The sequence below is a fragment of the Corvus cornix genome, chromosome 5, assembly GCF_000738735.6.
Source record: "Corvus cornix cornix isolate S_Up_H32 chromosome 5, ASM73873v5, whole genome shotgun sequence".
NCBI lineage: Eukaryota > Metazoa > Chordata > Aves > Passeriformes > Corvidae > Corvus > Corvus cornix.
This window is the reverse complement of record NC_046335.1, coordinates 13,368,349-13,440,437: the sequence shown is the minus strand read 5'-3', so window position 1 is coordinate 13,440,437 and position 72,089 is coordinate 13,368,349. Positions and strand designations below refer to the sequence as shown.

At 37.6% G+C, this 72,089-nt stretch overlaps 1 long non-coding RNA gene across 1 annotated transcript; it reads left to right on the top strand.

The window, feature by feature from the left end:
* Positions 1-35,232: 35,232 nt before the first annotated feature.
* Positions 35,233-69,531, top strand: LOC120410003. The gene is made up of 3 exons (XR_005601899.1): positions 35,233-35,302; positions 39,499-39,613; positions 69,369-69,531. It is a non-coding gene; the product is annotated as an uncharacterized LOC120410003 (long non-coding RNA).
* The last annotated feature ends 2,558 nt before the right edge of the window (positions 69,532-72,089 follow it).

The following is a 72,089-nucleotide window of genomic DNA, read 5'->3' as shown; positions in this document are numbered from 1 at the left end:
ATCCACTTCTATTTCGTGGTGCTATTCATTAGAACTTAGGAATTATTAAGCAAGCTATTAGGCTATAATTAAGGAAGTGGTGCCTGAGTATGCAGAGGTCCAACTGAAAACTTATGCAGATAGCTAAAAGTATTGTCTAAAGATTTCTAGAGGTCAAGCTGAAAGTCTGTCCTGAACTGAGGCTGAACAAGCTCCGGGAAGATTCCTAGATGGCTTTGCTTTGGTAAGAGCAGAGAGATGGCTCTGACAACTAATGAGGGTAATAACTTCACTGGTTACCGAAGTAATTTTATCCTACCCAGCTGCATTTTCTCTCTTGCCCAAATTAAGCTGAAGCCTCCTGTTTCTCATCCATAAGTATTTCTGATGTAAGAGCCTAAAGACGTGCATGTTAGGAATGTTTTCTATGGAAGTATATAGCAAGCAGTGTGCAACCATTTTTCAGGGACAGAATTTTTTTCCCTGTGTGTGGACAGGGACTGCTCTGCCTACTGTATCATGGTCATATATGGTCAGTTCATAATCATTCCATAATATGATTTATCTTGTATGGAATGTATTAATGATATATGGAAGACATAATTATAAGGCATAATCATGTAATGAAGAATAGTTTATCTCTGAACCTTACAAGCTGGCATCTTGTGAGCAGTCATCAAATCATCTGTGCTTTGTTCCTGAGGAGGGAACAAAGTCTTAGCACTGTTATGTGTTTGTGCTCTGGTACTCTCCTGTGATCCACTTTGTTTTAAAGGCAGCTGATAGATCCCACAGTGTCAGTGCTGATGCAAGTCTCCTTCCCCTGGCCATAAGGACATCATCCATCAGTGCCATCAAAGCTATCATCCTGCTTGGTGTTTGTGAGGGAGTTGTGTGAAGTGTTTACACCTCATAGTTTCCCAGTAAATGACAATAGACATCAGTTTGTATCTATCTCATGAGTTTGAAACTTTCATGAAGATGAATGGAGTGTGTCACATCAAATAAGCTCAGTGCCCTCCACTACTGTATTGGGATCCTTTCAGAGTTCCGCCTTTGTGGAGTGCATTTCACCTGCATTGAGCATAGATATTGAAGTAGTTGTGTTGTTTCAGTCAAAACATTCATTGTTAGGAGAACATGTCAGTGTCATTTGCTGCAGGCTGGTGTGCTTTTTATGGGTATTTGTAATCTTTAATCAAGTGCAATATTAATAACATTGCATTCTTTTATATTCCTGTGTTTGCAAAGATTGCACAGTTTACCTTTTCAAAAAATAGAAAAGGCTGTATTGAGTTAATTTTCTTTTGCATGTATGATTTCACACATTTTTCTGTCAATGTCACATGAGTAGATTTGGGTCAAATTTGTGTTAATTTGCTGTATTGGAAGTGAACTTTAGGAGGTTTACACAGTGGGAGCTGGTGGGAACGTATCTACACACTCTGAAACCTTTACTGCTTTTTTTTAAACCCCTTGACTTTGGCGTAACTTAGTTAACCTCATTTGTAATATAGAACACCATTTTAGGATGAGGGAAGTAATGTGTGAATAGAAACAATGGTTAAAAATTAAACACTGTTTCTGAGTGATTTTCCTCTTCTATATAAATGTGCACATAGGAAACCTAGGGCTATGTATGCTGTTTCTAGCCACATGATCTGTCAAGGCTTTCCAGAACCAGTTTTCTACAAGTCCTTATTTTTAAAGCAGAAACACTAAGTAGGGAGTCCTACACTGAAAACTGAAAATAATTTGGCTGGTAGCATAAACTGAACAAGAATGTTCCCCACATAGTATGGAAATCTTGCTAGCAACTTCCTTTCATTCAGAGTCTATCACCCTTTTCCATAACGGATTTTCAGAATATTTTAAGAACAGATTATATCTGCACATTTTCTATTTCCTTCTGTGGTGCATCTTTTCTTTCTCAAAGTACAGCTAAATCTTGCCCTTCTGGTATTGCTAACCCTTATTTTGTCTCACACTTGAAATTGCATTATAAATTCCATGTGGCAGGACCTATTCATTCTTATGGTTGTCTAAAGTGCCAAGAAGAATTTCATGTTGTGTAGAGGTGATAAATGGTTAAAGACTTTTAAAAAATCCTTTTGGTTATATTCAGTTCAGTGGATGGCTTTGATGCTGAAATGCACGGTTCGAAGAAACAGGCTATGTGACACATTCACATTTTAAATAACCCTAAAAGTGAGCTTTCCAGGCCAGTATAACAAGCCAAAAGAAAGTGGAAATGCAATGATATATTTTTAATATAAATAATAGCAAGACAAATTTGAATTATGACAGTGTTACCTCACTGATGGAGTGACGTGCTTCACTAGTAAGAAAGAAGCACAATGTAATATAAGCAAGCAATTTAACAAACTTTGATAGTGAATGCGACAGGGGTCTAACAAGGTTCATTGGCAAGGTACACTTGACTTTTTACTGCATAGAAAACTGTCAGGGAGACAGTTTTGTATCTTGTTGAGTTGTTGAGTCATGAGGTTTAGAATAGATCCTCTTGCTTTGCTCAGAGAGGAGTCTAGGTGCATCTGGATCCACTTCTAGTCTCAGATTTGGTCAACTGTCTGTGGCTAGAGGATTATATCTGCACAGTTAATCCTTCAGACCACTTACATATGAAGTCAAAGTTTATCATGCTATTAATCACTTAGTGAGGATCTGTTGTGGGAAGGGATCTCTCGACCTGGAGGAGCAACCTTGAGAGGTGTCCCTGCTCAAGGAGAGATCCTGGCGTGCAGCCCGCTGCTGTAGAGGAGAGCTCCATGGGCCCTGGGCTGCCCGCTATTTATAGAGAAAGATGAGTGACTTATGGTCATATTTGCATACCAGCAAGATGTCTGGGTCACCATTCCAGACAGCCCTTGGCTGCCATGTCCAGAGTAAGATGCATGCAGCTATCACAACACCCATGGGTGGTTATAGCTTAAGCTGGGAGGCAGGAACACACCGTGATTAAAGAAAGTTTATAGCAGAGTGAGGAATCGATCTCAACTTTTCTAGATTTCAACCAAGACAAAAACTTTAATTCTTTGTGCCTTGTTCTCTGCTTTTCTGTTTTGTACAAGGGTTTCTTCCTTTGAATCCTGTGATCTTTTAATCAAGACACTTCAAAAGATTTCAGTTGCTGTTTTACTGAAAGACAGAAATTTGTATGATATTTTTCATGTCTTAAAACAAGAGAAAATAAAGAAAGAAAACTACTGTCATGAAAATCATGTTAATGTTCACACATTTATCAGGAGTGTAAAAATTTCTTGGTTCATCTTCTGTCTACATGTGGAAATGTGGCTTGGTGACTGTAGAGAGCCCAGACAAACACATATAGTTAAAATGCATCTTGGCTATGTGTGTACAACATGGGTCTGCTCTCTGAAAAACCTGAGGTTTGAGTCCTGCTGCACAACAAATTACAACTCCTGAGTTAATCCATCTGCAAAATATGGCAAATGATACTTGTCTCTTTCTTAATGAGGCCTTGCTGCATAATAAGGGTTATGTAGTGCACAGAATTATTAACGTCAGATGAAGAGCTGCAACTAGAACTCGTGGCTCACTGCCCATCATATTTTTGCTAGGCCAAAGGGTGCTTTACAGATGTAATTTGCTTGTATACTCTGGATTTCTATATAAATTTTTGCAAGGCATGGAGTATAATGGATGTGATTAACATACAAGGAGTGCCATGGAGCTCAAGGCATGCCTAAAGCAGTTAGGAGCTCAGTGTGCCAGGGAAAAAACCTCAGAGTTGGCATGCCAGGAACTATGGGGTTCAAGTACCCTTTGTGCAGATTTAATTCATTCATGGGAGTGACTGACTTCTGCTAAAAATATAGTAAGGATAGAGAAGGGGTTACTCTGAGATAGTTATTGGAGGATTGTAGACCGAAGTAATAATGCCTGGCAAAATTAAAAATAGAATTCCTGAATTCTATGAGTTGACAGACATCTACTCAAAGAGCTTATTCTGAGGCTTTTTATGTTGTGTCTTTGTAGGCAAAATGTCCATGAATGCCAATGGGATTTTTTTCTATATAAAGAATGCTGGAATACATTGTAGTTAGTAAGAACTCTTTTGCATCAGAGATTGTTGAGGAATGGTTTTGATGGGCAAGTACAACTTCTAAAGACACTCATAATTGGTACAAATTTCCGTTAAACTGATCCCTTGTTGATATGAATCTAAGAATTTTGGTGAATCTGATGGAGATACAAGGTACATGCCAGCTAAAGAACTACTCCCATGAGAGATATTCAGTTTGAACTCTGCTAATGGGGGTGGAAAAAAAGCGGGGCCAGCTTCTACTTATGTCTCCCTCGAATTACCTGTTGGATTCCTGACATGGCTGATGGTCTGAAGAAATGTGATTGAAGCTGGATCACTTATCTATGGAGAGGGCAGGATAAGAACCATTTATACCTGCTCTCATTTGCCTTCATGAATCAGTGAGTAACTGCCTAGCCCTTCTGAATATGTAGGGCTAAGGGGTATTTAATAGTGAGCATTCAGTATAATTAAATATCTGCTAGTATATTGCACATATTTTGTTTTCACTGGAGTTATCAGTAAAGGCCCACATTTCATAAGGTACTAATACAGTATGGCAGAGATTAGTATATCACAGAGGGAGGAGGAGAGCTAAAGTATTATCATATGTAAGCTATTAGTGTAATTATATTTTTAAGTGGTGCCTTAAATTGGTTACTTGAAGTGAGTTTCCAGTTTATGTAGAGGAAACAGTAGAAAATAATTTATATGTGAAGGCCTCAGTCTTTTGTTTAAGTCAACAGCACATAAAGCATTTTAAGTTTGCTTTTTTATTGCTGAAGTCCCATAATCTATGAACACTTGGTCATGAAGTAGCTTGTTATTAAAATATAATATCATGTTCATCTGTGATTATTATTTTAATTCAGTGCTCGGTTGACTTATACAAAGCTGCCTGAACTCTTTCAGTAACCACTCTCCATTCGCCTACATTACATTTAATTTATACCACGATGATAAAAAATTTGATTTATTTTACAACAGATCAGTAATTGTGCTCTACAAATAAGTCTGTAATGATAATCAACAGCATTTTCAACATAATTTAATTTGTCTTCTCCCGAGAGGTAGTTAAATGCAGTAATAATAACACTACTGTTATGGACTCTGCTGCAGTTAATCATGGCCTGAATATGCAGACAGCCCCAATATTGTATTGACAGAAATTAAATTAACCATCAGCTTGGGCAATCAGTGGCTGTACAGCTATTAAAAGTAATAAAGGCAACAAAACCCAACCATAGCCAATTACATTTTGACATATAAACAAAAAAAGACAGATGTTTTTGATTTGAAGTTTTTATTTCACTGGAAGTAAAGAAGACATATCTTTTCATATACATTATTTCCCATGCCTTAATTAACCCATAATACACATCACAGCCTTGGAATCATACTGACATAATGTAATATCACAGGTGTATTCTGCGTGCCTCCTAACCCAAACATTTCATTATCTCCATATACAGTGGCTTCGTGTAGCATGTTAATGCAAAGGTATATATCAAAATGCATGGACAAGACAAAGTGCAATCAACATTCCAAAAAAATTTCAAGACATTAGGAAAAAAAGTGTCTTTGAGTCTTCAGTGTTGCATGTTTTCCTTAAATTCCTGCTGAGGTTAAAAGCAAAACTCAAAATTTCTCAGTGAAAAAGTCAGTGACTTGGGTTGGGTTTTGTAGGGGGCACGTTAAGAAAAAGTTATTATTTTCACTATATATGTGGTTAGCACTTTGCAATTTTTTTCTTATGCAAAATGAAGCATCCATAAATTGGTAAAAGTTACTTTTATGTTGTGTTCTCTTTAATATCTCTTTTGTCTAGGGAAAATCAAACATGTAAGTGCACTCAAAATTGGCTAGTTATATATTAAACTACAAGGTAAAGTTTAAATACTTGCATCTGTATATATAATATTAAGCTATAAATCTTATGTAAATTTAAGGAAAGTAAAGTAGATCACACTTAACATTTATGGATATTTTATCAGAGAGCAATGCTTTTGCTTTAACAAAACAGAGGAATTACTAGGTAATAAAATGTAAATATATGAATTTGTTTTTAATTAGCTTTTAGTAGTTTCTATAGGTTTACAGCTTGAAAAGTATGTATTTTGGCTTATTGTGATTTATCTCTTATGATGAAAACAGTATCTCAGGGTACAAGTGAAATAAAATAGCAGAAGATGCCATTATTCTTAATAAAAATTAAACCTAGCACATATAAGAAGAGTATTTTGAGAATTACAGTCTTATCTGTCTCTTTAGACAGTGTTTCATAATCTTACGTAGCAGTTACCTGGTCTAGCAATAACTTTCTGGAGAGTTTGAAAAACTTGGCATTTTTACAACCATGTCATGAGTTGACTTTTTCAGACTGATTACTAAAGACATTGCATTTTAGAAGGCTGAAGCTTTATAGATCAGAAATGAATTCAGCTGCCTAATCCCATAGGAATCCATAAGCTTAGTTCAGATCCACTGGAAAACATAAATACATGTTTAATTTGACACATACTATTACCGAATGCATATGACTTTTCCAGCTCCTGAGCACTTCTCTGGAAAGGGCCTTAGCCAGGAGAAGAGAATAATCTTTCATCTCTAAATCTTTTTGCTCTGTAGATTTATTAAATTCAATATAGTTCACTTATGTGGAAAAGGAGAATAATCCTGCAGGAGCTAGGAGATAAAATTATGTGGCTTGTGTTACACAGCTCAAGCTAGGAGTCCAAGGTTTTTAGAAATTCCCTTCTGACCATACAACCCATGACTTGAAGTTCTTAAAAAGAAATTTGCCCAAGACAAAGGCAGGTTTTAGAGAAGCCCTGACTGTACAACTGGAGTGGCAGAGAAGCTCGTGTGGTCTTTGCAGACAACATATTCTTGCCTCACCCGTTAACAGGATAAGTATAATCAAATTTCTTCAAAGACAACATTTTGGTGTATCATTTTGGTGTATATTACACATAGCATGTGCACTTACTTCTACATATGAATGTAACAATATGCTGTCAGATGTTAATGTTTATATGTAGGCTGGGTTTAGGCATGTCATGTAATGGCAAAATTCAAACTTCCTTAAGTTGTACAGCATTGACGAATTCCTTTTCTAGCTATGTTTTGGAGCTTTAACTTTTTTAGCCTTTATATATAACTTTCTTTCCTAAAGAACAATGATTTTGTAAATAGGTAGCAAATGAGGGCCAGTATCTCTTACGACACTTCCTACCAGGAAAGACAGATATATCATTCATGGCTATTTCAGTGATGACTTATCTTTTCCCTCTGTAGCCATGAAGATACATGTCATAACAGAGATCAACTATCATTGTAATGCAATTTTCCTTTATGCAGCATGTGTTGTAAATGGTGTTGATTGCTGACAGAAACTCAGAGGGTGGAAATACGACTCCTGGTACTCCCAGGGCAGGAAACACAACTTAGGCAACAGTGAATATTTGATGCGTATTTGCTTTCATCCTATAACTTTCTTCCAGGCTGTCTGCAAGTTTCCATAAAGCAATCAACTGCATTAAAATGCAGTCTAGAAGTTTTGTCCCATCAGACACTACATGTTCACTCATATTTGTCCAGAAAAGTGAGATACACAACATTAAACTAAGCAACAGGTTGCTACTGTATTAATTGTAAATTGATTCAGCAGGATGGGAATCCTAATATAATTATGAGGATCTTTTGAAAATAAACCCAATCTTTAACTAGCATACCAAAAGAAAAGGCTACTTTTTGCTTACACAGCATTAAATTAAACATTTCAGCCCTTATCATCCCTATATTTCTAGAAATGGAACAACTTACCATGAACAAGATAAATCTTAAAAATCCATGCTTGGTTACAAGTGCCAGCAGCATATGAATTGTTCTTTCTTTCTTCTGGCTCTTAAATTGTAGTAATCTAGGCCACCAGAGATTTTGATATTAAGAGCAACCAAGTAAACTAATCCAAAACCAAACCTACCCTGAACTTAAACAAAAAGCCTTCCAATGTAGTTTCTAGCTTCTAGTAGCTTCTAGTAGTTTTTCTTTCTGTGAAAATTTTCTGTTAACTGTTCTTATTGGACGTGTTGCTTATTATAATTACTATTTATGGAAAACATAAAATGAGGAAATATTGACGTTGAATGTCCACTACTTTCAAGTGTTACCTTAATTCTTTCACCCTGATATTAACAATCTTAATATTGTAGTATCATGTATTTATCTCAAGTTGTCTTGGACAATAAGTAACTGTTTTAGAAGAATTTATCAAGAAGAATACATTTTGAAAATAATGTGATTGTATGCTTTTTATATGCAAATACACATATGTGTTATGTAACTTTGCTGTGTTATTAAATGTGCTTGAATGAAAAAATACTTGCTTAAATTAACAATTAAGAGTATACCTATACAAAAAACAGAGAGGTTAGTGTGAAGTGAAATGTATCATGAAGTAATTGTGAGTCAGAACAGAAAACTGCTTAAATGATTTGAAATTTTTGCTGAAAAATAAAAGCTATTTCTTCATGTTCCTTCTTTCCTTATTTTTTTCCTAATAGCTAAATTGTAAATGATACTTGATTTCATTTTGAGAATATAATGAGGCCCAATTAATATGACTTCAGTAAAAGGAAGACTGGCTTTTTGGTGGAAAGGTCTCTAAATGTTCCTACATTTCATAGTTTTATGATTTCTTTTTTTAAATGAATTATTTCTTTCATTCCTCCCATCCTTTCTGGAGTTGAGAAGTACTGACCACATATTTGGTCTATGCTTTTGAACTTTGACACCTTCTCTCAATTCAGTGACACATGAGCAGGGTAGAATCTAGGAGACCTTCCAGAATATCCTGGAAAATTATAGACTGGAAGAAACAATTGCTTCAGGATGCACAGCTTGTTCACATTGCTATTTCTGTCCAACAATTTATTTTGGTCTAACATTAATTAAAATATGCCCAGGCAGGTACGTAAGGAAACTCAAAAGCTGTGGACATAAACTGGTACTGGTATTTCACATTGCACCCTCTCAGAGAGATAGGACATAAACCCACACAAGTGAATCTGTAGTATTGGAGTAAATCAGTCAATAATTTGGGGGTTAATTAACTTTCAGTAAATAAAGAATCTTATCACACCTTCCTTCTTTGTGAATTTGTTAAGGCAGGTGCCACAGCTGCAGCTTCTGTTATCTAGACTGCGCTTTTGAGATATCCAGTTACTTGCATTAACATTCATTTACACGAATGCATCTACCCTCTTGCTTGCAGGAGGTGCCTTAGGAATCGGAGAGAGCATCTGACTGGCTCTAGACCTGCAGGCTGGCTGCCCAAAAATACACATAACTTAACTAGTGGGAAGAAACAATTCATTTGTAAGCAACAGCTGAACACTACTCATCACCCTTGTTATGCTGGTATTGTCTAGAAACCAGAGTGGCAACAGATCAAAACAGAAAACCGCAACTTGAAGAAACAACATGTTATTTTGATAGCTCTTGTTTTAAGAATGCAAGCACATAGCAGCTTGATTTTAAGTGTGTTGTTGTTTTAAAACTATAACAGCTGAATGAGCCCTTCTCTGGACAAGATTTTTGTATTAACTGTCACTTCTATGACTTCTGTTCATTTCCAAAAAGTACTAATGGACATGCGTCCTTAATAACCTTTTATGGCCAAGTAGTTGCTAGACTTAAACATCTGATACAGGAATCTGATCCTTCTCCTGTATAAATTTTGCCATAATTAAAAAACTGTGTTTTCTCAAAAGGCACAAACAGCAGCTTTGTCATGTAAAGTATGGAATCTCATAAAGAGGGATGAGAGATTGGAAATCAAAATATTAAAGGTAACATTCAATATAAAGCCTTACTTATGGTTTCTGAGTGTGAGACTTCCCTGGGGAAAAGAAGCAATGCAGAAAATGCTAGGTCAAACTACTTAATCATCCTTCTCGAAACCTTTTATTCTTAAAACAATTCATGGACATATTATAAACTGCTGCTTTATTGTTTCCCCTTCTCACTCTGGCTTTGTCTTCTGTTCCATTGCAGTATTTCCTTTCCATCCATGACATCATCTTAACCTTCACTAAGGGAAAGGGGAAAAGAGGCAGAGAGAGAAAGGGAAAAAAAAACCTCACAAGACACCCCTCCCTTCCCCGCCCCCCGTCCCTTTCTTGGCAACAGAAATACCTTTAAGTGTAACATAATTGCAATCTCTCTGCCCTTTCTCCCCCCTCTGGGACTATTCAGCAAACCCTACAACATACACTTAAATCTTCAACTTCTTAGAGACACTACACGCAGATGGGAAAGATTTGATTAAAATTACAGTGCTTTAGGTTCAACTTCACCTATTAAGAAAAAAAAAAAGGATTTGGTGGTGGACTTCTTTCCCTGAGAAATAACTAGGCCACAGTAATTACAGACAGGGCCCTGCTGTGCACCATGAATAGAATCCCTGGGGTGGTATTTTCCTGTAACCTGTCTATGCTGGGCTGTTGACATCAACATGAATGATAACTATGCCAGGCTTCCTTTTTTGTTGTTTGTTTTACTTTTTATTATTATTATTCTTCTTTTTATGCCTTAGAAAAAGAAGGGGAGGAGGAAGAAAATGAAATAAGTTGTAAGCATTGTGATTTACATTTTTTGTGTCAAGGATGCTTTTATGTACTTTTCTATACATCTGTGTGGTTATTTTCTTAGATTTTTCTTAAAGTTGAATTTTGGCCCTCAAGCAATGAAGAGACCAACATGAGGAGAGTAATAGGCATGGAACACTAGACACTGTGGAAGTTTAAATGTTAGCACTTTTCCTAGCACTCAAATTAGAGGGAGCTTTCATTTTTGAGCACTGACCCACTTTAGGACAACTGAGTCATATTACTAGATAATGTCCACCAAATTAATTTTATTTGGATTTCATGCCATATTAGACAGTTATACTTTGTTATTGTTTTAGCTGATAAAAGTCCTGAATTACCCAGAGAAAGTTTTACTTTGGATTACATCGCACTGGTGAAATGGAGACTAGAATTATGGCTCCTGGCACACCCCAGGCATTGAACAGAATCAGCTGAAAGTCTATTGGAAGAGAATATCTAATAAGAAAGGTAAGAAAACAGCACTACACAATATTATCAATATGTTAGGATGGGTCCAAAGAAAAGTAGTGGAAAGTTAGGTTGAGCTCTGATCATAACCAGAAGTGCATATAGGATGGTCACATGGAATTTAGAAAAAAACTTACTCTCTGGAAGTCTTCAAAAAATGACAGAAGCTAAAGGATGAAAAGGGAGAATAACAAGAGTTAGAATGGAACACCTGCAGTATTTGTTGGAAGAAGCAGACAAAAGGCAGCAAAGACAAGTTCTTCCCTTCTCCCTTTATACTAAGTGCTTGAGAAATATAAAGCACCAAATTGACCAGCAGTCTTGCGAAGCTCAAATGAAGCTCAGACTCTGCTAATAAGGGAAAGTTGAGGGACTTCTTGCATCTTATGCTCAACTCTACCTTCTGGAAGAGCCTTCATGGTTTCGGAGTCTGAGAAAATGGCTCGATCAGTGAATCATTTTTCTACTAACTCTTCACTGATATTTGCCTTGAAAATATCTAGTCCTAGTTGTTGTAAGGAAATGCATCCCTGAAGGAGCCTGTCTCAAAATCAGTTGCTGGAATCAGTACAGTTATCTCAGGATAATCTGGGAGATATAACCTATTCCCTGAAAAAAATCTTTATCCTGTCCCAAGAGGATCTTGGAGCAGGAGAGAATCAGAACTAGTACAGCAGCTGAGAGATTGGCTTTGTAAATATCTAACAAAATCAAAATAAAACAAAAACCCCAAACAAACCAACCAACCAAAGCAAACCAAACCAAAAACTCTCTGAGATTACTAATGACATACCAATACTAATCGTTCATGCTAGGCATACCTGATAAGTTTGAGAAGAAAGCTAACATCATGAATCAGTCACAGGTGAGAGCTGATGACTGAGAAATGACAAATAGACTGAGCATTGACTCTGCTGGTCCGTGCAAGGATGGAGATGTTAATGTCTCATGTAAAAACAACATGGAGCCATATGAGAGGATGCAGAAAGCAGAATGATGTGGTCAAAGGAAAAGCCTGAGAAAATGATCTTTTCAGCACAATTGTAAATGGATTTGAGCATGGCTTGGCTGTTTTTGTCAAGATTTGAGAAAAGGATGTTGCAGTGATCAAAATGAGAGATGGGAGTCTAGACATGCTTGCAAATTCCACTTTAAGCACGTAGACAGAGGGGCCTGTGTAGAAGAGAATTCTGACTTTGTGGGCCTGTGTGGTGGACAGGCTGCGGATATAGTCCACAGTGACTGGGAAGAATGGGAGAAAACAGCTCTTTCTCTCCATATTAAGCTCTCTAGGTATTTTACATCTGCAGTGAAATGTGTGAGAGAGATTTTACATTGGACAGAGATGGTCTTGTAATGGGGGGATGCATAAGACATCTGAGATCTTGTAGCTCAGCCATGAAGGGATGCTGTTGGGTGGCTGCAAAAAATGCAGTGCTGTAAATAAAGGAACTCTCAATTGTTTTGTATTTCCTATAACCATCATAAAGAGGAGTTTTGCCATTACAACCAGCTAAAATAAGGATAAGATGACAGGATTGCTATGGGAATTTAGTATTAACAGTTAAAAGAATGAAACTTCATTGTGTTAGAGGTGATGTGTGAAATTCTTCAGTGCCTTCCAGGAATGCCACTTCAAGGGAGGGTTGTAGAGCAGGGCGAAGTTTTTGGGTGAGGCCTAACTTGCTATGTGCCTCTTGTTTGGAGTGGAGATTAGTATTTATGACATTTTCTCTCTAATATCAGTGAAAGAGGGGGGGCTCAGAGAGGCATACTTGGAAGTCTTGTGGGAGAGAGCTCACCTTCAGGCATGCAGAGGAGCCTCTGCTTTCTCATGTGGAGCAGCTGTGAATCTGATCTTCACAATTGTGCTTATGACACATTCTCTGTTTGCTGCTCTTTTCCCCATTCCCCTTACACTTCCATGGAGTCTTTGTTACTGTTTTTATTTTCTATTTATTTTCCTAAGCTCAATTCTTCTGTAGTATCTCTGTGCCATTTTCTGTCTATTATGAGATTGTTCAACTTTCCTCTTTCTTGGTTCCTCATTCACCTCAGTGTTCCTATTGCTCCCTCAGCAACTGAACAGTGTAACAGGTTCAGAGCAGAGCAGAGCCTTTTCTGCCTTTTTATCAACGGAGAGGGTGACTTCTGCCCTTTTAGGCAGTTGACATATGCAAGGAAATACTTCTGCGGGGCAGGACTTCTCCCCTCCTTCACTCCTCTCAGTTCCATGAACCTCTCCCATCCCTCCTTCCTTAGTTTCATAGCAGTAGCTCAAATGGGCCTGGAAGTAAAAGGACTGCTCCTGCAGCTCTTGGATCTTCTTTTCATTTCTTTATTTCTTAATTTAATTTATTTATTTCATGCTAAATGTGAAACATAACCCTTCCTGTCATGGCCTGCCCTCCTGACTGATGAAAATGCTCTTGGCCCACAATACACCTCCTTTGACAGAAAGTTCTCCGTGCAGTTAAGGTACCTTTGATCTGCTCACCTTCTCTGGTGGATTTTGCAAGGAATTTGCTTACCAAGGCTGGGCTTTCCCAAGCACTCTCATAGTTCCAATGATAAAAGGTTTTTATATACTGCAGAGTGGTGCTGAGGTGATCCAGTTGTATTTAGTTCACATTAATCACACCATTTTACTCCAAACAATATAGCTCTGATTTAAACCAATTAAGCTACTGATGTTTAGACAAAGAGATTAATATGGCTCAGAACAACATAACCTTCATCCACAGAAATGTCTTAAGATAATGAACTTTATTCAGTGGGCTGGATTTATAGAAAGGTGTGTTTTGGAATTAGACATCTAATTGTACATCCTCAACCAACAGGACAATAAACTTGTGCAGGCAGAGAAGTTTCATCTGCATACACGATGACGTAAAGAAGGAATTATCTCACTTTAGAGCTGATGCTTGAGAATATACAGGGAATTAAAGATAGAATCCACAAAATGAGGAGATGACTAGACTAATAAGCAAAAGAGAAAAAACTAAACAACTTTGCTTGTATTTAAAAATACATTTTCTCCATGCGTCATGCTGACTTAAAAAAAAAGAAAATCTTCCTCTAATTTCTCAAGTTGTACTAAAGACATCGTTTATATTTGGAATTTCTAACTTGCAGTACAGCCTCACCATAACAAATTCCTGAACTGTCTGTATCTCTAGGATACCATTTTTAGTTTAGGGAACATATGAACAAGATGAAATTATTTATAATATTTATACATAATATACTTATGATGCCTGACAAAAATTGATATTAGATCAGCTATGAATTTGTAATTAATTAGAATTTCAGTTAATTTTTGAGTTAATTAGATATAAGTTAGATATTAATACATTAGGTGTTAGATTTGTGTTCAAATTCAGCTCAAAGAGCCAAAGGGTTCAGAATAAGATCTGTTTTCGATGGAGTGTCATACAGCGTTAGGTCATTATTATTTGGAATGATCCTGATTACCTCAGAAATTCCCTTTAAAATCAAACACCTCAGCCCATAGGACCTACTGTGGTCAACAGGCACAGAAATTGAAAGGCCACTGTGTACCAGTATCTAAGTCCCTGGAAAGGGAGAAAAAATGGAGGAAATTGCACTTACTCAAGCTTCAAGAAAAGGAAAAAAATTCTGGGTATTCTTACCAGTTTGAGTTATTCAAGAAAGCTATATCAATCAGACATCTGTAAATGAAAATTCACCTTAGATATATGTTGTCTAGTGTGTTTGTCTCTTGTCATAGCCAGTCTGTGTTGATTCAGAACAAGGCAGTTCTCTCCTGCTGCTGAGCACTTGTGCATTTAGAAGAAATAAATCTTTCCTGACCAACCAAAGCCCTGAAGTTTGGGTTTTGATATTACTGCTTGTCTGAATGCAGAATTTGTAGCAGTTTAATAGAACTCCTCTATGGATCATGCAGTTGTAACACTCGAAACAAAAGTCACCGACTGCATTCCTGTCTGCATCCCTGCTGGGGTCTAAGATCCAGACCACGCACTTTGCTCAGCAATGGTTGTTTCCACTTGAAACTTCCAAGTAGGTCAAACAAAACATTTTCTTCCCATCAGGGCCTGAAGGACTCTTCCCCCAGGACTACCCCATGCTTCCCTTGGCCCAGGACACCATATAAGTCCCCTGGGGCCAGAAGCCCCTTACCCAGCTCCCCACAGCTGTGTCCTGTCCCGGTTATGGCTCCCACCAAGCCAGTTGAGGGCCACATTCCAACCCAGATTTAGTCTGTCCCTGGGGAGATGCCAAATACTGGGTGCTGGTGCTATCCTCTGTGCCCCCTTGGCTGCCCTGCTCCTGCCTGAGGCAGTGGGATGGGTCCCTCAGCTCCAGGCTCCATGATCTGAGGGATCAGTGGGCTCTTGCTCTGCCTCACATACCCTCCACTTTTGAGGCACTTTCTGTTTTGAAAGAAGTGATAAAATATACAATCAGTACTTTGTCTTATGGTAAGATCCCACCGAGGGCTTTGTTCCATCTGTCCCCTTGTGATGGGGATATTCCTCATTTCAGGATTTCCATGGCTCACATGGAAGACATTTAGAAACCATTTTCATCTTTCCCACATCAGTAGGCTGTGGCTTCAGTGGGTGAAGTGTCCACATGGTCAAAGGCAGGGTGGGAAGGATGGCATTATAAGATTTGAAATTGGGTCCTAGCCCCAGTTTTTTAACCTCTTTGTTTAAATCCTTCACTTGCCTCTAGAATCAGAGATCACCAAACTGGCACCTTCTATCCTGCCCTCTGGTGCCACTGCACCCAGAAAATACATGTTCCTCTCCTTGCCTCTACTTCTTACTATAAAAAGATGTTCTGCTTTACTGCATACTGCATGCTTCCTCTCCAGTGTTTTGGCACCCAACCACTTCTCACCCAGTGACCTTGGAAAGAAATACCAGCTCAAGGAAGTTGACTGTAACCTATAATTTGTGATTACATAACCAATGTAAGTAGCAAATGTCCATAGTTTGATACACATCAACAAATACCTTGTGTTGTGGTTGTTCTACTCCTTGGAATACCACTTCCTAAATTAGTTTTGGGCAGATTTCTTCTCTAAGGGCTTTTCTTTTTCCACAGTTCCCATGAAAAAGGCTCTCTGCCATGTAGTACCCAGCAGTCCAGGCTGGGACAGATTGTGCCAGCATGAAATTTGTTTAAGTACTTGTCATCTGAATTGTAGGAACTGCTTACAGAACAACTTAGTGAGGGCAGAAAAAGAAATTTTGAGCCATATTTGCATTTGTCCATGCTTAGACATTGCCAGCTTTGTCTTGTTTTGGTTGTAATTCTGTGACTTAGTGGGAACCGTCTCATTATCATTGTATCTTTTGGATCCACTGAGAACTCTTGAATTCCTCACAGAGTGCTGATCAGTGAGTTTTACACATAATTCTCTCCATTATACTTCAGGTGCTTGGTAAAGGTGCTGTTCACCACCAGGACTAAGTGATAGTCAGTCTGGTCAACAGCAATCCTTTGCTTTAGAAATGAAAATGTGGATTTTTGCACATCAGAGGTATTTATTCACTCAGTACTTAGAGTGAAGAGTCCTGTGAATGTCCACATGTTTTGCAAATGAGCTGTAAGTTGGTAAATTTGAATCTGATTTGTGTCTAATGAGTTTAACTCAAGGGAAAACTAAGTATGCTTGAACCTGGTGCTTGAACCAGGTATAAGAATGTATACAGCTGGATTCAGTATAAAAATAGTATGAATCCATTTTACATTGCATGTAGAAGTTTTCGCCCAACTTTATGCAAAATAACTTTTTATTATAATACAGTTCTATGCAGTTTACTCTGTAATAGTGTTTTCAGAGGTAATGGAGGTCATGTTTGCTCCTCATGAATATTAAATATCCCAGGATTATTTTCATAACCATACCGATTCATAGCATGCCCTTGAGCACAGCTATCTTTCCACCAGGACTGGGTAGTTCCTCAAGCCTGTGCAATCAAATGAGTGTCTATAAGTTGAGACAAAGATTTAAAAACAGTCAAATTAGAGGCATAATATTTGTACAAGAGTACATTTGAAGAGTGAAAAATCCATTACAAAAACAGTTGCACAGCATAAATCTCTTAGATTCAGAGTCCTCTCTCCCTACTATGTCTATGCAGAGGAGTTCTGTATCCTTGGACACATCCCTGCTCATGAACAGGTCATGGAACTATATCACACAATTCCTTCTTCTCCTCTCACATTCCCAGGAAGGATTATCTGTGCCTCTGCGGACTGTACTGGCATATTTTCCCATTCCTTTTGGCTTCATTCTGGGATTGCTTTCCAAAGAAGCTGGGCTAACAGGGAGCCCCATTCTTTGAGCTGGCTAAAATTTTGACTGTATAAGCAAATATGCTTGAGATCACACTATAGGAAAGGAAAATGGGCTCCCTTTCTTCTATTCTACAGGCACTCACAAAAAAGAGTGGTGTGGCATCTCTTCTTTAAACCTGTGTTTCTATAGTAATTTTTGCTGTTCTTGTTGTAATGCAGTTTAAGAAGAGAAACACACGAATTGGGTCTAGACTGGACTGGTTCTAAAGCCATGGGCTGAGGAATTCTGAGGATACTTTTACATGTAAATCTTAAGACTCTTCTGGTTCAGATCAAAGTTATTTCTTAGTGAACAGGACAGTCGGGCAAAATGCAGAATTGTTTTTACTGTAGCTGAAAAAGAAAACTTTTCTGCAGAATGATTTCTTTGTAAATTCTGTAGAGACCTGTTTGCTACTGGAGTAGACAGGCTGCAGGATCCATCTACAATACATTCACAAGTATTGTATTTATGAGTATTTGTGAATGTGTCTTAGATATTGTCATGGTTTTGGCTGGGAAAGAGTTAATTTTCTTCCTAGTAGCAGGTACAGTGCTGTGTTTTGGATTTGGGGTGAGAATAATGTTGATAACATGTTTTAGTCACTGCTGATCAGCGCTGTTGTTACCTCAACACATGTTTTCCTGCTTTTACTCTTCTGATCCTCTCTCCCATCCCAGCTGGAGGGAGGGAGTGAGGGGCCGTGTGGTGCTTAGTTGCAGACTGGGGTTAAACTTGTCACTCTTATCTTGGGTGGCACCTTCATCACACCTCTGCATCTCAGGAGATTTTGCAAAACTGACCTAACAGCATCTTTTATGAAGTATGCATATATTTCTCTCATCTCCTCTCTGCCAACTGAATGTAGGAGTTGCAATATATTAGTATGCATTTAGTTTGTATACAGTCAGCTGCCTATGAACATATATATATACAGAAAGTATTTGGTAGCTTTGTGACCTTGAGATATGAGCCATTCCTCATTGACTAGCCTAAGAATACACATCCTGGTATGTTTTATTCATAACCCTATATGTGTGTGTAAATATACACATATATGCAAGTAAATATTCATTTTGTACATATTACACATAATGAGTGTGATTTATAATTTGAAAAATGAAAGCTAGTGGGAAGAATTCTTACTAGTGACTACTATTTTCTCCTTTGATACCTTTCCAAATTGATGTTTCCATCTCATTGTTTTTGTATTTGTTTTTAACTTTATCTAAAAGATTTTAAAATGGGGTATTATTTAACAAAGAGGAAAACTTTACCACTTTCTCATGTAAAGCTAATGTGACAATAAAACTGTCAACAAGGAGGCAAGATCCATCTCACAGAAATCTTGAAACCTCTAAGTGGAATTTGCATAAAATAGTTCTGGTATTATTATTCACTGTTCTTTCAGTGACAGATATGTCAAGGCCTTAAAACCTAAAAGAACAATTATGCTATTGTATCTCTCAGAGGATTCAAGGGGTGTGTCTTTGGTGAAAAAGTGCTATTAGAGCTTTGTAAAGCAGTAAAAAGACAGCCCAAGGGGCTCTTTAGCTAGTCATTTTAAAAAGAATGCCTGGGCTTTAAGTGTCTTAAAGTACATTTATTCAACTCTTACTTTGTGCTTTAAAAAAACTGCTAATAATTAATGGCTGTAACATTTTTTTAACATTTGCATTAGCTATAAATAAAAACTCTTGATAAAGCCTTTATTGATTAACTTAAACTGTGATTTTCTCATGAATGTTTCTGTATTTCTGTCAAGCATATTGCAAAGAATTATATATAAGCTTTTTGGTTAAGCTAATATTGAGGAAATCATTGAACAATTATAGACCAAAACAGGAACTAATCAGTAAATCCATTACTTGAACAAGCTAGCTTAACATAACATGTCTGACATTAAAAATGAGGGATTGATAAGTAAAGTATCATTACAGCTGGATGTGCCATAGAAATCAGCAATCCAAATGTAATTTTATATTAAGCATGTTCTTGATTTTAGCTTTAGACTTGTTGGATTTGGTGTAAAAATATATATATTTTGAAGTTCTCAGTAGAGAACAAGTTGAAACAAGCCTGTAAAGTATAAAATCACTAAGCAAAGAAAGAACATGTAAAATAAGTACAAAAAATGGATCAGACTTGAGAATATGGAGCAAAGAAACATCAAAAAGAATTTAAATAGGGAAAATCAAGACCCGAATTAACAAAATTTAATTGTTGTCGACACTAGCCAGCTAATAAATGTATTTTAGAGTGAGACCAAAAATAGCATGAAATTAATTTATTTCATACCCCTCACTGTAGAACAGTGTAATTATGAACTTGGCAGCCAGGTGCTAGATTGGCCAGAGACCAGGTTAATATACAATATTTGATTATAAAATGATTCATTATAAATATGGCAGGTCTATCTCTTTCTTATCAGGATTGTCATATATCAATATAAAGTAAATGAGGAAAAAGTGCTGGCCTTAGCCAGCTATTTTTTGTTATAAAAGCATACATTTCTGTACATAGAGTACATTGAGGTGCTATTCAGTTCCCACAGTAATAGTCTCTTTACAAGTACTGGTGGCATGTGGAAACTCTTAGAGCAGTCTGTTTAATACAGAGAAAACAAGTTAGCATATTGTAAATTTTACAACAGACAGAATATAGAAACTTCCATTAAAACTCTTATAAATAGCATTGCAAGTCAGTAACTTAATCGTAATATTCTTTAGATATTCAATACACTAACTATAGAAAATACCATAAAAGCAGAGTAATGCTAGCTATTTGGAAAAATTAAGCTCTAAAATTTTTAATGGTGACCACTCTAAAAGTGTGTGAGTGGTTAGAAAGGCTGATGAAATACATATAAGGTCCATATAATTTCAACTTTGTCATGACAATATTTAGGCAAAATCAGTAGTAGTCAATTTTTGAATCTGAATATTAGTCTAATTTTTATGCGATATTCACTTAGTGCTAGAGTACCTATTCTAATTGAACTCATGAGGAACATTGCAGAATGTAGTATGAAGTTATGTGTGACTTGGGTTTTGCACTGTGTGGTTCACCTTGCATGTATATGGCTGGAAGTTTTGCCATCATACAGACATATAGAACCAGGGTTTTTGTTTTGTGATTTTGGTCCCATGTTTTCTGTATGTGTGCAAATGCATATTTGTGCATAGGTAAGTATAGCTATGCTTCGGTATTAGAACTTAATTTATTGCAACATTCTGATGCTGGCTCTTAAGCCAACATGCATTTTATCATACTATTAGATGATTTAGGATTCTGCAAATATATATTATGAAAGCGTGGATGGATAGCACTTTATAAACATAAGACTTATCTGCCCTTGAATTTTAGGATTGTCATTGACTTTGCATGAGAAATTTTCCCTAGCTTTCCTCAATGTACAGTGGTGTTGTCCTTTAAAGATTAGGATTTATAAAGCAGAACATAATTGTCAGATTTTAAAATACAGTTGGGCTTTCTTTCCAGCTGCATTCTTTGTTAAAAGCTGCTTAAATTCCCATATATTTAATGATGTCTTTTTTAATGACTTTTTCTGATTTAAGCCCTTTCTCCATAATTTAATTTTTCTTCTCCTTTTCTTTTTGTCCCCAGCTAATGTAAGAGCTTTCTGACAGGACCATATTTAATTAAGGAAACAGGCCAAATTCTGCCCGCACTTAAAACCCATTCAGCTTCAAATTTGACGGGCAATGTGGGGATGGAGTCCAAGCTGGCATTTGTCCTGGCTGATAGATTTTGTAAAGTTGCAGGCAACAAGCTTGGTCAGAATGGGGCAGTGGTCAAGAACACTCTGCAAATTAGCTCTGCAAATCCTCAGTGAGCAGGAAGGAGGGGAAGAACCTGCATCTTTTGCTCTGAATGCTTTAGGCAAAAGTAATCTCTCAATCTCAATTCCCACCCCAGCATTTTTACCAGCCTTCACTGCACTTTTTCCATGTGGGCATTTCATTAGAAGAATGTACTGACAAGGAATTTAAAAGAAAAATAGGGCACTGGCCTTGCTATTTGGCTAAAAAAAAGGTAGCAAGGAAGAGACCATTATTAGTTTGACAGAGAAATAGGGAGTCAGCTGTCAAACCTGGAATTGCTGCCAGTGGTGGGGAGGAGGTTCAATAAGGGCCAACTTGAATAAATAAGGAGAGCAAAGCTCTGAAATAGGAAGAAGGAGCTTAAATGTCATAATCAGGGGATTGATGAATTCAAGGTGTGGGAAAGATACATCAGGTTAGACTGAAAGGCAAGGCAGATGTTCCTTAGTTGTAGAGGATTGTGGAGAGAAGGTGGTGATATGAATATGTGGGAGGCTAGAAAAGAAGAGCTGTAGTGGACAAGATATTTAGGGTAAAAGGAAACAAAGGCCTGGGCAGGTGTTTCAGAGATACGGTCGGAAAAAAAACACCTGACCATTAAAGACACAGGAAAGGGCTGAATTTGGATACAGGCTTCTTACAGGGGAAAAAAACTGAAAGCTAAGAAACCAAAGGACCTATTGAGCTGTGGGCCTGACCAAGAGAAAAGGTGATGATTTTATTATACACAGTGAATGATGTCAGTGTGAGAGGCACTCATAATAGCATTTCTGAAATGTGACAGTGCTAATGGGTTTGCAGCCGTGTGACTCAGAGAAGTTGGCCCATTTTTTTTTTTTTCTGAAAGAAGATGGACTTATCTAAATGACAGAAATAGCTATTGTCCCAGATGTACCATCGTTGCTCCCACAGAATTCGTTAGGAATGATTCTTTCAGGCACAGTATTTCTATTCTCTGGAAGAAGTCTTCCATTCTCTAAAAGTCTCTAGAAGTCAACACACATCCTTTGAATGGGTACATGTAAGTACAGAATTTTCCCCTATGTGTGTCAATAGGTTTGTTTGCTTTACCAATAATATGCTTGCCATTTGTTAAAACCTTTTGTGTTACTAATAGACACACATATGGCAGACACCTCTCTCAGCCCCTCAATATCCAGTCCTCTTAAAAATGAAAGGAAGACTGTGAGAAATATTAATTCATATTCAGACTACTGTTTAGATTACTACAGTATGAGACATTGGTTTGTATCTCGTAGCACCTTGATGCAAGTGAGGTATTTATGTTGGTACAGAAAGTGTATTAAATACTTAAGATGTGTGTCAGCTTACTAGTTCTGGAGCTTTGGGGACAGGGACTATGCCTTACTGTATTTAATGAACACCACCAAGTACAAGAGGGTCTTGACCTGCTGGTCCTCCAGGAGCTGCTCCAACAATAATAGTAGCTGAGAAACAGTCTGTCACTGTAACACATTGCTGTTACTGTTGTAGTTTAAAGTGAAATCAAAGGATCAGCTTGACAGTACTACAAATCCTGGTCTTTGGTGGTAGATATTGTCCTCATTACAGTGAGTTCAGTAAAAGATACTCTGACCCTGGCAGTTGCTGAAAACCCCAAATTCTAATGAATGCAGGTGTGCTCCAGGTGGTTGGCATCCTTCACCATCAACCCCTATTTAAATATATTTATGCACACGTGCCCCTACTATATACTGGGAACAAAACTTGATCATCTGTTCATCTGTGAGAAACAATCTGTGGGGAACTTGAACTCTGTGATGACACCATCACTCTCAAGATGGGCAATGGCTAAACAATAATACCAAAGTGAAACTGAGAATGTTGTGGCACACTAAATGTTGTGCTTTGCTTCTCTATGCAACCTTCTGTTCTACCCCTCGTGGAATAGATCTGCTTTATATTGCATGTCTTGGGCTTACTATGCCTCTCTTTAGATGTTCTTTACAGAATTGGGCAGCGCCACCTGATTGTGTTTGGTTAATATGGGAGCTGGAGCTGCTCTCCACAATCCACCTGAGAGCACTTCTCTTTCTCCCACCAAAAGGAGAGAACAGAACAGTGCTGCCCTGCTTAGGGGCTCAGCTGTGGGTCTAAGAGCAATTTGTGCTGCTGATGCCTTGTTGGAACTACCTAAAAACACAGGCTAGACAAAACTAAGAGAATAAAAAGTGGTTATATTTATTGAAGGGCCTTCAGGTACATTTTGGGCAGATGAAGCCCTCCCAGGGGCTACACCCAAAAACAGATGACAGGTCACGGGTTTTCATACTTTTAGAAGTTTGGTCCATTTGCATATTGGGGGTTAATCCTCCAATTACAGCTTCAGGTAATGAAGTCATTTACTCCAAGTTTGCTCCCCACCAACTCACTTTTGTTTACGTTTCTCAGGGTCTGAGACAGGTGTCCTTGGTTTCCAGGCAAAGAGAGAAATTGCTTTGTCTGACCAAAATGGGAGAACAGTAGCTAACAGTCTATATGGAGCTTAGAGTTATATACTAAAGAATTGCAAGATTGCAGATATATGAAAAATACAGAAGCTAAAATCCTAAGGCATCACGGCATTAGCAGTACTGCAGGAGAATCCTGGAACTGGTGCTAACTCCCAAATAAAGTTCAAAAGGAAAGTGAGAAGTTAATGGAATGAGAACAGCCCCCAAAATCTACCTTCTTTTAATCCAAGTCCTTGCCCAAGAGGTATAGTAACATGTCTTAAACTTGGTGGTATCTTAATACTTTCTGGGCGTCAGTATTTTGAATAATTCAGATGGTGTCACCTGTCATTAATCTATGCCTCCTCTGCCAGTCAGGGTTCTGACATTGTCTGTGGGTGGGATCCAGTACCTGAAAAGTTTCATTGTATTCCCTGCTGTTTCACATCTGAAGAAGGGCTTGCATGCCTGAAAGCTCATCTGTTCTTTTCTGACTAAGCCAATTGGTTTAATAAATTCTATTACCCCTCTGTACTAACCCTGCCTCTAGTCCATCGCTCATTGCACTGTGCTTTTTCCTCAATTACCCTTAAATGCAACTCCTTCCTCTTCAGTTTTATACTTTTTTCCTCTTTTCCTATATTCCCCTTTATCATCCCTCTATGTATATTTATTTCCCATATCTGTTGCCCTGTTTCATTTTAAAAGACAGAACACAAAACACATTTAAAAATTACACTTCTGACTATGCAGCTTATACTCTCTTGGCCTGAGTTGCCTTTCACACCTATAAGGCTTTGTCTTTCCTGATCCATTAATCTTTGCTTTTGAAGGCCTCAGCATTCTCCTAGTAGCAGCTGTTTTGATGAAAAGCAGCATTGCAGGACAGACTCTAAAGAAAAGCTAGTTAGAATAAGATTTGTCTTGACAAAAATGACAGTCAGAAAAAGTTTGACCTGACAGTATTTTCATCTAACAATTTGGAGGGAAAAGTACTTTTAAAATTTTAAAAGAACAAAAATCATTCGGGAAGGTAAATATTGAAGTATATTTTATTTTTTTATCTCAGTCATTCAAAGAACATTTCATTACTAACCAAGTCCACAGTGACTTCTCTCTTCTACTGTTCCAATGCACTATGCAAACACAACTAAAAAGCATTTTTCATCTGGACTGAAGATAGGAGTATGCAACAATTCTTATAATCGGATACCATTCTGTAATTATCAAAATAAAAATTAGAAGTTAAGTTTACATTTGAAATTACAAAAAAGCACACTCCAGGAATCTAAACACAGTAAACTCTTTCTTTTGGAAAGTAATGTCATGTGTTTTTCCCCCTTTATATTCCTTTAAATCACTATGATGAGGGCTTAGGTAAATTTTATCCATGTCTTTCATCAAAGTTTACACTCAATTTAGATACAGTTTTAAATAAAAGTCAATTGCATTTTCTATACATCTTCAAAAAACTTTCTGATTATTCTCTTTCCTGTCTCAAAATTGTTCTTACCCATTCCAAGACATCACAGAGAAGTTAATGTAGAAATGACCTATTGGTAGATGTCTAAGAAGCTGTCAAATCAGGCACATAACTGAAGGCAAATTTCAACTATTTCTGTAGCCTATCACTTCCCCATCACACTGGAAATATCTCTCAATAGTGTATTGAAAAATAGGCATTCGAAACAACTTGTTGCAGTAAATAATACTGCAGCAAAAAGAGTATTATAAATTTTTTGGTGACCTTTTTGGAAAAGTGTTAATTTCATGGGGATTTCTAGGAAAAAAGTGCTAATTTCATGCAAATTCAGGGCGGAAAAGTAGACTGGAATGTTTTTCTTGCGAAGTATAAAAGCTGCAATGACTGTAGAAGATATACAAGCCTAATAATCATGAAAGCAGCACTCTTTTACTAGTGTATATTAATCGCCTCATATCATGCTGGCAAAATGGAGAAACGTAATGTTTTAGCACAAGTATGATAAAATGCATCTTTATATTAATTTCCAAACAGTTCTAAAAATGGAGCCTTAAATCAATGTCTTTTGGAGTTCTCTGGAGGCTCAAATAGTTCTTCCTCCTTACTGAAGCCCAGAAGTATGAAGGTCATCCTGAGTTTAGATGTCTAGCCCATGTGAATAAATAAGTGTGGTTGATCATTTGAACAGATTATACGAGGCTGAGCTTTCTGTTATCACTCCCCTCCTTTTACTCTGACCTTTATGGGGGCATGGGCAGAGCACATGCAGCCAGTTGTGGCAACAGTTTACTGTTGAATTTGAAATGAATGTAGAATAAAAGGTGAGAAAAATCAGAAATTTTTGTGATTATTTAGATTTTTTAGTGATTTACTTATCTGCTATAATGTAATCAGTAAGAAAGGTGAAAGATGTACCATGTGTCCTTCAAAAGAGTAGAAAGTGTAAAATTTGGATTTGTCTGTTTCCAAAATTTCGTTCAATCTTTCTCAGTAACTTTTGTCTGCTTCTAGTGGAGAATGCTAATAGCCGCACTGAAACGATCAAAATAATATAGAGAGCTTAATATAATTTTTACAAGACAGGTAGTGATAGCTGCTCATATGCAGTATGAGCATTTTACCACCCTTAGCAGTTTAACAGCTGATATTGACTCTGGAGCAGTGGTTGGATTTCTGGTATGTTTTGTCAACTGTTTGAGTCCCCTGGTCCAGGTTTGGGAAAGCTGCAGAGCTGTGGTGTCAGCACCAAACTATTAAAATTTCTAAAGTCTTATTCATGATGTTTGTCATCTTGAGATGCAATTGCATGAGAATGAATGATGTTGCATTTTATTAGCTATGCTGAACTAGAATCAGAGACGTTTAATTTGTATACTATCAAAACAGTAGAATTACTGAATGAAGGATGTTTGCCACATCTCATATGGTATCTCTCTTCCTTTGAAATTTGTTGTTAAAGTTCCATCATCTACATCTGTTGATTATTAATCTCTCTATCTCTGCCTGAATTGGATTATGAGTTTCTTAAAATAGGCACAAATGAAGAGAATCTTTATGGTATTCTAACAGTTTCTCTGGAATCACCAAAAAAAAAAAAAAAAAGTATGTCACAGTCTAAGTGTGTGACCTCAGCTATCCCAAAGTAGTATAAAAAGCACTTCCAGAAGAATGAGGGGATGTACTATAACCTGACTATAGTGTAGAAAGAAACTGCATAGTGACGGTCATACAAAATGCTTATTAGAGAGATGACTCTTTACAGAGTTCTAACTTTAAAAGGCAGTTTTATTGACTTGCAGAACACCTGTAAATCCAGAAAAAGATTATATATTATCTCAGAGAAGTCCACTATAGTTTAGCAAGGGATCAAAGAGTTCCATTAATAGTGCAGTAGGAGGAAAAAAAAAGTATATAGTAAAGGTTTATATAGCTCTGATGAGACTCCCCTAGGGAACTGGAAGAGACTCAGTAGGTGAGAAGGAGATGAGAGGGGGGGAGATGGGTGGGAAATTATTGCCAGTCTAGAAGGAAGAGGCAGTACAAATTATTCTAATGGCAGTTTTTAGGAATAAATCTTGAATGCATAAGCTGATAGCAATAATTGAATGTGATAAAATCCTAGACAGTGAACTTTCTTTTAGCACAAACATGTCAAGACAAAAATACCAAGTCACATAAAGACCCTCCACCCCCTTCCTGACATCATGGTTCAACATTAGTGATGGTTGGCAAACTTACCCTGAACTTACTGAAACAAAATTTAAACAAAAAAATCCATAATGGGAAAATACAAAAAAAAATATCACCTGTTCTTCAACTAGTTGGAAGAAGTTCTAGAGGTGTATCTTTTTTGTAACTAATGGAAAAGTGAAGACATAATATTGCCACAGCTCTAAAATCCTGGAAGTAATGGAGAATGTAGGTTACAAGTCCAGCTGAGCCCATAGATTAACACATAAATATTACAAACTACCATTCTAAAACTACAGAAATAGTTTAAAATTAATAGATTTTGGCTTTCATGATTTTTGTTAATGAAATCCAAAACCACTTCAAAATAGAGCAAAGAATATGGTCATTCTTTGAGTCTGAAGATGAAAGAAAATAGAGAACTGAGAAGCCAAAGAAACTCACCTCGAGTCACACTGAAATTCTGAAAGTGCTTGAAAATAGTTCCTGCTTTCTTGCTCAAGTCTTGAGAGGTGGACTGCCCTCTCTGCACTTCTCACACTGCGTACCTTCCTGCAGGATCCCAGCACAAATAACTTCAGGCCCACGGCAGAGGCTGTCTGTGGATTTGAACATAGAAGATAATGATTACAAAGCATGATTTTGACATGGACCCCCAGATGTGACAAAACTGTCATAAAAAATAGCAGGAAAGGACAGAAAAATAAGTATTTTAACACCAAATAACTGCTTTAAAATTTGGAAGCTGAGGTCATTAGCCAGGGAGCAAGGACAAGCAGGGCCTGCTGAGGATTTTGTAGTCATCTGGGTAATCATTTATTTACTGTTTGATACAGTGAAACCAATGGCTACTGGCCACTGCAGACTTGACATACCAAACTCATTGTAAGCTTACACCTGAGGGAAAGACAACACACATCACTGCTACAGGCCAATGCTTGCAGAGCTCTGGCAAACAGCAGTGAAAGACATGAGCACCATCACCTGCATTCTGCTCAAGGCAGAAGTGAGCAAACTATACCCGCAATACAAGAAGAAAAACATGTTTCCATTTAAATATGCTATAGACAATTTTTCAGTGCTCACAATATTAAACTGCATGATATTAACTGAACATCAGGGTGCAAGATCTCTACTTGTTTTCTGAGGCTTTAAAAAGAACGTTTATGGGAAAAGATGCCACTTTAGCCTCCTCCTTCCAATTCTAAAACCGAAAAAAAATCCCAGTAGGTTTCTTTCTGTATAACTTCGTAAACATTGAGGTTTTTTTGTTAGAGAGGATTAGATCCTTTGGCAAATGAATCATCTACCATGCCCCATCTTTTCTTCCTCAAGAGGGTAGAGCCTTAGGCTTTGCATCAAATTGTACAGTATACAATTTTTTAAGTTGTTGGAGTTTATTTCTAGTTCGCAAATTATTTGATTGAGTCAAGTGGAGTCATGAGGTGGAAAAGTGGCGATAGATGGGTATGATAAATGCACTTTGAAGAAAAGTGCCTCAAGAAAGCTGTGCAGATGTATTCAGCTGCATAATATCAGATTTCCATGAAAAGGGTAGCCATTGATATACTAGAAGAACTCCCACTAATGGAACTATAATTAGTGCAAGCTACTTGCATCCTGTGCAGTGTTAACTCTCCCTTGTCACAGACAAGAGAGTAATAGTATTTTAGTAAATCTTGATGCTTTGCTACTTGCATTTTCAAATGCACTTTAAATTAAATCCTTTCTCAGATGGTAATTGGTGATTGGGATTGCCTACTAGAGCTGTGCTTGGAATTTTCTTGCTGTATATGTCACTTTTGAGATGCTGAAATTAAGTTTTGGTATTTTGGTATTCATTGGGTTGTTCAAGGACCCTGGGCTTGGGCAGGTACTACCATGGACTGCAGGTTCCAAGTGCTGTTTCTGTCCGAATTATCTGCATCAAAGTACCATGGGAACTTCACAGTGATGTCATGTTTCCATTTGCAATCTGGATGTACCCACTGAATAATGAAATTGAATAAAGAGAAAAAATATATAAAACTAGTGATGTTAAGGATGTATTCTGGATCTTTTTTTTTTACTTTCAGTCATAGGATTTTTGTGTTAGATTTTGGCCTAAGAATTTTCCTTGAAATCTAAGGCACTTTAGGGTCTTCAAAAAATAAAAAAAAAAAAAAAACAAAAACAAAACCAGAACAGATTGGAGGGAGGATATTATCTTCCACACTAGAGATTTTCTTCTGGCAATAGATGGCTGTGAATGGCTACATCTCCATTCAGGGCAAGGACTTCTGAACTCCTTGAAGCATTGCTACAACGAGCAATCACTTCTAGGAACCAAAGCAGACCTGGTCATTCATAGGCTTGAAATCATTCAAATTTTGTTTTTATGATTATATAATTAGGTCTTAGCTGTGCTACTGCTGGTTATAATATCACTGAAGACTGTACGGGCCACAGTATCAGGGTTGATGGCTGAACAAAGAGTGATTGCAACAGATTCAGCAGAGGTCCATGTACAGCTGCCAGGTGAGAAATGGGTCCTGTTTGTGAATACAGTATGAAGAATACAAATGAAATGGGGTTCTTCAAGCTTGGTATGACGCCAGTGAGAGCAGTGGAGCTTCTCTGATTTATAGAACAGGAGCACCTCAACTGCAATATTTTATTATTGTATTTTAGTGGGTAATTGAATTTGAGGAAACTGTGCACATTGTATAGATTTTTTTCTTTTTCGTAACAGCAAAACAGGATTTTGCCAAATGTCTAATGAGAAGTCATTTTTAGTGTGTAAATTTCATTATTGTCAGAGGATGAATGTGTAAAGCATGACTGAATCAATCCCATAGTCTTTATTTTAAACTGTTCCGTATTAGTTATCAAAGCATTTTCTGGAGTTCACTACCCTGCTCAAGTAGAAGGATCTGTAGAAATATTACTCAGTAAGAAAGGGTTAAAAAGTGAAAGATAAAGAGCTCCAAGTGTCATTGTTTTAGTAACAGTAATGTTATGTCTCTACTACAATGCATAAAGAAAAGAAAAAAATGCTGACAAGAAAAGAAATATCGCACTTTAAAAAACTTTACTGAGTCTAAGGAAGGCACTTTTAAATTTGTGCCAGTTACAGTAATTAGTAAACTTGTTCTTAATACTGTTGTTAAAATGTAATTTTTTCACACTTTCTCTGACTTTGACACTGCTGCTTTTTAAACTTCATTTTGCACTTTGTTCCATTGTTCTTTAATCTTCTGCACTTTGCATTTAGTATCACTGAAATTTCGCACTTACTATGTCAATAACATCTGGCAAAATTGCCACCTATTAAGAGTAAGTGTTCTTTTTTCTCCTGTGAGAAATGTGATGGTGTATTATATTGGTTTCCCTTGAGAGGCTAAGGAGACAATTTTAAAGCAGATAAATGCATTAAAGAAATAACCTGAACTACAAGAGAAGGTTAACGAAAGTCAGAAAGTTTTTACTTTTTTTTCACCCTTTTTTTTTCTTTGATAAAAGGATCCTGTTCATGTGGGGAGTTCAGTTATGCAATGTTTTGCACATTTGGATGTATGTTACATTTCCTAATGCTGCTGCAGGATATGATATATTCTCATAGGCTTTTGTCTACAACTTTTTCTGGCCATGTTGGACATGTGTCAATTTAGTGATGTATTGCAGCAAATGTGCCGGTCAGCTGAGCACTGCTAGGTCATTGTGAAAACACGGAAGTGATTTTCCAGAGATGATGTAGCCAGGAATAGGCCTGGCTTTGAGTTCTCCACCTCCATGGTCAAGCACTATTCCAGTTCACTTGTGCATGGAGCGAGCGTCAAGCTCCTTCTCACAGCAGAAATATTCTAGTGAAGGAAGATGCCATGGGTTGGAGTGAAGTGATCATCCTTGCTCTCTCTGTATTTACCAGCCCAGATAGAAAGTCTCTGACCTTTGACATCACCCACTGCCAGAAGACTGACCCACTTTGGACGTGCTGTCTTCAACAAGGCCTTCCCAAGTTAGGACGTACACATGCATGTCTGCATGTCTGGCCTTTAAAGTGTACACATGCATGTCTGCATGTCTGGCCTTTAAAGTGTACAACCTTTTCCCAAACTGTATAAATATCTTGAGTATGCATGTGATATATATATGGTGCCTGTAAATGAAACTGAATTTAGACAATGAAGCACAGCCTAAGTGACAAAATTTTCCTTTCCCATGGATAATATCTGGGTGAAACTGACCCCCCCCATGCTATACAGGTGCTGAAATGATGCTGAACTTCACATAATTGCACACAAGGCAAGGAAGGAAAAGACTTCACAGGAGAAAATTCTGTAGCACTGTTTACACCATGGGGTCAATTTTCATAATAGTCTCCCATGGCATTGCAGGAATGTGAGTTGTGAAGGGCTAAAGGAAACACAGCATGTTCCAGGGCCTGTCAAAGACATGGGGAATCTTTCCTTTGACTTTGACAGAGCTTTGGCCTGAGTCATCATTATAAAAGCAAACTATATATATGGTTTGATTGAAAAAACAGGAGGGATGGGAATACAGTGAACTGAGACACAGGGATTTTGGTACTTAGGCAGATTCTGGAAGGACATTTAATGTCTGCAAAACCTTGTGTCAGGACTCAATGTTGCAAAATGGCTTTGCACAAGGCATGTGAATTTTGCACCCAGCTACAAGCACAGCCCCAGTTAGCATAATGAGAACTGTGCATATATTGAATCACAGAGAGAGAGACTTGAGCAGAAGGTCTGTCCCCATGGAAAAGTGACTTAACAATTAGACTAAAGAAATGGACTGTTCTAAAATTGGTACACTTGAGCTTTGTTCAGCATATTGTTAAAGAAAAAATAGATACATTCATCTCTGTACAGATACATGTATGCGACTTAAAAACATAAATGGCTTGAATTTGTATGCTTGAATTCAAAAGAAGTTTTACTTGAGTAAAGCAACATAGGGATGAGTTCAATGCTTTAGCGACTTTGATATATACGATAGCTATAGAAAACATCTAATCTGAAATAATTTGAACTAATAATATTACAAATTTGCTACAGTCTGACTATAATACAATGCATATTTCTATGGTTTTCAATTTGCACATAGTATTTGTAATGGCATTTATTAGCTTTTTTCAGTTTAAACCTACCCAGGTGATCTGTTGCTGCTGTACATCTTGGAGGACATAGAAATAGCAAAATAAAGCATGCTTGAATATTTTCACTGTTTTCTTTCTTCCGTGTATACAATTAAGGCTCAGACATTTGCATCTCAATTGATCCTGTATTATAATATGAAGTTTACATACCACTGGTTACAAATAATGAGGTGGTAAAGAACAACAATTGTATTTCTCCTCCCAGATTTTCCCTTTTCTTAAATTTCTTCATTCTTCATTGGCTGCAATTTAAAAATCTTTTCCCTGACATAAATGCATTTTCTTCTGAGAAACTGACTCTTCTGATGTTTTTTATTTTAAAATAATTTTATATCCAAAAAAAGAGTATTTTTAACAATACACAAATAAGACTCTAATGAGCACAAACATGAATCAAATGCTTGTGTTGTCTGGTGCTATCCAGCATGATACTGCAGTGCTCATTGTTAGCCTTCCTTCTAAAATTGTCACCTTCAGTTTCTTAATTTAGAAAAGATGATTTTTTTTCCTTATTCTGAAAATCCACCAAGAATTTGCAGTTGTGATTCATTAGCTTCCAGCTGGAGACAGAACTGGAGACTCAAGCAAGTTCTTAAGGTGACTGCTTGACTAAACTGCCCCAAAAATCAGTTACTTTCTGTTTAAAGATATATTGTGATAGATTACATGCAGCTAGTTCATGTGAGCCTTGTTCACTCTTTGTAATGATTTCCTTGGTAGGTAGTTCCCATGATTTCCTGGGGAAGATTCAGAGAGTAAGTCAAGGTTTGGCAACTTTTCAAAGTTGAGGTGCCAGATGGTATTTTTCTTTCCCAAATTAGAAGTTAAGCATGCTGTTTGAAACTCAGCAAGAGCTGGGAGATACTGCCTTTCACAGAAGCAAGATGCTGCCAATCACCTTTTTGGAGGTACCATCTCTCTGCACAAAGCCATAGTTTCTCAGCCCCTGTTCAGTGTGGAAGGTGGGGGAACCTCTGCCTTTCACAGGTGTCCGTCTAAAGATGCGTTTGTCTCCCAGCTCCTGAGCCATGTGATCCCTGCTGTGCACCCTTAAGAGACTGCCTGTGGACCATCCTGGCCAACAAAGCTGAAGGTTGATGATCCCTAGAAAAAGAATTTTGTTGAAGGAACAGAGATGCCTAATCTAAACCTAGTCAAGAGAACTGGTTTAGAGATAGTTGCTTTTGTGTGTGCCCTCTATTTTCATTGTGCCCGTGTTGCTATTTTTGACATAGTTTGTTTTTCCTTCAAATTCACTTTTAAATAGTTGACTAAAAGGCCACACCTTCAGCCTACAGTGTGTATCTTTACGCAGTTGTGCTCACAGTAGGTACTTCAGGGAAAACAAATTTGTTTCAGGTAGGCAAGTGATTTAGCTGCCAGCACCCATTTTCTGGCACCTGAATGTTGGCAAAGACCATAGTCTACTTCCCTGTTCAGCTGCAGCCTGTCAGCTGAAAGCTGCTGCATTTTAAATTTTTGAATCTCTTTTATTTTTGAATTCTCATTTTTGAATTCTCTTTCACCAGAGGTCACAATCCCTTGTCTGGGAATCACTGAACTTGTGAATATGGGGAAAGGCCCTTTAAGTCTTTTGCTTTGTCAACAGGAACAAGAAATGTTAGAAAAATGGCACCTTTTATAACCTGTTAAGTTAGAGATTGTCTTGTACTGCTAACTAGTGCCTCCACTCAGTGAAAAGGCAACATAAGACACTAAAAAGAGAGGGGGACTTTCTGAAGCAAGTAAACACAGATCCAGAAAGGTGGTCTGGCTGGTCCTTCAGTCCAAACATGGGTTCAGCACTCCTCAGCCGTTTGCATGAGGTGAGCGTAGCCAAGCTGTGGCTCTTGAGAGGAGTCTGAGTAAGTGAATGCATGGTCCCAGTGACAGAGTCCTCTCATGCAACTAGTAGGATCCCTGCTGTGTTATCTGAGTTCACAGAGGCAGGAAGAGCTTTGGCGCTTTGGAGGACAGCATCACTGAACTGCTTTGGCAGCCGGGCTCTTGTTTTGCAGCAGAGTGGCTCACTGGTTTCTTGGGCATGAACGTGGCATTTCTCATGAATGTGAACATCGGCAGATTCATATCCGACTAGAGGCTGACAAGTCAGAGGACTGTCATCAGAAGTCCAGAATCTCTTGGCTATTGTCAGCTCATCTCCTACCATATCAGAAAAAAAGTGCAGAAACCTATGTAGAAGCTTTCTCCATCAACCTACCAACTTAACACCTCTTTTAAACAAAAAGGAATGCAAACCAACTTGACATTTATCAAGATAGCTTGGAGACAACAAATATGTTGCAGGCCTGAAGACAGGTGCATTACCACTAAGAAGGATTTTGTTATGAATGTTCTCATTACAGTGTGTCATGGATAACTAACAGCATAGTTTGTGCCTTGAGGTTCAGCTTTGCTGTTGTTACATTGTTGTCACATGATTTTATGCTAATCTTTTAGATTAAATGGTAAATACAGAAGTCTTTATTCAATTAACAAAGAAGTAGTCATTAAGGGATTGTGATTGAAATAAAATGGTGAGAAATATTATCCTCTTAAATAAGGAATTACTGCATGAGTGGACACAAGCAGTACAGCAAGGGATGGAATAAAACTGGAAAAGAGCAAAAACAGTACTGAGACACGCCTCAGCTCCCTGTTTAGAAGGTAAATGTTCAGAATTTACTTAAGCTTTTTTACCCACTCTGCATGGTACATGTAATGTATATACTAAGTTCTGCATGCAAGTATTCACATTCTGTTCGGTATTTGCTCTCTCATTGGTTTCAATTGTTTTAAAGTTTGCTGCTGGCTATAAATCTCTCACTACAGCTTTTATCTGAAGTAAAATAATGGACTCTTTTCATGTGATTATCTGTCTTCCTTATAGTAAATGTCCAAGCTGAGGGATGTATTTTAGTCCTGGACTTTTGTTTTAACCCATATTCTGATCAGATCTGATGGCAATAGTTATCCTTATTATTATTGTTATTTAAGTGATTTCAATAGACTACTGACAATTACCTGGAATAATATAGCTTGTGTATGACAGTGCCAGCCAGCAAGGAAGAAGGGAACCTGCCTACAGAGCCAAAAGAGCAAACACCCACCACTCTACCTATTAGCTAAAAAATGTCTTCTCTGTCCTTATAGCAGGTAGGCAGATATGAAGTGTGGTAATTACCTGTCCCTTATCTTATCAATAATTAATACTTTTCACTTCATTATGTTCTTTTCTTTCTGGTTACTAGACCTTGTTCATCACCACACTTGCTGTGTGTCTTGTTCTATGCATTTCCAGAGCAGTCACATGTTAGTTTTCTTGTACTCTTCTTGGACAGAAAAGCATACAGAAAATTTTGGATTAATTTTTATAATCAGCATATCTCTGCATATATATATTGCTAAATGTTCTGAAAAAAATCAGGATAATGGTCATTATCATGGGATTGGAGGGGATGGTTTTCTCTGTCTTACTCTGCCAACAGCATGTCAGCTGCAAGTAAAAAAACAGTAAGTTCTTGAAGCAGAAATCTATATTGTTTTGCAGGTGTTTTGGTTATATTGGCATTTTTCTTTTAATAGTCCTATGACATATCAACTAGCTTATACATTGCAGTTGCATACAGTTGCACACGCTGGCATGTGCAATCTTACTGTAAATGCCCAGTGGGGCATTTAACTGAGCATTTTATTTGCCTCATCCTCAGAAGTACTGAGGGTCTTTACTTTCATCCTGACTGTGATGGCAGGACCAGGACTGACAGAGCTCAGATTCCCTCTGTCTTTCCATTACAGACAGAAGCTGTTGAGGAACCTCTGTGACCAGTGTAACTTAGCATAGCTTGGCAACAGCTCCGTGCTGCAGTCAGACAGCCTGTTCTGGCTGCAGATGGTACCCTGATTTCTCCCTGCTTAAGCATCCCCTCAGCTCACACCCAGGCTCCTGCTGAAAGTTATTGCCTCCTCGGGTCTACTGGCATGAGTCACAGAATGACTTTCTAGTCCAAAGCAGCCAAACGATGCAGGTTAAGGAAATAGTTTTCATTGAATCAGGTTAGGGAGCAACTAGGTGAGCAGGCAGTGGCAGCTGCAAGGGAACTGATAAGAGGTGAGCAGGTGAGGGGGTTTCATCTGAAGTGAGAAGAGGGTGCCTGAGCACCACATAAGTGATGTCAGAACCCCTGCCAGTCTTCTGATATGGGAAAGGGGAGAGACTTTTTGTGCCCTCCGTTCCTTTTTCCTGAACCAAGTCTATCTGTCACATAGAAGTGTATCAAACTCCATGCTAAAGCTCACTTATTTATTTTTTTAAGGAGTTGAACAGCTGCTACCCCAGTCAGCGAATGGTTTCTCTAATGTTTTAGTCACAGATGAAGTATGGACAGTAGCATAAACTAATTTCTCCCACTAGCTGCCTTTGTCTGAAGTCTGGCTTTTTATACCAGGTTAATTTATTAGATCTGTCTCATTTTCCTTTAGCTGGTTAGTATCTAAGGCCTAGATGTGTTACAGATAGCTCACAAAAACTTCATTTTGAACAGTGATCAGCTCCTATCTCACATGAAAGCTATACATAGGTCTGGTCAGAACTTCAGCAGTAACAGCTTTAGGAAAACAAATTATTATAGGAAGTGATTGATGTACTGACTAAATAGGTTGCAATCTTCCCCTGCAGTAGGTGGTGCTCGCTGCTTAAATAAAATTAAATTGTGACAGTGATGGGCATACCAGCTTTTGGTTGAGTCCTAAAACCAAGGATGGACAAACTGTGAGGAAAAAAGATAAAATCCATGAGTGAGAAGAGCCTTGTTTCATAGGGTACATTCTCTCTATCTAACCCTTCCTTTGCAGTTTCCTTTTTAAGTACTCTTGCTAAAAAAACTTCACCGCATGCTTTCTTGCTACAGGGACACCTGGTTTGTTTTAGTGTACAGTACACTTTAGGAAGGTCTCAGAATACCAGAAATGTTAAATTTTTATATAAGCAGTGCTATTTTTGGTGAGAAAAATTGATTGGTAACTTATATAAATGCCAATTTCACCTGTTCAGCTGCTATTTGTAGGGTCTCAAGGCAAATTGAAGTCAATGAGAATTAGGCCCAAATGCATTTGAAAACACCTATAACTATCTGTATGTGTTTTAGGCACCAAAATACCTTCAAAAATGTGTTCTTTGGTCCTGCGTCGCTTGTGTGGTGCTGTGGAGATTGTTTGTTCACAGATTCAGCTACCTGCACATGCCTCTTCTCAGCCCCAAAGCTGTGGCAGGGTGCTGCTTGCAGGTGTCTGCAGATGCTGGACTCTGCACCTTGCCCTCTCTGCCTTTCCTGTTTCAGCACCTTCTGAGGTCCTGACACCCCTGCTGGCTTTCACCAGCAGCGCAGGGACATTGCAGATAGGGCATGTGTGCAGACTCGAGTGGGGTGATGAGAAGCCTGTTTCCATGCTTCTGTGTTGAACAGAAGCAGTCAGAGAAACTAACCCAAGCCCCACATGTTCCTTTGTAATAAAATTTTGGAATTCATACCGGAATTTTTGTACCAGGCCACTCTTGAATTTTCAGGAAAGTTTGGACCGAGATCTGAGTTTTATGGCTTATTTCTGTAATGGTTTTGAACTGGATGCCAAATTTGTGAGCTCTGCCCTCTCTGAGTACTTGGATATTATTGCATTAAAAACTAAAAAGAAATTCTCAGTAGTGGAAACCTCTGTTTTGAGACTTTTTTCAAAACAGTTGATCTGGTTACCCAAGCAGAATAAAAAATGTAAATTGCATTAAAAATGTGTGTTAAAATTTTTGTAGTTTGATTTACTATTTGTATATTTGCAGGTCATTATTAATGTTCCATAATAATACTTCACCTGGTAATAATGCATATTAATTCCTTCATATTTCTAAAGCCCTTTGAGAATCTAGAAAAGTGCAAAGTGCTATCAAATGTTTGAAATTCCAGCTGTTTTCCTGCAATAGATTTCGCCTTAAGAATGAGTATTAAAGAAAAAATATAAATTTTTCTAAAGTGGATCTTCACTGACTGCCTGACAAAGTACATTTATTGGCATGCTTTCCATCTCTTTTTTCATGGTGATATATAATTTTAGTTTGATTTAGCTATTACTTCATTACTTTAGGAATAAAAGTTCACCAAGGCTGACACTTGTCTCACAAGGTAAATCTCCACTCCAGTAAAAGTGAAGTAAACCTCCCCTTTCCAAACAGAATATTCTCCTGTAATGTTTTTTCATAAATATTGGTGTAGTGCTTAATAATGTCTTCTCTATAGAAATCATGTCTCTCTTGAGAAATACATTGGTCTAAGAGCCCTAGAGATAAAAAAGTAAAATCCTTAGCTCACTACCTTAAACCTGGCATTTTCTAGATGCAGTGTTCTGCATGGCTTGGTTTTGTTTTGTTTGAAACCATAGCATTTCTATTACTACAGAACCTGTTGAAATGCAGACCGTTAGCATGCTGATGTAAATTCTGAAAAGGAAACTAATTTGTGCGGTTTTCTTAGGCTACAACCAAGACTATTTTTTGTATTAAAAAAAAAAAAAAATTACAACCATGTAAAGGTCCATGAGTTAAACTGCAGCCCTTTGTGTAACAAGGAAAAAAGCCACCTGAAAATATGTGTAAAATGTGTTTTGAGCTGCAACAATGAACTCTTTCAAAACAATGCTGTCACTGTTTCAGTACTTTAAAGTGACACTGTGATTTTCAAGTATTAATAAGCATCCAGGGGGAGCTAGGGAGTAGCAATTTTGCTTTTTCTAATGGTATATAAGGAAATATGAATACAGAGAAAAGTAGTATAAATGACTAATTCGTATTTTGGGGATGGGGCTCTTTTTACTAGGAACTTTTGATAAGAAACTGGTCAGCCATTCTGAGAGTGGTGGAAAGCCTGTCAAGGTCACTGCCAAGGACAAGAGAGTCAATTAGTATGCAGATCAGAGCCAAGGAGTTCAAAGGTATTGTTCCAATTCAATCACATTAGCCAGGCCAGTAATGAACAAACGGCACGACCTTAATCAGAGAGCCTGAACCACTCATTGAAGGGAAGTCTGTGTGTCTCTGTGTGTATTTGGGGGGAGCAGGAGGAGGGGTTAGGGTGGCAAAAAGGATGTGGTTTCTTTTGTTGTTGTTGTGGTTTGGCTTGGGCTTTTTTTCTTTTCCTTCTTTTTTTTTTTAAAGGGACAAGCAAGCCCAGTTAGCTTAATTAGCCACCAGTAGTGGAAACTTCTTTCTGGGTCCCTGCGTTCTGAAGTACAAAACTGCTTTTATTTTTGGGTGATAACTGAAACAGCTTCAAATGGACAGGTGGCTTGAATATTTTAATAAAATGCATTCAGTGATATGCTAAAGGGTATGCAGGAGGAGGGAGATAACCTTATGTAAAACACCAAACCAAATTTTGCAATTACAGTTTCTCTCACACTGTTCTAATTTTCTGAAAGTCTGCATGCAAGGAAAATTCTGGGTGATTTTTTTTTCCCTTAGACATAAAGTAAAGTAATCCATACTCTAGTTAATAATGGAAAGAATGTTTATTTAGAAGAAATATTTCTTTAGAATTCTCAGCCTGATAAACATTTCATCATACATAATTATGTTTTAGATATACAAATTGCTAAGTTGTTTCATGCACTCAGCACAATGCACACTGAATGTTTCGGTGTACTCGATTTAGTACAGTCAAAAAGCAGCATTCATATTCACCTTAACAAATGCCCACTTTATTATAAACTTGCAAAATATATCTCTCTGTGATTTTTCATGTGTACATAAGCACATTCAAATACTTCTCCAGAAATGTGTACATAGTGAGGACACAATAATAAAATGACAGGATATATCTGTACTCATTTATATATTATAATGTCTGCATGTTTCTGCAATGTGGTTTTTGAATGCATACTTAGGACTCCATTGAAATTTCTACATAAATCAGGTCTGCGTTCCCTTTTTTATAAGCTAATGATTGAATTTGGTAGCCAAAAATACTAAAATAACACTTCAAAGGGTAACATTTTTCTGTGTTTGGATATGTAAACATAGTTTTTGCACGTGGAAAGATTGAAAAAAACCTCTGCAAGAAATCAATATTAACTACTGAAAATGTGAATGATGCTTAAAATACATTCATATGGTTTACCTGCAAGTTTTGTGTTCACATGGTTTACTTACAAGTTATTGTTTTGTGTTTATATATACAATAAATTATAACTTTTCCGTATCTCTCTGGGTAAAATTTGCTCAACATTTCCTTCAATTGGAGCAGATTATCAAAGAAAGCTGCAGGCTTCATTGGGGAGACTGAAGAAATCATTCATTTCTCTGTAAATGAATCGTGATAGGCAACTAAGATTTTAGGAATCAAGGGGCACTTGTTTTTTTTTTTTCCTTTCATTCTCTTCCTCTCCTTTGCTGGGGAGGTACTTCATCATATCTCACTAAAACGGAAGATGCATAACAGAAATGAAACTATTCTAGGCTATGAAGCACCCTAGGGGTTCATGAATGTTGGGGGAGGAACACTGATTATACAATGCAATAACATATTGAGACACTATTTCAGTTTTACACTTGGTATCAAGTAAATACAGGATATCTCACCCATGAAGGGTGATTATCTTTCATGAAGGGAGGAAATGAGTTATTAAGGTCTTTCTCAGGAGCAAAACAAGGATAAGAATCTTTATTAATGTAAGAAACATTTTTTTCCCTCTGCAGTAATATACTTCCTTTTTAGCAAAGATATGGATTTTTTTTTGTCTTTAAATTGTCTATATCTCAGAATGGAACACATATCAGTTTTAGCTGACACCACTGCAGTGCTTGAGAATATTGTTATAAAACATGTGCTCATTTTTTATCTAGATCACAATTAATAACATTTTTAAGCATGCAATGTCTATCTCGTCCCATAAAAACACTTGTAAAGTATTTGACATTTTATTTGAGGATATTAAAAGATTGTTTAAAAATAAACATACACCAGCAGAGCAGAATTTTCACACGATTATTCAGATAGTCAATAGGTCCTCTTTGATCATATTATTATGATGCTTCTGCTGGATTTCAGTCTAAGACAGGCATATTTTTTGCTCTCTCTCTCTCTGTCTCTGTCTCTCTCCCCCCCCCTTTTGCCCCCCCACCAAACAAGGTCATAGATTTTTTTAAATGAGGACTAGAAGTTCCAAGTACAAGATTAAGTAAGTTCTAACAGTGTTATAAAAGTAAGTGCTTTTTTCTACAATAAAAGGTGTTTAAAAGGTTCGCTACAGCTTTAAACAGAATTACAATTTACTTCTTTCAAGTGTCCAGGCCATAAATTCTTCTCAATTCCCTCTCTCTCTCCTTGTCGGAATTAATGAGATCAGATTTGATCAGGGCAGTGATGTGTTCAGAGCCAAATCACACAACAGCGCGCGTGCGGTAATGGAATTTGCATCTAATGCATACATAAATCAAACATCTTTCTGGACATTTTCATATGCATAATGTCATTTCATCCAGTTCTCTCTGTGCAGAGGGGGAGATTTTTCTCTCTGAGAGAATGACTTTCTTTAATGCTTTCATTTTATTTTCGCTGACTACAATCCCCGTGAATGCGCTCGGTCGGAGAATCTTTCGGGGCGCGGTTGACAGTTCCTTTTCCAAGAGGGGTCCTTCACATTTATCATGCCTCTTCCTCGGGGGCTTTGTTATGCAAATGTGGCTGAAATTGATAATTCCAAAGTGCTTCATTTCGGTTCCTTGGCGGTTGGAGATGGTAGATAAAAAGAAACTGACAAGACACACTGATTGCCCTCAATGCTTGTAACTCTCTTGCTAACAAGGCTCGATATTGTTAAAAATTCCTATTGTTATCAGGGTGGCAGTTCCATTATGCAGGCCTTGCAAATTTCTCATTTGAATATTAACCCTTTAATCACCCAGCTCTGCTCCCCTCCCCCAGCCCCAAACCAGTTGCCCTCGGGTGGGTCAGAATGCAAACCAGGAAATTATTGCCTTATTATTAGTGAAAACTATGTATGTGTGTGTTTTGTTCTGTTTTGGTTTTTGTTGTTTCTTTTTTTTTGTTGTTCCCTAAACTACATGTATTAATCTTTTTTTTCAATGAGAATTTTTTACTGTAAAAATAAAAAGAGGCTTTAACAAAACACATCTAGCAGAGACAGAACAGGATTGTTTAAAGTTAGGTTTGGGAGAATATTTACATCGAAATATCTGTTCGCAGAAGTCAAATTCAGTAGCTCCTGGAGACTGGAGAAGTTTCATTATTTTTAACTTGTATGTACTTGCACTTTATGTTCTAACTTAGGTAGGCCTCAGGGAGGGGATAGCGTGTCTTTATATACCAGAGATGCATGAGATTTTTAGCTGCCGGTCCTACTGGCTGCACCATCCCTATCTCAGGCTCATCAGCAACTAACTTCCAGCCTACAGACAGGTGGCTGAAATAAAGGAGTAGAGAAAAAGGCAACTTGAGAACCGCAAGGATTTCTTGAGCTGTGGTTTTTTTAACCTTGAAGGACACATGTCTATAACTTCCACTGTTAAGCACTTATTATTATTGACAGATTTCACTTACTTACTTACAAAATACTGTTAAGAAATGGAAGGGAAAGGCCTGATTCAGGGACTTGAAGCTGCAGCCCCTATGATTCACAAGAGTTTTGCTGGTATCTTCAGTGACCACTGCATCAGGCCCTAGAATGACAAAAGATCAGGAAATGGCAAGTTCAAGCTAAGGATTAAGTCACACAGCAAAAGAGCATGACTGATTGCTAACTGATTTACTCATTGATTAATGAAGTTGTGAGGTCTGGAATTTCAAATATCCCTCTAATATTTCCCTATGCATGTGTGTCCATATAAGGTGAATTGTTTCCCACCAAGTGGATGCCTTCAGGTTCACATTACGATTATAGGTTAATTTTAGTTTGTCATTCTTTTGGGGATACCTGACACAGTTCCAGTTAAAGTAAATCTTGGTGTGACAAAGGTAAGTACTGCAGGTGCTGGATGGAAGTGGAGAAAGGAAGAATTGGCACTGTAAAATGAAGCATAGTTCACTGCTAGCACCAGGCAGTTGCAACAATATAGTATTTCTCTACAATTACAAAGAAGATGCATCTCAACCAGTTCAAGTCAAAGGAATGTCAAAGTTTTCCACTTTCTTATCTCTGAAGTCTTGCAGATACGTGTCTGCCAAATTACAGTAAATAAAAAAGACGCTTGCACAACAGTAACTGAAGATTTCTCTCCCCTACTCTATAAAAAAAAAGGAAAAGAAAACCCTCTCATGTTATTGTAGGAACTCTTGGGAAGCTCATGCTTCTTTCTTTCATTTATAGGTGTGATGGCAGATTAAATCCATGACAGGAAACAGTGATAATGCCCACTGTAGAGCTGTGTGAGTTACAACAGCTAAATTTCCCATGCCGGTGCTTTTTCTTTCAATTATCTGAAAACACCCTGTTAATTTTTAATGTGTTCATACCCTCATTCTGTTACCAAAACTGCTACCTTCCCCCCCCCTTCCTACTTCAGAAATAGATTTCACTAAACCTGGCTGCTGTAAACTCATTATATGATTCTATCATTTATTCTGTCCATTAGAGTAACCAGTGTTAGTGCTTTTCCCCCTACTTGAGTCTGTCAAGTGCTGTTATTTATGCTCAATGGTATTAATATCTCTGGTTGTATTATGGTTGTGCACTCAAAATCTCTAATACAATCTAAGCTTGGCAATAGTGACTGCATCAGCTATCAATAATCAAAAAGTCTCATGCAAGTTGTAGGTATTAATAAGAGTCAATATTACATAAATATAATTAACATCTTCTGCTCGCCATAAAGAATAATCAGTAGTACTGATGGCTTTAAAAAGATGCTCCTTTTCAGAATCAGAGAGCGTGCCCACATTATGAACAAGAGAATTAAAGATTTGACAGTATGATTCTGAATGTTTCTTTTTTTCGGTTACCCTTGGCAATGACTCTGCTGTAACCCGGCTATATAATATTATCTGCTGTCTTTAGGTGGAAGAGGGCTTAAAAGTTGGTTTTTTCTTTCCCTGCTCTATTTCAGTGGGTTAATTTCACTAACAAAAGGATTTTCTGTTTTTCTGCAACAAGAAAAACCTCTTAGGTAATTTGTGACCATAGAATCAGAGCAATACAGCTAAACTAATATATATGCAATGGTTTCATTATGCATAAGAGCAGGCACTCTTTACTTTGCAGCCCAAAACACACAAAGCACCCATTAGAATGAAGAGGCCTGTGATGTCTCTTCATGTGCAGAGTGTAAAGGTACATGAATGTCCTTGCTTGTTGGCATTTAATTTACCAGTTGCCTCTGTAGTGGAGCCTTGGCAGATTCAGCTTGAATCTGAAAGACAGGCTGTCATACTGAGAGTCTGCTGCCTACTGCTGAAATTGAGAGGCTTGGCAGATATGCAAACAGTAACTGGGTTTGAGTTGTTTTGATTACAAGTTAAACAGAAAGTCATTGGCAGGGCCAATATAAATCTGCTGAGGTTTTTTGGCAAAATCTGTGGAGGTATTTCTATAGATTCTGCAGAATTCTGTAGCACCTTGATTTCACATCAAAGAATGTCCACCTCTGAACCCGTTCTGCGGATAAATGTGTCAGAAACGTGAGTGAACATGTTTAAGTCGCTGAGAGCTTCCAGATTCAGAAATAGAGAGCACATTAACAACATGCTGTACTGCACCACCTTTGTACAGTTGTTAAATTCTGAAACCAAATGTTTAACTGAAGTTCAGGTGGATTTTTGGAGAAGTAAAGTAACGTAAGTTATAAACAGCTGGAACAGGAAGGCAAAATAGATTTTAATGAAAGTTTCAGGTGAACAAATGAAAACAAAAAAAAGGATTGGACCATGTCCTGAACTCAGCTATGTTGGTTGAAATGCTGAGATATTTCACCAACACGTTTTTTATGACATTAATCAAAATTTTCTGAAGCTGCTTTCTGCATGGCATGCAGTGCTTTAACAGTGGTTCGACTTGGTATAATTCAGTCTGCAACTGGCGTTTTTCCCCCCTTTTTCAATAACTTAGCCTGAAACACCATATTTGACTAAACATCCAGACCTGATAAAATCCAAATGCTCATCCCAAATTTATTTCCTTACAGAGTTCATTTGTCTCCCTACCTAATCTGCAATGCTGAGTTGATAAAAGTAACACAAACTGACATTGTATAAGTGAAAAAAGGAGGCTGTAAACTTTAATTATATGCACTTTTACAGTGCAACCTCTGCTCAATTCTAACTTAGTGTTTTGAACACTAACACATCCTTTACTAAAATTGCCTTGCAATTTTAAGGCAAAACCACATTAATTTTGGAGGGAGGGAAAAGAGTACATATAATTGTCGCTCCTATTGTTTCTGTCTGACTGGCTGTAGACAGATTTCTGCAAGGCTGGCTAGCAACAATACATTGATTTACAGAGGCAAGAATATCTCCACAATTCAAAGGGCTAAGACACCTTCATTTGAAAACTGAGAATCTGCAAAATGTGGCAAAGTTCTTGGAAAGGACCCAAATGTATGGAATCTTTTTCTCATCTTTTTTTTTTTTTCCCTTCTCTACTTGTATCAGCTACTTTGCCTATTACAGCTTTCTAGGCAGGAAAAAAATTCTACCTTTGAATTTGCCCAAATTATTACATACCTTATGCTACATTTTACAAGAACCTAATTTGGACAAATTGATCAGAGTATGAACACTACTATCTAAATGCTCTTTATTTCCAGATCTGACAAACTGAAAAAGCACATAATTTTCCTGTGAGAAGTAAATGTTTGTTTTCTTTGGAAATTACTCCACTGGTTGTCTCTTTCTCATACTGAATTTCCCTTTCCCTTGAGAAAACAGAATGAAAGAGTTTATATGAATTGACCATATTTCACTGTGGTTAATTTATAACAATAGCATTTTAGGAATTTCATTTTCAGATGCAGGTTGAAAATATATACTGACTTTTTGCCTTTTTTTGTTGCCTTTCACTGTTCCATATACTTCTCTTCAAAAAAAGTGAATTTAGGAAGGTTTAAACAGCATACTCACCCAATACTGCAACCCGATGCAAATTTTTAGAGAATGCTTACAAATGTCAAATCCCTCTGAAAGTGATATACTTTATTGCTGTTCTTTCTTATAATACAAACATTTCAGTGCAGCTCGGATCTCATTTTTCAAAATATACGGGATTTTGATATATGGACAACAGGAGAATATGTATTTTAGATATAATGCCATAAGTGCTCAAAAGTTATTTCTGAGCTGATTTAACATGGAAAATCTCCAGGTAGATTAATTTTATAGGCTGCTTTTATGGGTGTAACATTTCAAGATGAGAAAGCTGTGCTTCTGAAATTTAGTTTCGGCAGATTTCATTGGCACCTCCATCTCCATCTTTTATTACCTTAAAGTTGAAATTTAATTTCTGTCTCTTTTTTTTTTTTTTTTTTTTTTTTAATCCCTCCTATTTTTACTTATCCTTACTGAAATGACTGGACCTGTATTTTTGTTCTCAGGTTCTTTTGTGTCTATTGGTATCTAACTATTTACATTCTGGATCAAGAAACAAAATAATTAAAAAAGAGGCACTTAAATAACTATGCTGAAAAATTGCAAGAGCTGTGATGTAGAAGATTCCTACTGGGACAGGCAGCTATAGAAGGAGGTTAATCAAATGTCCCCCAAAACTCTCTTTCCAAATGCCTGAGTTAATTCACAGTGGTAAGAGCGAGTTGCCCCAAACCCAGCTGCTGTATCGTGGTAAAGGCAGAGCTTGAAACTGCAGCCCTTGCACACACAAAACTTCTGAAACACGACTTTTTAAAGAAACACCTATTTGTAACAATGCCAACAGGGGCTGCGTTTCAATGAAAGGACAATGTGGGCTATACACAAGCATGTTTAGTAATGTTTCTGCATGACTCTTAATATGGATTCAGTACACACTTCATAGATGTGTTCAGAAAAAACCTATGAACAATAGTGCACATTTGCGTATTATGTATGTTTTCCTATTTCTGAGACACAGTACAGAAAGCATAGTAACTGCATATGAAAAGTGGCTTTCATGCATGTGCTAAGGATGCTTTATAAACCTCAAAACCTCAGCCATTTCGTTGGCTGTTATTGTTACTTGTTTCTTTATCTGTAGCACAGAGATACTCAGTATTCTGGCCTGCTGGCCTGCAAAAATTGCTAAACAAGGAGAAATGTATTTTTTAGATTTCAGGAGTGCAGGTTAAGAGAAAGAAAAAGAAGCATTTAAATCAGAAAATGTGTCTGTGTGTCTTCGTGAGTGTGTGTGTGTGTGCGCGTGTGTGCATGTTTGGAAATTCACAAACTAACACTTTCAGGCTATGATCTCAGTTTTTATGACTGAATTATATACCTTAAAAAATTGGTCTCACTAGTATAAATGCTAAGAAACTCTCAACAATTGTGGTACCTACTGAAATAAAATTCTCTGCAAGGGAATGACAGAGATACAAAGCACTAAACAATGACGATTTCCTCGCTACCAACGCAATTGCATAAATTAGGTGTGCATAAGTTTCCAATGATTTATAGCAGTTAAAACTTACAAAAAATGATTACATTTGATGTTTCTTTAGAAAATATAAAAAAGCTGATGTTTACTAGCAGAGTGGCTAAAAGAAGCAGGAGCTAAATCTAGATTATAGAATCTGTCTTATAGAGATCTTTTTACACTTTTTATATAAATTACTTTCTGCAAATTTTCCTTAAAGATACACTTGTTTGACATTAGTCAAGCTTGCATATACTATTTGTTAGTTTGGAAAAAAATCCTTTTCTTTTTTCTCCTCTTGCCATCCTCACTGCTAGCCTATTAGTGGAAGTGGCATTTTATTGATTAGACGTTTAATAACAATATTCTTCTATATTTGCTCAAACGTTTAACTGTTTGCATCATAGCTGGTGTAAAGGTCCCTAAGAATGGTACAACTGAAATGGGAGAATGAAGAAATGTATTGGCTATGACAAGAAGAAGTAATTGCTTTTCCTCAAAGGATCAGATGTGGTGTAGTTGTTTGAAAAACAATCTAAACAACATTTTGTTCATCATTGATTTTAAAAGCATTAAAATTAGTTTTTATGCAGCTATACCCATTAAGATTTTATGTATAGTGTGTAGGGTGAATAGTTAAGAAGCAATAAAGCATTCTGCAGTAAAATATACTTTGCCAATTGTCAGAAGAAATAAAATACATAGATTCGGAATGTTTGTTTCCTGTAGAATATTGCGATATTTGCCATGTTAATTACAATCCAAATAAAGCTATTTATTTGTGTATTTTAAACAGCTTTGTAGCTGTAGATGACTAATACAACTGTTATTGGAAGTGTTGTGTTTGGAGGTTATACGTTCATACTGATGAGAAACAATCATCAGCTACACATATCCCAACAATTCTTGAATTCTAAAAATAAATCTTCTGGTAGAAATTAGTGTTCCAAAGTCTAATTGTAAATTTTAGCCTCAAAACCAAAATGAGAGTTCCATGCTGTGCAATTTTCTTCTGTACTCCCTTTAGTTCCTCATGTCAATGTCTGCATTCATACACAAACTAGTTCCTTCAATTTCACTGAAGTAGTTAACAATTTATTAAAAAAAAAAAAGTCTAGCAAACAGCGACAGTTTGGTGCCCAAGGAAAGGGAACTTATTTGGTTATTACTTGGAAGACCATAACCTTTTATTTTGTTTCTCAAAAATGAAGAGAGAAGTATGTATACAGAACAACAACATGCCATCAGAGAGAATAATGCATATAAAAATGAATTCCTGTTGTTGTGTTCAGTTGTGTTTGTGAATAAAAAATGGAATTTTGAAAAGTCAATTAAAATGCATTTAAATTCTTTAACACCAGAATTCTTTAATGTGAAAAATTTTTCTAGACAGTTTGTCAGTATTGCTGTAAGCACTGTGCTGTGATCAGAACTGGTTTCCCCCACCTATGGCTGTTAGATGGCTCAGAAATGCATTACACCTTCCTTTTTCAAAGGAGACCACTCTTGAAAACATGGAAGTACTTATAAAATAAATAACCTTTAATTAAATATCATTGTCTAGCATTAATCTTTATAGCTCGGTTCCCTATGGAAATAAAAGTGGATATTCAATTTGTTTTGATTATGCATGAATTTTAACAGAAGCGTTATTTCTACATTGCTGTGTTCTTCAAGAAAGCAGCATATTTGTGTCGGCATAAGCCATTAAGAAGATGGTTCCTCATTAATGTGAAATAAGAGTGACTCATTTCTGTTGTATATAAATAGATTGACATTTAGAAAGATTAATTATTATTTTTAAGAATAAACATCACTTCATATGTGGCTGGTGTAACTTTCCCGTTCAGTCGGAAATCCCAGTTATTTTCAGAGTTAACTGTGAAGTGAAATACAAAGTGTTCCTATTGTTAAATAGGTATTATTTGTGGTACCTGCTGATATCAGGGATGTTTGGTTGCACAAGTCAAGATGCACTTTTCTTCTAAATTAAGCTTTGCATAGTGGTTCTCTATGTACATACACAAGACAGATCAAGGATACATACATCTTGAAAACAAACTCCATTCAAAAGGGTATCTTAAGCCTCAGACAATTTCATTCATCTTTTCCATCTTTGCTTAGGAGAATTTTGTGAGAGCCACATCAGGAAAGTCCACCAAATTCTCAGTGCCAGGTCACAGGGCCAGGATGCCTCCCACTTCATCAGACTCTTGCAGCACTCACCAACAGGTCTTCTGCTTATGGCAAACAGAAGTTAATCTACTCTTGGTGAAAGTACACCCTTTAGTGCTGAGCTAATGCCGTCTCCTGTGCTAACCATGGATGAGGGATAAACAAGGAGGAAAAGGGTGGTCTTTTCAACTCCTCAGTATTGGAGTACAGTTCTTGCCCTGGCCTCTAACAGTGAAGTGAAGAAGTCAGCTTTCATGATGAATGAGGAGGTAGACCATAATCTCTGTAATAACACTCTGCCTGACATGGTCTGAGGATGCTTGTCCTCAGTGCAGTAAACACTGGATTGTTTTGTAGCTGTGCAGTAAGACACACTTTGCCACTCCACTGTGGCTGTGCATTTGCAGGAGATGTCAGAAAGTGTTTAAATAATGTGTAATGTCGTGTTGCTCTTTCATCATTTAGGGAAGTGGCTCTCCCCTGTGACAGTCATTATATGCTCAGTGCTGAACCTTGGAAAACACTTTTAATCCTGTCTGTTGTGCCCACACAGCTAGGCAAATGCATACATTCAGCACAGAAGCATTATCCCAATGTATAACATGATGTTTAGTGATGAAGCCTGAACAAAATGAACCAGTGCAGACCCTGGGAAACATCCACTGCAGAGGCAGAGCTGTGGGCAGATCCATCAGGGTAGAAAATAGCCCTAGGAGCAGAATTCTCTGCACCAGGCAGGGATCCCAGCAATTCCTCTCACAGCCTGGCTCTCTACTCTGCAAACAAGGTTCAGAGATAGAAATAAACAAGAGAAGTGAAACAACAGATAAAAAGAAGGTCACAGCAGAATGAGAAAACAGAGAAGCAGCATTCCTCTCAGTCTTGCACATATAATCTCCATTCTGGTTATAGGAAAGGAGTAGGGGTCTGCAAAGACAGACTGCTTTTGGATGGCTGTCCTGCCATCCTACTTGTATAATCAGGATCCCAGACTTCATGTATAGTCAACAGAAAGGTGCAGTTTTTTAATGCTGCTGTTTTGAATTTTAATTCAGAAGCTCTACTGACTACATAGGAATCCTTGACACTGCCAAAAGAGAGACAACACTGGTATGCATTCAACAACATTTTCCTGAGAGTCCCTCCCTTTCTTTCATTTAATGGGAGGTAGAAAGCTGTTGTTGGGGATGTTGGTTGTGCAGTGACTAGGCTGGGAGTGTCACAGCGAAAGGGCACAAGTGTGCTCTCCCATAAGTGTGGGAAGAACTGCAGAAATTCTTTTCAGAAACTAGGTGGACCAAATAAAAAAAATTATCTTCATATCTCAGGCTATAGACCTTCTCGGGATTAACTCTTGCTTCAAATCTAACAGATGTAGTTGGATAAGTATCACCTTTTTCAACTATCCAGTCACACATTTGATAGTTGCAGTGGGGAATAATCCACCCTAAACCTCACTTAGAGGTTTCAATGCTATTAACACTGAGCATCTGGAATACAACTTTAGTCTTTAGCTGTTGATTTTTGCAATTATGTAAAAATTTTTGATTTTGTTCCCTTCTGGATGAAGATTTCCCTAGTATTAAGTCCATATATATCTCTAGAGATGTGCTTAAACCATAATGAAGTTATCCTTTGCATTACTCTAAACTAAATAAATAGAGTTATTTATATCTTTCACTCTAAGTCCTCCTCCAATTCCATCTCTGAAGTCTTTCCTGCTGCAAAGTCTTTCCTTCTCCAAAGTCTTTCTAACCCTTGTAGGACTGGTCCCACTCCTATTAAGAACACATGTAACTTTTCTACTTCTACTCTGTATTCCCTGTTTATTCATCTAAGGACCAGTCTAGTCCTTTTAGCTACAATGTCACACATTAAGCTCCTGAGAAGGAGATGAAAGGGATTAATAGATCTAGAAGTCAATTTTTAAAAGTTTACACCAGAGTGAATGCTATTACAAAAGCCTTTAATGAGAATGAATCTGTGCAAATATCACTGACTGCACCTCTTCAGCATTTGTTTTACAGTAGAGATAGTTGCACATTAAATGTCTTTTGGCAAGGGACGTAAGGATTCTATCGGGAGCAATATAACATCCACTTTTTGGTACTCTATTCCTTGGGAGATCATATTGTTTCCTACTTGAGTAAGTCTATCAAAACCTACCCTTGCTCTGGAAAGCATAATTTTGTTAACACTCATTTTCAATCTTTCTTGAACTTGCCAGTAAAATATATTTCAATGGGCTTGTTCAATGTGGTATGAACACAGACAAGAAGATAGCTGGCTGTGGCTGGAAAAAAAAGAGTAGAAACAGAAGTTGAAAGTTGCCCTGAAAATATTCTGATCTAAAATTTAAATGGTTGATTATTTGCCATAATTTCTTCTTTAAATTATAACCGACTGGTTCTATTACAGATGCTACTTCCCAGTGCAAGTGAAACTCTCTGAGGAGTAGTGATAAGCCAGTGAAAGTGTACGGAGGAGGGGGTGAAAGAAGCACAGTCAAGAGGATGTGGTGAGAGGAAACGATGAAAGGCCATATTAACATAGCAGGAAACAGCAGAACATGTGGCAAACACACTGAGGACTGCATGCATTTTATGTGTCAAATTACATCTAAGGAGGTTTTTTTGGAATTTAAAGCATAGTAAGAAAGTATGTTGCAAAGCTCTCAGGACCTAATTATGTGGGACAAATTAGTCTGCAAGACCTTCATAATCTGTCTAAAGATGTGGGTGTAGAAGTAAGTTAATGAGCAAGTTATTTTGAGTGAGTGTCTGAAACTCCAGTTGTGCCACATGTAAAAGAGCTTATGTGCAATAAACAGAAAACTGCAGGAGGTTTTAATGCATACCTGAAACAGCAGAGTGACGTAAGGCAGATAAGACAAAAGGAAAGAGCTCATAGTGGGCAAAATGGGCTTGAACGTCTTTGAAGACTGGTAGAAAACATTATAGAGCTATAGTTTAAGTAAGAACAATCTGCAGATTCTATATTGTCATAATGAAACACATTTTCCATAGCTTAGATGACTCATCTACTACCTCTAAATACCTCAAGGTATTTAAAGACCACAACAGAACTAAGATGTGAGAGAAGCTAAAACAGATACCATACCTGCAATTTTAGCCTTCAGTTGGGAACCAAGTGGCAGCAAAAGTTTGTCTGTTGTCAGAAATTTCAGATGAACAGGAAGAATGGTGTCTCTGAGACAGATTTAGCAGGGACCTTCACAGCACTGACATGGTTGAGGGGAGATGATAGAAGCTGTAAAAAAGATCAAATTAAGAACCTTAGTGCTTATATAGGTTATATATTAGGAAATCTGATTCTTACCTCAAGCTAAATAAGTGTTAATAACAAACTTTGAATCATGAGACCTCAGATTAGTGATCAAGCCAATCATCTGTGTGGAATATTTAGTGTGTTTGAAGTAATCTTTATCTGGAAAGATAGTGAAAGAGAGTTGAAAACCTCTGTTCTCATTGTGCCTGTCTTTTTATCCACTAACTATTTTTACTGTTTCCTTTAGTTTATGCACTTAGAGATGTGACTGAAATGTGATCCTTCAGTTACTCCAAGAGATTTTATCTGCTGGGTCAAGATGTTTAGCCAGCTTGATCTAAAGCATTGTTTGTAATTCAGCCTGATGCATTGTTACATCTCCAGAAAAGCTCAGATGACATATTTTTTAAAGAAAAAGTTTCAAAAATAAAGGGACTGATCCCCAGCATTAGTCCCTTTCTGGCTGGAAGCGTAGTAATGAATACAGTCCTTTTTCTAATTAAGATCATTTCCTCTTGAACAACAAATTATAGGTTTGTGTGAAGCTGTATTGTCCAAAGAAGAGGATATATCTTGAAAGGTGGACTGTAGTAATCTTTTTTGCCTATAATTTTTCTTTGTTTTAAATACACAGTTATTCATAATTGCTTTAGAAACAATTTTTACAGTGTGTAACAATGTTCCACTGGTTCAGAAAAATGAGAACAAAATGTTCTTTGCTCAAACAAACAAAGCATTAATCTTTGTTCTATCTATTGATCCTCCTTAGCCATCGCCCTTCAGTTTATGGCCACAGGACTGCCTGACAGCTGGGGAGGCATGATTTTAAATGTTTTAAAATTAATGTTTATAAGGTGTGTACTTGCAGTCAAAATATAAATAGAAATTTTTACTGGAGCTCTTAAACCCTTACAGTGTCAGTATAACTGCACACTGTGCACCTGTAGTAACAGGTATCAGCATTTCTGTTGTAAGGTCTTGTATTGAAGAGAGATTTGGTTTAAGATAGACAGCAAGTATTTTTGCATTGTCATATTAACTCTAAAATTCTAAAATGTGTCTCAAATATTTGGACACTTTTACCATGTGGGAAAACACATATATATATATATCAAGTTGCTTGTCTTTTCTTTCATTTCTTAAAGTCGCATTAGTTTGGGTTTCAATCTAGAAAGATATTACGTGTTGAATTCTTTTATTTTAAAGTAAAAAAAGAATTATGGGATATAAAATGATGCATTCAATGAATTTGTGAAGCTCTACAAAGCAGGATCTCTAGAAAGTCTGATAGCAGTATGAATGTACTTCAGGCAATTGCACAAGAAAGTTAGTAAATAAAAATGGAAGCTGGCTTTATGAGTGAATACTGAAAATGATGCTCTCTTGTGCAGAGAGCACTAGTGCATGTGAAACCCTATGTGCTTTTTACATAATATGCCTCTCTAGTTAACATATAACATAAAGTGTCACAGATCTTTTAGAGCTTGATTCACTATGAAAGAAACACAGCCATCTGTAGTGTGAAAGTTTATGACTCAATTGTCCACACCTTACAAAGTGATTCAGCAAAGACATATCTGGGCCGTGGAAACTTTTCTTTCCCTTATTCCATTAGTTCTTGCTTTGAAAGAATAAAAAAGATCTTTGAGATGCAGTATGCATTTTAATTCTCGCATAGTAAGACAGCGTGCAGATTTAAGCTTGTGCTTTTACTTATTATTTTTGTTTCACAAGGCCATTTCCTGCTTCTGAATCATATTTTGAATTTTCAAAGGTGGATTAATAAAATGTGAAAAATGGCAAGTCATTTTCAAAGTGATGGGCGCATGGATAGATTAGATCAGACAGAAATCTGGACAGACCATTGGAGAAATGTTGTTAGACAAAATAGGACTTCTGCAATTACTTCTAGTCCACTTGTGACCCATTTTATAGAGGTTTTTCAGTGCTATTTTTTAGCCTTCTTTTTCTCACAAAAGTAAAAACCCTATGTAGAGCCTTAGTAATATCCCATACTCATGTCCTTATACAAACTGTAAGGCAGTGTCCAAAATAATCAAGTTTGGCAGTATAAATAACACTGTCATTTCCTTTTCTTTCTTTTCTTTCTTTTTTTTTCTCTTTCTTTCTCTTTCTTTTTTTCTTTCTTTTTCTTTCTTTCTTTCTTTCTTTCTTTCTTTCTTCTTTCTTTCTTTCTTCCTTCCTTTCTTTCTTTCTTTCTTTCTTTCTTTCTTTCTTCTTCCTTCCTTCCTTCCTTCCTTCCTTCCTTCCTTCCTTCCTTCCTTCCTTCCTTCCTTCCTTCCTTCCTTCCTTCCTTCCTTCCTTCCTTCCTTCCTTCCTTTTTCCTTCTTTCTCTCTTCCTCTTTTTCTTTCTTTCTCTCTTTCTCTCTTTCTTTTTCTTTCCTTTCATTCTTTCATTCATTCTTTTGTTCTTTCTTTCCTTTTCTTTCTTTTCTCTCTCACACACATACACTGTATGCATAAAACGCATAACTCCCCTTTTACATTTATTGCAGACAGACGCAGTTCATGTGCCTAGGTCAAACAGCTGATACACAGTAACTGCAAGGACTTCTGCATTTTCCTTCTTTATTTAGTGTTCTCTCTAAGTCTTGTTGTGTGAAGAACTTCCCTTTAGGACACCCTGCAATATTTCCTTCTTCCTATCTTTTGTTTTGATTGGGGTGGATCCACACCTGACATTGCGAACAAATGAGCTTCAGTAACTTTTAAATCCCACTTCAAGTCTTACTGAGTTCTAACACTTCCTGACAGATTGGGGCAACCCTGTTATATACCCTCTGAAGAAATGGTAAATCTTTTTGCCCTGCATGATAGCTGCCAAGTAGAAGAAGCTGAATGCACATCTAGCCTCACTTTGGAAATCACCTTGCTTCAGGAACATGCTATTTCTCTCATTTGATATTAAATCTTTGCCAGAATCCAACAGTTTCAGATGAGCCAATTTTTTGAGATAGAAGAGCAGGAAAAAGTCAAAGGTATCCCTCTTACTTTTTTTTTTTCTTTTTTTTCCCCCGGTTGTTTTTAATCTTGGCATTCTGTTCATGGAGAGATCTTTGTTGCCAACATGTCTGCTGCTTCTCCATCTCTCACCCTTCAGGTTTCTTAAAATAGCTAAGAACACAGAGTTTCTAAGCCTGAAAAACACACTTACTGGGAAAAAGGGTATGCATGAAGTTAAAAAAAATATATTTATACTGTAAGCCCTGCAACCTGGCTTCCTGCCCACGTTTGGGCATCTGTGCTGTCTCTGGATACCTCAACTGACACATGCCAGATCCAAAGAGGAAGAAATAAAGGGCACTGCTGGTTCAGTGCTGAGCCCATGAACACAGTGCAGTATCTTTGAGAGGTGGGGTTTGCCACCATTAGTCTGCTCATTATCACAGGTCTCTGGAGAGTAGGGTTCAGTCTTTATTATTGGAAATTAAAACTTCTTTCATAATACATACTGTCACTTCAAGCAGAATTCATTTATTCATTCCTTTCATTCTTTCACTGCAGAGTCTGGAGTATGTTTTCAGGTGAGTGCATCTTCAAGTGCAAATCCAAAGGAAGGCATACATGGCATGGCAAAAGACAGAAGATGATAACACATCAGATAATTTAACACATTAGATGATAATTTAACACATCAAAAGTTCACATATCTAGAGTTGGTACTGAATACATGAAAATAGAAACAAAAGTTTTAGAAGGGAGCATAGCAATTCCTCAGGTTTTGGCACAGAAAACAAATTCTCCTCTGACGAAGGGGATGGGTTTTCAAAAGGAAAAATTCAAACTGGAAGAAAAAATGCTGGCACACAAATGAAGAGGAAAGACAGAAGGAAAAATTCTTGATACATATGATAAGCTTCAGAAAAGCATAGGGAGTTCAGAGGGTTGAAGGAGGAGTAACTGAATTCAGGATCCAAGATGTATGCTATTTAATTTCTCTGAACTACTTCTGTTTTCACCTTTTGAAATTTTCATGGATTTGACAAAGGATTTTATTTATGGTCAACAGACATGAATATACAGCAAGAAGTAAAGTGATGGAAGAGTATGACTAACCCTCTTTGTTGCCCTAAAAGACAGTCCTTAAGCCCCAAACAGCAAATGGCACTGTCAAAAAGATTTCCAGTAGTACTGCTTGCCCTTGGCCCATCCCTTACTACCTGGAAACACTTGGCTACCAAGGTTTTTTGCCTTCACAGGGTTTATGCAACAAAGAACTGTAAAAACATAAAGACTGTCAGCTCCAAAGATATTTTTATCCTCTCTGCAGGATTCAAGGATATGCAAAGAGCAGTTGGCAGATTTATGGTACTGAGTTAGGAACCAGTTCTGCACTGGCTGAAGAGCTTGTTGAACTTGCACAGAGCATAGGGTACAGGCTGGGTGGGTTGTGCCATCTGCTTAGAAACAAAGAGCAAGGGAGAATTTCAACAGCTGTTTGTTGAGTCAGATACTCATCCCTGATTGTTTGTGCCACAGTGGCAGATTACTGCCAAAGAAATGCATCCCCTGTTGCTTAATACACCTGACCTGGATGTTATAAAGTTACACCTGCTGGAAACAAGCCTTATGATGTAGTGCTCCTAAAATGCCAGTGATTCTACTAGCGAAATGTCCTGAAATCAGCATGTTGAGTTCATCCTTGTTTCTTTGTAGCTAATAGTGATAAAGCAGGGGGCAGTAGGGATTTATCCCAGCTAATTCTACAAGGTGATTAGGGCATGAGCATGATGCTTATATTATATTCAGGTTTTCCCTGAATATGCTCAGTTTTGTTGGGTATGACATACTGCATGTGAGTCACTCATATTCTGCATGAGTCATATGCTGAAGTGTGAAAGCAATGCTGTATCTCTGCCGTTGTTACCCGTTGCTCAGCTGCTGCCGTACCACAGAGCTCAAGCCAATTGAGCTCACCTTCCCAGTTTGAGCCAGCTCTCATCAGCTGCCTGAGCCCTATAAATGTGATCCATAGTGTTGTCCAACATATAACTAACGTGAATGCCATATGTGTTTGGGATTGGGCTTTGAGTTATGAGTCTGTGGGTTAGAACCTCCAAGAGTTCTTCTGAAAGGATTGTAAAGTGTCCAGAAAGCATGCTGGCATGTCTAAAATGCTTTTTAAAAAGGGAAAGAATTTCAGTAGTCTTTTAAAGTGCACTCATCTGTAGTACTAAGTAGATAAAATGTGTTTGTTTTCCTCACAAACCAAACATTTTAAGACCGCAAACCTTCCATATGTTTGATGGATTGCTTAAAGATCAGGTGAACCAAGATGCTTCACACCTTCAAAGTCTGAGAAATTCTGGTGCAGTCACACCCTGGAGATCATTAGTCAAACATGGCACATCCATTGTGGACTACTGATGTGGTTTTGGGTTTTTTTTTCACTGATGAAAAAATAGAGCTTCAGTTTAGAGGCAAGTGTCAAGATGTTGCAGAATTTGTTTTGGCTGCAGCCCTCAAGCTGTTCCCTGCTGTGGCTGTGGTCACTACATAGAGCCCCTTTTTATTTGTGGCATACAAATTTTGGTCCACTTAAGTGGTAATGAACACCTCTGGTTTAAAGCTGCTTAATAAAGGATATAAAGAAGAGTACAGTTATATTATACCTGTCATTTGTGAGTGTCCAGTGATTCTCCAACACTGTGTGATTCATGGAGCTGAAAGAAATGATTTGCCTAAAAAATTATTAGTGCTGATTCTGCCTGCAGAACCCCTTAATTCCTGTTACACATGTCAGCATATTATGACTGTGAGCTGTCAGATTCTAATGACTAAAATTTCATTTTTCTGTCTTTTCATGCTGTGCTTGAGAACTATAGGTCGGAAATAATTCCCTAGCTAAATTCTTCAAATGGTAAACTCAACTGTTTTTGTTCTCTCTCGCTTTGTCTCTGCTACTTTCTAAATTTGTGTTTACATTAGTGACTTTCTCTTCTTTTATGTTTCTCTAAGAGAAAAAAAATTGATTTTCTTCCCAGAACCAGTGTCCATTTTAAAGAACCTAATCTTAATTGACAGCACACAGGTTTGATACAAAAATATTTTTATTGTTATATTAGTTAATATTTTGATCATAACATGGATTATTTTAAAAAGAAGGAGGAAGAGGCAAGGTTAGTCGGAAACAAAAAACTCTTACCACTTCATGTGGTTAAATAACCTTGACACTGGAAAATATTTTTGCTATCCTCCTTGAAACAGGAATTTGTTGACACAATGTTCAATAATAGAGATACAGGACTAATGTTAACATGCTTCAAATACTGCACCAAATAGCATCTATTGATCCACCTGTTATTATGCTTGTTACTGAAATGCTGTATGTAAAGCAAAGGAAACCAGGTTCCAATTTAAGTCATTAATAGATTGGTTTTGAAATTTATGTTATACAAGTCCAACAAATCAAGAATAAAAGCATGTGAAAGGCTGTGTAGTCTGTATTGAATTACTCATTTTTTTCCACAGTAAAAGCCTTTAGCTAGAGATTGACCAAAGAATTTTAAATATCTCATTATATATATATGTCATTGTTCAAAGTGTCCCTAAATGGGATTAAACAATACTCACTCAAGAGTTTCCTGTGATGCCTACTCCACTCCTCTCGCCCCCCCTTCCTCTCCTCACCTTGACTTAAATTAAGGCTAATGATATGTTTTCAGCGTAAGGTAAAAGAAGGATTTTCCTTGAATGACTTTCCAACATTTTCAAATCTAATTCATTATAAGTACTTCTATCAAATGATTACTTATTTCATCTCATTGTCTTAGAGGATTTAACTCTAAAATACATATGTTTGATATGGATTTAATGACCATGTTATAAACTGAAGCCAACTGAAGCAGTGTTCACCTACAAATTTCTGTTTGTACTCAGATTAAAAATAATGCTGGGACAATTTTTCAAAGAATAATAGATTTTTTCCTAACTGCTGTTTTTCCCCTTGTGTGAACTAGTTTATCTTGGTTGCTTGCTGATTCTTCAATAAAAGGTAGGAGATAGCCTCATGAGCTTCAGAGGAGAGGAAGGAAAGGGCAAAGCAGAAAGAACAGTGGAGAGAGGCTATTTTTGCATAAAAGGCTACTTTTGAGCACCAACTCAAGGACATTACACATTTTTAAACAAAAGACCTATTTCAAAAACCATTCCCCTTTTCTAATCCTATAAAAATATTTCCATAACCATAAGCATAGTAACACTAAACATCTTTATAAGGAGGGAAGAAGCAAATAGTTTTGGTTTCTCACCAAAAAAAAAAAAAAAAAAAGTTGAGATAATTAAGGTAGCGAACATATTGCGCTGCTATATTGGTTCAGTCACCTGATCTGTCTCTCCGATCACTATTTGCACGATATACATGGTTTTGACGGGCTTGTGATAGACTGCTGTCTGAAATTCTTTAATCTGGGTCTCCTGTTTGGCAGTGCAGCAGACTTTGCTATTTTGGGTTTTTGAAACAGAGCCATACTCTGGGAGGATAAGAGATAGCTGTGACTCTGTACTGACTCATCAGTATGAAGGAAAGCCAGGTAAACTCAAACACAACAGTGGTCCTGTTTGTGCTGCTGCTTGAGCAGATGTGCAGCAGAAGTGATCCCACTGAAATCTGTGGTGTTACACCTCTGTGCATGCCTGGCTATACCTGAGAATCAGGCCCAAATAGTTTTATGTTAAGAATACCATAAGAATAAAATAAGCATTTAAGCCTGCGGGAGGCATGTGGGAAAATCCAAACTTTCTGAGACTTTGTTTCAGGGGGTGAAACTGCTCAAGTCCCGCTTCGAGGACAGACTGTGCTTTTGCATCAAGGAGCAGCTTTGGCACAGGAGGGTAGATGCTGCTGAGCCTGTCTTTGGCCTGCGTAGGAGAAAAATTTATTAGCCACATACACATAGCTCAAGTGTCTCTGCTCCCAGATTACAAAAAATAGCAAGGAAGACTGAGTTATGAAATAAAACTTAAAAAAAACCCCTAACATTTTCTGATTTTGTATGAGGAACAAGGATGTGAACAGTTCAAATACAAAATGTAACCACTTAATCTATTTCTAAATCTATATTTTACTGTAATTGCTTGTATTTTGACTTTAAATCATGTTGAATGTGAATTTTCTCTTAGTGTCCCTAGGACGTATGTAACTCTCCAGATCTCAGTCAGGACTGAGGGATGGAAGAGCAAAACGTGCGAGAACTCAGGGCAGCATGGCCTTGACCCCTTGGCCTTTTTAGCCAGCTTTGTCAATATTTCCTGAACACTTTTTTTCCCCTATGTGGCGTAAGAAAGAAAATTGAGTAGCTGGCTTTTTATGCATGGGTTTGAAGAGATGTATTGCTTAAGGCAGGTAGCTGTCATTCCCTGGTTGCTTTCATTTGGGGGGACTTATCAGGTCTTTCCTCTTTACTGCAGGTGTTTTTTCATCCAGAGCATTACAAGAGTGTTTTAAAACCTTAACTTTAGAAAGGATTTATTTTTAGGAGATGAAGAATGAATCTGCAGCTAAAAGGGCAAGTGGAGTCTGCAAAGTTTATACTAACATGCTATCAACAAGGAAGATCTCTAAAGCAGTCTGAAAATTAACTAAACACTATTTTCCTTTCTTTGGTTTGAGTCTGTTAGTTGTAGTTATCTCCTGCTTGTGTGCACAAGGTATATGAAGAGCCTCACTTCTTTTAAAGGGCAGGTGCAACTGAAATCCTTAGGGCAGATCCTCTTCTTTGACACTTACACTGGATCTGTCTCTGAAGTTTAGCTCGTGGTGCTGCAACCTGAACATTGTTTTGATGGCAAAATCCATTTATGACATCCCCCATTCCCGCTCTGTAGTTTGCTGCATTCTATATTGAACAAGACCAGTTGTGACACTGTCCTGTGAAGTGACTCTTTGGCATAGCCTGTCTTTAATCCATGTCTGCCACCAAAGAAAAGAGCGCATTGTCAAGGCCTGCTTCTTGCCTGAAAGCAATCAAAGTAGGCTTCCCTCCCCTCTTAAACAGAAATCAGAAAATTTGATGTGGGATTTTTCTTACTGTTATTATCAAACAGGAATGAAAGATTTTCAAAGGCTGTTCCTATAAAACAGGGTTACTCAATACTCTTCTTTAGACTCCATGGGATTTCCCTTGCAAGTTAGGAAGAAAGGTATTGGATCCCAAACCAGATTACACAGATTGTTATCAAAACAAAAACAATGTGAAATAAAAAACACATACAGATTTTGTACTGTATATGCCCCAAATCAACTGTGAATAAAATTGATTTTCTTTTGTAGGAGACACCATTTGCTAGCAGTGAATGTGTAGGACAACTGCCTTGTATTTCTGAAAGAGCCTGCAAAAATGGAAAGATTCACAGAGTTTGCAATGAACGTTTCTCAAAATTTGCATGAAAGTGTGTAATTTGCCTCTTGCTAATAGTTATTTTCCTTCTTAAAATATTTCAGTCGAGTAACAGCAATGATAGTATGACGTGGGTTAGCTTTACAAATTTGTTTACATTTAGTATTTATATTGCAGTCAAGCGTAGCAGCTCTCCTCAGGGACTCATCTCTATTCACTGCCGCCAGTGCAAATTGCTGAGTGCTCTAGTCCTGCTCTGGTTCTTACAGCAGAGCTCTCTCACACTTGGGGTTCTCTGATGGATGGGAGCACAGATGAGCAGGTCTGGGGCTCCTGACCTCAAAGACTTTATAGGAGCTGGTACTCAAAGGCTGCAGTGCAGTGAAGATTTACATGTGTTCTGAACAACCCATCTGAGTTCAAGTTAATCTTTTCAGGATTAAGATCCTGAAATTTAAATGGTAAACTCATGCAGCACGAACAGTCAATAATCTATATAACCAGTCTGTAAACAACCTACAGGCTGAAAGCTTTCTCCTGGCCTACGAATGAAGTAGCAAACAGAGAGAAAAAGATTTGCTTCACTTAACAAAGAATGATCCCCTAATAATAAACAAAATGGGGGTAAGAGAGGACAGGATGGTGATGAGTGCAAGGAGAAACAAATCCTTAGTAAATAGTTTCATTTGCTCCAATATTTCTTTGCTGTCATGATGTAATTAAACTGCATGACATTCAAAGTTCTTGAGAAGATGTACTACAGAGGAAAATGCAGGCATGTGAGCTCTGAGGGCAGTACGCAAATCTGTGAAGAAACCATAGCCCTAACGCAAAATTTATAGGATCTTATTTCCAAGTAGGTAATAATGTAGAAATTCCTCAGGACCAAAGATGAGTTAAAGGAAGATGTCATGCAGGAGCAAACTGCAGAAAACCCATCAGCTGCTACCCCACGTGACAGACCCAGAGGCATCTCCAGAACCATTAACACAACCGCCTAGGGAGTTTGACAAGGAAAAAGATTTTGACACTGGAATAATATCTGCCAGCACTTGGCATCTGTGTCCTGTGATGGCCAACCAGCCTACATGGGTACTGACTCCACTGCTGGAAAAAGTAGGAAAAGGAGAGCTGTAGCAGAGAATTATCATTTCTCATATGAACTCATAACATTCACAGAAATTTAGAAATGGGAGCTCGAAGGACAAACCATTTTGCCTATGCATATTTGTAATTTTTATTCACAAAAAAAGAAAATATCAAAACTATATATTTGAAAAGTATCCTGAGAACATTTGACTTTATAGGTAGTGAGTGACAATAAACATTGAAACAGTATTTTTGCAGGTCACAGGCTTCCCAAAGCTGACCCTGGGCTAGCACTAGTTGCTGATTTCTAGGGTGAAAATTATTCTTATTTAACCCAAGTGTTTGGTTTTCATACACATTTTTTCCTGTTTGCAGCCAAATCAATAATCTCAAGATCAGAAAAAATGTAGTAATAAGTAAGAACTAAATCTGGCAGTTCTTATGCAAACATCACTGTTATACTAGCTATTTGAAACCTTGGTCCAGCACTTAATTCCAAGGGCAAATCTCTTCTGAACATTTTTTCTATTGCTAGCGAATCAGGCCCTATGAACTCCTGGAGGGCTTGTGCCCATGGTTTCCAATGCCCAAGTGACAGACTGGTCTAGCAGGTCCAGCCCCCACAGACATTTTGTTGAGCATGTACTTTCATAACCTTGTTGCACTAATATTGTTTGTGAAAAACAGCAAAAATGCTTGCAAATATCCTTTGAGCCAATCTGCAGTTTTTATCTGAACTCACATATGAATGCCTCTGCAGCAGCAGCATTTGTCCAGCTCGCATCGTCCCAGCAGGGTACAGCCTGAAGGAAGGGAACATGCAGCTTTCGTCCTCGCTTCAACCAGCGTCCTGTTTGCACCTTATGTGTTGAAAATGGCCCCTGCCTCTGCTCCCAAACCATTTGCCTTATTTGTTGCTCTTGTGATGCTGAAAGAGCTCCCTGCTCGTTGCGGCTGCAATTATGGTTATGGCTGAACCCCTGGTACTGGAAGTAAGAGTCCGGCCCTGGAGAATAGAAGGCTATAGCCTCTAGCATGTTGTTCCAGTCCACTGGCATCTTAACTAGACAGCGTTAGGTTTAGCATAAAATCCATATTCTCAGCCTTATGGAGAAGCAAGGCAGGTTCTGTTTCCTTTCTCCTTTTACTGCAAACATCAAGCAGCCCGACACAAAGTTCAGGAGACAAAAGACTGGTTTTGTGTCGGCTTTTTGCCTCCACATATCTGTCATTTACCTGTACCCTGCGAAGGGTGTGGTTCACTCTGTAACAGCAAGAGGTAGTGAGAGAATAACCCTATCCTGAGAATAATCTGAATAATTTATTATTTAAATGAGATTTTGTGAGGTAAAACGATGAATCCAGTACAGCCCCCTTCTGAGTTTTAAGTATTGTTTCTTTGAAGGCATAAATTTGCTTTGCAAAGGTTTCTTGCTCTACTGTAGATGGTATTCTTACTTATGCTACATGGTGACAAAACCTAAAGAGGGAGTCAGATGTGTGCTCTACAGTACTTGAGAATTTAAGTTAAATCTGTAATTTTCCCCCCTGCATTTCCTCAGAGAAATTAGCTATTCTATTCACTGCATAAATTTTCAGGTTTTGCTAGCACGACACTCAGGGTGTTGAATTTTTTATGACAAAAATGCTGTAATAATTGTTGAACAGATGTAAGTGTTGGAGAGTGGGCTCTGGCAGACCTCATGAAACCTCTATTAGCAATTTAACCCTGTCGTTACTTGAGTGAAATGGAAGTGGAAAAGGACAGAGTTTTGAACTGTTTCATTCTGACAAGCACAAGGGGCTCCCAGGTGGGGGGTAAATGACCTTTAATTAGATATATTCCTAATGAGAGTAGGGATTTAAAAAAAAATCTGAATGAGCACTAACTCTATACAACAGCACTATTAGGACTTTCTGCTGTGATGTGTGGAGCTAAGAACAATTCTGGATGGAGGTATCCCAGTCCAGTGATCTCTGCTGAAATATTCATAGGACCTAATCCTCCAATTTTAGGTCAGTCTCTGTAATACACCTCTCCTTCACTGCAGCTGAGTTAGCAAATGATGACAAGACAAAAAGTTTATGTCCAAGAAACCAGAGGTGCTTTAGATGTTCCACACCTGCCATATTAAATAAGTAGCTTTTGAAGCCTCCAAGGCTTCAGGAAGGGAATTGAAAGAAAATGGCAGCCCGTCAGCAGTGTAACTGAGTACTGCGGGAGCTGCCTCTACATGCAGGTGATGGCAAAATAAGGTGTTTTTCTGTAGCCTTGTACCTGAAGCAGAGATTTTGTGTATTTGTGTGTAGAAATAGATGTGTGCAGATAAAACAGTCATACAGGCATAAGCATAAACTCATACATATAAACACACCCATTCTAAAAATACACATACATTTAAAGCTGGTATATATAGAAGTATTACCTTGAAATAATAACCCCTGTTTGATGGAAAACAGTAATTAGGAAACAATTGCTGATGGAGTCCTAAGACCATATTATCTATGCGCTTGCTGGGGAGAGCCATACATACAACTGCACCACACAAGGGCAACGTAGGAGTATAGGATTGTTTTGATTGTTTTTTTGATGCATCATGTATGGATGCATTCTGATTTTTTCCAGTGAGTGAATAGGTTTGCTATGGTGAGTGTCACTTTGCCATTGTAATTTCAGTTAGTAAAGGAGCTTAAGGAAAGAAATTATGTGTTTGACTCTAGAACAGAAGTAAAGATGCAGAAGCCTGAGAGATTCTGTCTATCTCATAAATTAAGTTACTTTTCTTGGTTTTGGCTTGGTGTACTAAAGGCCAAAACTTTTTTGGGGCTTTTTTTTGTGTTAATATATGTAAAATCTATGTTTATGCTTGCTCCATCTGCTTTTGTTTTACATGCCCCTGTGGTGCTTAGTGAGGCATGGGGAACTTTAGTGCAGTGGCTCAGAAGTTTGTGGATAAAACCAGGCAAAGTCTAGCTCTAATTTATGACACACATGATAGCATGCATCTATAGTAAAGTTACTAAAAAATTAAAAATATGTAATTTTTTTCCAAATCTGTGTATGTATGAGATGTGCTAACTGAACTTCTCTGGAATGGCAATGTTTTCAAAGGCTGGAAAGATGTTCGGACACCTGGCTATTTCTTTATACATTTATCCAATCAGCTATGTTAGTGAGTATAAACAGAGGTATTTCCAGTGTATCTACATATGCAAGAACATAATCAAACATTTGTAGGTGGACTGCTTCAGAGACATGCTTTCACAGCCCTTCCCTGTTTGTAGCTTATCTGCAGCTTGGCATTTTTTCTGCTTCTCTTTGTTGTTCTTTCATATGCTGTGCTATCAGAACCTTATAAGTGAAACAATCTTATATAGGAAGCGATGTCCAGTAGAAGTGCAGCAGAAAATAAGATAATAGTCTAGAGAAAATGTCACTTATGGATCTGATTATCATTTAAACTTGCCTGATGTGTATTAACTATATAGACACAGCAACTCAAAGAGTTTGTTTTGAATGATTTATTCTTATGCCTAGAACACACAGCATTTACAGTTACATCTTCATTTCAGATTTCATTAAAGAACTGCTGTACTTTGCAAGGTGCTCAAAGTCAAAATGGGTAGGGTGTCTGTAGGGTGTCACTCTGTAAAAACTGATGTGATGATGTCATAATTTATGAAAGAACACATGCAAAATTTGCTCCACCATTGAATTCTCTTCCCTCGAAACAAAACCCAAACCTCAAAATGTGACTTCTGACATTGCAAGATATCTTGTGGCTTTTGCAAATTTTGATGCTTAGATCTTCTTAGAAAGTTCTCATTTGTTCTTTTATCAATTCATCAGTCAGTACTGAAATGTGGTCTTATTTCCCAAGCTTTGAAAGAACCCAGGCTTAGCACATATTACAGCTATTTGTTAGAATTACAGCGATATTTGTTTGAATGGGAAGAATATTTGAGAAAGCATAAGATGTATAAAGCTGAAAAGAGGTGGGATACCTGAAGAATGGACTTACAAGTTTGAGGTTAAAAACCACAGTGTCACATACACACACATTCCAACCATGTAAAAAAGAGATGTATTTGGTAGTGATCCTGACAGCAGAGAGTACTGCCCTTTAGAAGCCTATATATAAGGTTCTTATTACTTAGTGCTGCACTAGAAGAGATAGAAGGAATCAACTTTACAGATATATTTTAATAAATTTTGTTGTCAATAGTCAAACATAAACAATGTATATTGATAGGAAAGAGCTGAAAAATAAAATTAATATGATATTTATTACCTGTGTATTAAGATCACCCTAAAATCACAGTTGGAAACTGAAAAACTAGAGGAAAGTTAGTGAGCAAATGTACTTGCCACTGTGGCAAGGGCTGTATAAAGATACTAGAGAAGAGATGCTGTATGAGCTTCTGATGTGAACAGATGAAGAATGGCTTAGTTTTACTCAAAACAACAGCATCACACAGGGGCACACCCAAACCTCTACCCCATGTTTCCTAGAGAGACTTCCAGGTAACTTCTTTTCCCTAAAGCATAGTACTGCACTTGGACACCTGGATGCCAAAGCAGCTTGTTTGTGGTAGGTCGGCACTCTGGAAATGAATCTTTAGTTAACAGCAGTGCGAAGTGATAGGCAACATGATCTCTGTAAGGAAAGGTGTGCTCCAAGAATAAGGAGCTATTAAAGAACTGGATGAAGACTTTTCACCACTGATACTGAAACCAGAAGTCTTGTTAAGCAGCCGAGAGGACTGCAGCTATGAATTCACCGTAACGAACTCTCAGTAGCAAAATGCAGTATCTTATGTGCTCATAAGCTGGACGCCAAAGTGAGGCAGCCCATTTCCTTTTTTGAAAAGCCTGTAAGCCCTTGTTTGAGGACTGAGGGAAGGGAAATATGGCGTAATATGTTCCTGAGACCAGGTCATTACAGAACTGTAGATTAGAAACTGTAAAAATAAGAGTCCTAAGGAAATGGCACTTAAGTTAATGAAAGCTAGAAGACTCTTGTCATAAGTCAGAGAATTAATTTACAGAAAATGTTCAAACTTCATTTTAATCATGTCATCTGCTTATAAGGGTTGACTGAGTGGTCAATACAGAAAAAGAATATATTCCCAGAATTTCAGCTGCAACTCAGTCCAGCATAACTGGAAACTGATCTGCTTTTGAAAGAAGCCACTGATTTTCAGTGTTTATCTTTGACCTACAGGAACCAAATCAAAGTGGGACTCTCACATGAAAAAATCAAGGACGGCAAAATAAAAGGACTTCAAAACAAAGTCCAGGCCTCAAAGAACATTGTCAGAGAAGCCATATACTGGAATGAAGCATGACATGGGAAAAAGCCCAAGATCAAGCCCTTTTTTTTTGAGACTTTTGGTTCAGTAATCAGGTATGAGATCTATCATCAAACATGGCATTTGCACTGCTGTTTGTACCATTATGGTCAAAGGAAAGAACATATAAGTAAAATCCATTGATTTTTTAATACTGTCTCTGCCTGGCTCTGTGGGGTCCCGTGTGCACCCACAGAAGCACGGGTGGGTTCAGTGTTATAGTCGGTAGCAAAGAGTCGAGAAGGGCATTTGCGTGCGTTCTGGCAGGAGCATTTATTGCTGCTACACTGTCAAAGGTTGTGGAGGCAAATACCAACATGATCCCGAAACTCACAGTTTTATCCAGGGGCAGGGAAAAGGTGGGACCAGGGAACGGGGACCAATGGGGAACTCTGAGGGAGTGATGAGGGGGTAGAGGCTCACAGCCAACCAGGGAATCCAAACTGGGATAGATTAACATAACAGACCAATGCATCCTGGGAGAAGCCTTTCTGGTCACCCTAACCTAAAGAGATACTTGTGGTACTAGGGACTTGTCTTACTGAAAACTCTCTGTCCCTTGTAAGGTATGTTCATTGGCTACTCCAATTTTTGGTTTGGCATTTTCGGTTTTACCAATTTCTTATTCTCACTTGTGGCGAATTTACCATCTCTTATATTTGCCATGTTAGAAAACTTGGTTTGTGATGAGCTTTGACTGTTGGCACTGCTTCTCACCAGTCATGCACTGACTTTTCCCTAGGCAAAACACTTCAGTTGATATGGGCTCAAGGGCAAAAAATGACCTAATTTGTCTTTAGTGTATGTGAATCATGCCTTGCCTAAGATCAGTGTAAATCTGGGGTCATTTGTACCATGTGTAAAGCTCTCTTTATACCATTGGAGCATGTCTGCATTAGAAGTTTATATTGCTGTAGTTACAACAGAGTAACTTCACCGGTGCAGGAGTCGATGTAATTAACGCAGGGGGCACAACGGCCCTACTGGCATTCCTTGTAATGAAGACTAAAGATGGAGCTTTCAAAAGTGCTGAAGTGACTTACAAACGTGACTTTCGTTGTACGATAGGTCAAGGATTCATTAATCACTCTTAAACCATGTCTACACGAGGAGATTTTATCCCTACCAGCCAGAGGACTGTAGTCATACGGCTGTATTCGTAGTACTGAAGTAGATCCATGATTTCAGATAAGAGACTCTATCAGAAGCGATTTTTATGGAACTTATCTAAATAACATATGCATCCATATTGCAGCAGTTGCACCTCTTGAACTGAAACAGTACAACCCTCCATATGAACAAGCACTCGGGGATTTTGATAATACCACACCTTAGCATTGTTGTTCCTCTTGCCAAATAGTCAGAGGTTTAGATCTGATCACATTTTATTAATGCTTTTTCAGAGGGATGAGGGAGGAATCTATAAACCACTGGTATTTGAAAGAAGATCTGAAGTCACACAGCTTACTAGTTTCCTTACAGACTAGTAGGCAGTTGGCCAGCTCTGTCCTCATTGGCAAACGTCACTTGAGTTACAGGGAATCCATATCCGGTTTCAAAGAAAGGGAGAGTTTTTGCAAGAAGATAATTTTATTTCTGCATGTTACTCTATTTCTGCTAACAGTGCTAGAAAAGCAAGATTATGGGGGTTGTGTGTTTAATACAAAAAGTAGATTTGCTGATATAACTGTTATTTGCAGTGTTTATGTTTAAATGTCCTTAAAAAAAACCCATCAAAATTTACAGATAGTAAGAGTGTGCAAATCAGAACACTTATCTTCTTTTTATAGACTAAAATCAAATTATTCCTCACATTTATCTCAGTTACAGAATATTAGATTGCAGTGTCTGGAAGTTACTTGCTTTCTTGAAGAGGGCATATTCTCAAACTAAAATACTGCATCAAGACTTTTGGATTTTTTTTTTTTTAATTTTCAGCAATTATTATCTGTCCTGCTGTATTAACATTGTACCATTCCTAAACCTACCCATGGCAGCAGAAAGTAGCTCATTTCACAATCAGATTCTTAATTAATTACCTTGTAGCCTGCTATCTTAAAAATACAGGTCGAAAAATGGTATGTTAACCTTTTAATTTTTTTTTAACCTAATAAAATAACCAACTTGTGTTGTGACCTGTAATTCTGAATCTGATTGAGTTTTCAATATACTGTAATTCACAGATTTTCTCCCCTCTAGCACTAGGTTTGTATCTGTCACATGGTTTTCAGTGTTCCTAATGAGCTGTTAACAAGCTGTCAATTACTTATGCAAATGAGGCAAGCAGAAATGGAGGGGTTGCTATACCTAGAGTTAAAGTGTGCTACCTCGGATTGTTATGAAATAAATCATTTCAGTTTTAATAGCTGTCTGTGCCCATGTGGCTTGTGTCATGTAGGCACTTTTTCATTATATTATTTACCCAGCAATAAAATGCTGCAGGGGACTTTGGGGTGATTAAAAATTTGAGGGGGGGAGGGGAACTCGCACAAGTGACTTCATTCTTTGCTGCTTTGCACCTTCTGCTCTTCTTGGGTTGGGGCTATGAGGCTACAAGCTGTCAGGTGCCCTTAGCCCTGTGGAAATCAATGACA